Consider the following 66,075-nt stretch of genomic DNA (forward strand, 5'->3'; position numbering starts at 1 on the left):
TAAATGGAACTGTGTGTGTTATTGTTGAATTACGAGCTAATCTCGAGTTTAATGTTTTCCCGTTAATCGTTCCGGAAACTGTTCAATACTGCTGATATAATACCTATTATATAGGTAGTTACTGTTAGTCTTCTTCAGATACTGGAATATTTCCTTTTATGAATAATACATCGTGGTCGTTGAGCTGTGATATAATGTATCATCGGCTTTATCTGTTTTGATATTTTTTTTCTTCAATATTGGACTTTGATGAACTTTTTCCATTTTGAACTGGTCGTTTTATGTTATATTCCCAGGAGCAAAAACCGTGACGTGTTATGCGAATTTAATTTAGACCATCAGTTTTTTAAATCCATTAACATATTATTATATTTATTATTATTGATAATGCTTTATCATGACTTTATACGTATATATAAATGTGTATATATGTATTTATACTATTATTTATCAAATAAATTGCACTGTTTGTAGTTATATTATAGTATTATACTTACTGATTATAAGTTACCCACTAATATTAGTTTAATATATAAAACAAGAAGTATAAAATCATGGTTAAATATGATTGTATTCGCTTAAATTTCCGATTTTTCCCAAATACCGAAATACACATTAACTGATTTACAACGGTAGTGAATGATAACCCAACACTCATCAATCCTGACTTTTGAGTTAACACTTTTTATATACAAAAAAAAAACTCCAGGACAACCTATCCAATCCGTTGCAAATGGATTACCGAATCTGGGATCGATTTTCACTAAAGTTGGCTAATAACTACACTCATACTAATCTTCAAACTTACCACTTTTTTACGTTAAAAAAAAACACCAGACAAGCACCGGGGCGTTTTCCGCAATTCACCAAAGACGGATTGCCTATACGTAACGTGCTACTTGCACACGAATCGAATTGCACTTATACCAAAATACACTGGCGCTGTATCTTGCAATCTGCCGCAGCTGAATTGCAAAAACAAGCACCGATATTCACTGGAGATGATTGATAACTAGATACTTAAACTCAATTGTCAACTTTACACTTTTGGATTTACAAAAAATACACCAAATAAGCGATAAGAGATTACATATCCAGCCCATATAGATTTAATTTACACCGGTGAAAACTGCTAACTAGACAGCAGACAGTGAGTTTTCTACAACTCATCTACATTCAAAAATATATATTAAATATTTATCTGACCGACAAATCACTAATATTAAAATTATAAAACTTAACTTTCCCATTTAAAAGACTTATAAATAGACACCTAACTTTAAGTATGTATATTTCCGACAAAGTGTAATTACCAGAGCCCACCTGCTACTAACATACCTAATATCTATGTATCTAAATAATAATAGAAAAAAAAATGTTGACAGTTTTATATAGCTATAAAACATTTATTTTTGTATGTGTTTAAAATAAAAATTAAAAATATCTTTCATATCATTAATATCATAAATCATTACCAAAATTTAAATATTAATTTTCCAAAATCTAGATCATTTTATATAAAAATAAAAAAATAAATATTTAATTTTTGTTATTTACATCACTTAACACTTTAAATTACTATGTACTAATACATTCAACCAATAAATAGGCAAGAAAAGTGGTGATATTATTTTTTCTCAAACGAAAAATATAATTATAATAAAACACAGTGTTCAAGGTCACCACTACCTATAAGTACACGTTTCAACTACAGTTAATCGATTTATAATGATTGTTAATTATATATTTTATAATATTTTCTACACTCAACTACTCTAGCCATTAAATTCACAATGAGTTATCCAACAAAAATTCAAATTGAATTGGTAACACTATAAAAAGTAATACACAAAAAGTTTTTGAGAGTAGATACTTCTTATGTTATAATATGATAATATATTGTACCTATAAAATATAAAAGCAGTTATTAATAAAACATAATAATGCATAAAGAAAACTGGATACTTATTCCACATTTTTTGCACGATGTCGAATCATATCATGATGAATAAAAGATTTAAATATAAATGCTCTAGTTCCAAGAAAAATGTATTTTATTGAAATGAAATTTGATTTAAGAAACATGAAAACTTCTTGGTAAAATAATTTTAACAATAAAGTGTTGTCAAAACAGATTTTTGTTACAAGTGGTATTAATTTTTTTACGATTTTTATATGATACCTTTTTATAGGATGATACCGTATCGGCTCCCGCTGGACGTTAATGAGTCCGTATCGGCTCCGGGTCGTTAACCTGGCCGTCCGTTGAATGGCCGTATTGCGTCCGGTTTCGATAACAGATTTTTTGATAGCTAAGTTTCAATTTCATGGAAACTTTAAAGCAGATACAAGGTGACACGTATATAAAGCTCCGCAGCAAAAATATTAGAAAAAAAACAAACAACCAGCAAAATATTTGTAGTGTTATTCAGAAATTTATTGATCAATTTAAAGAAGGAAAAATTACCAGAACGGAATACGTAAAAAAAGTTTCCTTCAAGTTCAAACCACAAGTTTTTTAATTTTTTACATTTTAATATCACATTATTTTTAAAACTCCAAAAAAAATTTAAATCAACACAATTTTTTTAACATAATTTAAACACAATTTTTTTAAAAGAACATAATTTTTTATTTTAAACTCCAACAACATTTTTAACCATGCCTACAGAGAATTTCTTCTCACTGTAGCCAGTCCTCAGCCTGTAAATGGGAAGGAAAATGTTGTTGATTGGGAGCCGATACGTCCATACCACTGGCATCGGGTCGGAGCCGATACGGCCACCTTCAAATGAAAGGAGGGAGCCGAAACGGACAAACGGGAGCCGATGCGGATACTTCCTTTTTATACCTACCTTAAACTATAATACGATATCTAATCAAATAATACTAATTATTTATACACAATTTTTGATCAATAATTTATTTTGTATAATTAATTCAAAATGTTTTCAATTTATTTTTATTTACAGCAAAAATATATTTTATGATAATAAGTTTAAATTGCATAAATTGATATGTAATTATAAAAACTATGTACATTTTTTATTACTTCCTATAAAGGCATATTATGTATATACCAATATCTTGGTATTAACTTTTATCCGTGATTTAAATAATTGTGACAAACTATTGAAAGAAATACGAGTACTAGACTAATTCCAACTCTTTTAGATTAGTTTGAAGAATACTACATTAGCAGGAAAAATCACAGCCACACTAAACGAAAAACTTCAGACTTTCCTTTCAAAATTTTTAATTTTTTCAATCGAATTAAAGAAAGTAAAGAACAAACTAATGAACATAGTGGAAAAAGCTTCAAGCTGAAAGGAAGATTCAATTTACAAATAAATTTCTTTCCTGCTATTTGGGCATTTATTTCAAGTATTTTATTCTTCAAGATGAAATATTTTTATAATAAAAATGTGTTAATTTAAAATAATCTTTTAAAAAAATTATAGAATATAACAAATACAAATAAACCATTATCAAAAAAAATGAAAACCAACGCATATTAGTCTTTCTGCGAGTAATCGTAAATATTATTTTAATATTATATAAATCGTGTTTGTTTTTTTTTAATGTAATATTTTTAATCTTAAATAGAAATATTTAATCTATCAATTTTATGAATTTAATAGGTATTGACATGATAATACCTCGGTAATATTAATAATACACTGTGTATTTTATTATTTTAATTATATACATAACATTTTCAATAACATATATTTTACGGTAAATATTTATTTGATATAACCACTGAAATGTTATTATATTTATATCATAACCCTTAAGGTCGTTAAATATTATGAGTTTTGGTAATTTATTTTTTTGTAATAAAATATTTATGTGCCATTTTTTGGTTTTCATATATTTGAAGAATAATTTTAACGCCTAAGTAAAAATAAAAATACTTCAATATCTACATATAATATAATATAGAATGTATGTTATATTGTTATATATAATGTATACAATACGCCAAATATTGAAATATATAAGTTGCATTGGTATACATAAACTCTATAAATACCATGTATTTTATTTAGAATGAAATTTAACGAATTTTGTATTTGCATTGAAAAGGATAATTCGACAACGTTTATTATTTTCACTCTCATATAAAAGTTCCATATCAATAATAAACAATAAGTATCGTATACGTTAGGTAAAATATTGAATCCAGTACCTAACCAAGAACACTATAGAAAATTTTATTATACCTTATGAGTTATGACAAATGAATAACTTAAAAGCTTAATGCCATTATAATTAATTTACTTACTTACAATTGTTAAAACACAAAATTTAAAGTATTAGATACACACTCTACTTGTATTTGATATTGTTCTTGTTTTAACCACGATAGAATAATACAAATTATTATTGTGCAGCATTTCTTATAGTTTAATCGTATTTTAAAATCTCTTTAGAAAAACCAAGAACTTAGTTAATATTCTCAAATCTATTTAAAACGAAAAATGAATGATTAAAATAAATGAGACGTTTATTATTAAATACGATATTATTTACGTTTATCGCGTAAAAGAGACGTTTATTACCTGCACTTATATCGCATAGACTGAAAAATAGCAGCTCCATTATTTTTTTTTTTATTTTAGCTACAATTTTATTATTTCTAACTTAACTATTAATCTTTCTACCGATATTTAAAATTCCATTGTCTGTGAGCGTCGATAAGCGGCGATACTTTTATAAGCTTATATACGTATAAGTATAACGTATAATATGTAGGTATATAGAGCGTATTATATTATGTTGTAACAGGTTGCATAATTCTAAACCCAACATTAAAACAACGATAAAATATTTGATAAAAAATATAATGTAATAATTTTTGTATGTCCTTAATGAACAATATTCTGTGTTCTGATTGAATGCAAGAAAAACTAAAATATACTTGTATACCTGCAGGGCAGGGCAGTATCTTAGATACTAGTATTTAAGATACGTATCTTAGATACAATTGTATCTTGTATCTTGTATCGAGATACATAATTTGGATGTATCTTGTATCGGGTATTTAAATACTTTATTTACTTGTATCTAGTATCTTTTTATGATTAAGATACTAGATACATTCAAGAAATATGTTTCATACCAGTTCAGACAACAGTCAAGTAACGAACTTGAATTTATAAGTTTTTTAAATGATAAAAATAAATCACTTAGTTGCTTAGATAATTATCCTAAAATAAAAAAATTATTCATAAAATATAATACAAGCCTAACCTCTTCAGCAGCTGTTGAACGACTATTTTCTTTTGCTGGGTTTATTCATTCTCCGTGTAGATCTAGTATGTCAGATGAAACTTTCAAAAAATTAGTCTCTTTAAAGGGTAACCAGGAATTTATTTCAAAACATGGGATATAAATAACATAATTAAATATTTATATAAATCACCTACATTTTAACATTTAATAAATAATAAGTAAACATAGCTAATTTATAAATTTTTTTTTTTTCATAACGTTTTCTTATTGAGTACATAATTTTTTTATAGACTGTAAATCTTTTTACCTATTATTTCATTTGTTTATTATTAGTATTAGTATTATTAGTTTATTAAGCGTATATAATGTTATTTGAAATTATATTGTTAATGAGAAATACATGTATCATTATACATTTATAAGCTATAATATAATATAAATTATGTATGATAAAATTGTATCCAAGGTAAATTAAGAAATTAATAAAAATAAATAAATATATTAAGTATCTTGTATCTTATACGTATCTCAGATACATGTATCTTGTATCTAGTATCTTTAAAAATATTATAGTATCTTGTATCTTGTATTTAGATACTAGTTATAAATGTATCTTGTATCTTGTATTTAGATACTTTTTTTGAGGTATCTTGCCCAGCCCTGTATACCTGTATAAAACTCTGAAATTGGAGACGTAATTTTAATGATCGCTATTCCTAGTCATCAAAAGAAATATCAACCAATGTCGTTACACGTACTTTTTTTGTACTGCACACGCATTGAAACTTGTGACTTAGTCTTTGACACGTAATAAAATTGCACACCCGACAAGGAAAATACATTTTCGAGAGTATGTTTTTTTTATTTTTTATTTATCAATCGAAATGGTTGTTAACCGACTTGACTGTGCGGCCGTTATAAAAAAAAAAGATTTTTTTTCTACCCCCACGGCCCACACTTTGGGTAATATAAAACGAAATTTTTATAGTGGATTTTTCTTTTTTTTCATCTAAACAGATTTTTACTGGTAACAAAAAACAGCATTAGAATTGGAACATTTGATACAGAATATCGTGTCAATCAATCTTCATTTTTTTCTTTGTAATGTATACAATACATAATATACATGGTAAGTAGCACATGAATTAGCAAAATATATTAACCAAACGGTATATAGAGAGAAATTTTTTAAACTACACAGATATAATATGTACTCGTATATTTTTATTACATAGTAAAATGAGATAGATTGCTAATAAGTACAGTTATTCAGCTCCAATTCATTCGCGTTTTTTTTTTTTTTCATTATTTAAAATTATATCGGGTAACCAAAATTCTCATTATGGAAGTTTTATTTTTTAACTACAATTTATCAATATTATTGTTATATTATTATTATATTTTAAATTTCGTATAATTTATTATAGATAAATAACATTCAACTATTAAAGTTTCTTACACGATGCTATAAAACTGATGCTGAAAAACATTTGTCTCTAATATAAGTATAATAATTATTGTCCTTGCACTTCCTTCGACTACGTAAATCAAATCTTGTGCACAACTTTTACTTGTACAAATAATTATTAATACAATGGCATCTCTATAACTTGAACATCTATAAATCGAAGTTATTATTTGAGTTGATTTATGACTTATAACACGAATTATTCGAAATATATCACCAAAAATTTTCGAAATATGTAATACGTATACCTATATTGAATGGTTATCCATAACGATAATAGATATTTAACGCATGCGTATATAATGAGCTTTAAACTACTACCACCACGGCACTACTACACTTATAGGTATTACTAATTATTACTATAGATATAGAATACCATTTTGAACATTTTAATATACACAGTCTTGTTTTAAAATAAAATATTTTCTATAACTCTATTTATTTTTATTATCTCCAACCGAATTGTTTAATTGAAATTCCACTGTATTATTTATAAAATATTTTTTTAACTGCAATGTTTTCAAATAAATATCGTATATACTGCTATAACATATGGATGGAATTGTTCGTCAGGCTTTAAAATGTATTTTCGTTACGAGCGTGCATAAAATTAAAATAAATATTAATTTATAACTATAAATATTCTCCACAATAAAATATGTTAGTTACTATATGTAATGGCTCGCTTCGTGTCATTAATGCATACGCTTAAATATTTTCTTAAACCGTTCTAGGGTACATATATATTTAGTCATCCACCCAACACATTATAATTAATATGGAGCTTATTCTAATTCTTGATGCACACAGACATCCACAAAGACAATTTTCTGTAATTTAAATAAAAACATTAGAGTCGTAGTGAAGCCATTATTATATAATATACACACAATACATTATAGACTGATAAACAGGGATAAAAGAATTGCTCTAATTTTAAATAATACATCAGGTACTAATAACGTTTAAACATTTTATATAGCGAGATGTGTTAGGAATTATAGGATATTAACGCTGCTGTCTATTTTACAGTTGGCAAAAATTGCAACAACAATTTATTATTTAAATACTCTTTAATGTGATGAGTGGATTACAATAAAATGAAAAATAAATTGTTAAAATAATTATTCGTTAAATCCTAAAACTTTGTGATATCCACTAATGATACCAAGTACTAACAGTTACAAATCCAAAACGGTTGAAATAACTTTCACAAACTTCGATATTATAGAAAATCGTTCGTTTCATTTGGCCACACACTTAACCGGCATTTAACCGTAACAGTAATTAATATTAATTGTTTTAATAAATACGAAACTATTAAAAATCCGTGTATCTCGTTTTCTAATTCTTCAGATAATTTTCACCACTTACTTAAGAAATATACTGTAAAATTAAAAACTTTCAGTTTCTTACCTTTCACCTTTTCAAACTATACCTTATTCTCTACCAGAAACTACCCTTAAAATAGAATATCTAATGCATTTTTACATATTATTGTAAGACCAATACATTCATTACTCCCCTTAGAACTTTTATGCATAGAATACTATTTAATCAGTTTTCTTAAACTTAGACTCAATTATTTGACGTTAAAAATTTTAGTTTTCATAAATTTAAAAAAAAAATGTTCAACTTGGCTACTGAAAGAACAAAATATAGGTATTTAAAATAATAATAAATGTTAACACGTTTATACAAAGTATTTAATAATTTAATAATTTAGCTAAAGTTTTAATTTCAGTTTTATAAGTTTAGTATAATAACAATATAGTAACTATGTTTGATATTAATTCTACGATCTGTGGATAACATACCTACTTTCTCTATAATTTTAAGACTTAAAATAATATAACATAACATTTTATCGTACTTTTTGAACTCATTAACCCCTATATAAATTTGTTCAATGATACTCGTAATCTTCTTAAATAAATAAATAAAACAAAAGTTTACCTATGTTGCTTCTTCCTTCCCCGTAGATTTAAGTCAAACACAACACAAAAAGTGAATACAAATAATTGTAAGTGCGCATACCACTGTGTATATTATACCTATACAATAAAACAATAAAGGAGGCTGATTTCGACCGAATCATCAGAATCGTCGAGTAATATTAATTTACCATGTGCATAAAATGTGAACAACGCATGCGTATAACATTTCATATTATGCTAATTACAAGCATAATACACATTGAACGTAATAATATAATAATAAAAAACAACACGGTGGCACGATTACATAATATTATCATTGTGAATCCATCGAGCAGTAATGCACACTAAGCTGCGACCATACCGATAATCGATAACAACATTCCGACAGCAGTCATATTAAATTATCACAATCAATAATTCAAGTGTCCACACTATTTATGTACAACACATGATTTTATAAGATAGATTACCTACATTTAATCATCGCAATTGCGAAGACGGGAAAGCAAATATTTTCTAATCCATCACAATAATATAATAATACTATTGCATTGATAACTGCAACAAGATCAATGTCATATTTCCATACTGTATTGTTAGGAATGTTAGGATTACCTTGCGTATTGGCTATCGATGTGAACAATATTATTTTTATGTCAAAGTGCTTACGTGCACAGCTGTCATTTGATAACGAGAAATTCATATAATCACAAACTATCTTTTACACGCAGCATAATATTATTAATATTAATTTAGCCATGCATTTAGGTTAGGTGCCTACTTACCTTAAATAAGTAGTCTGAAAAAGTTGATATTTATGCGGATTTGTGTAGCAGAAGAATCGTCTTTTCAACCCGACACTCGTAATCTCACGTCTCGGTCAAGATAAAATTAAACTAAATGTTTACATTACATACATATATATATATATATATATATACACATTACATATTTACACACTCAGTAGAATCAGTAGATACATGACATTTTGGATCCACTCGTAGAGCTTTTTAGTGGTTCATCGTGCCGGTCCTAAAAAAGTAAACATTTCACGACGTCACCGCGAATTGCTAATTTATAGCTAATAGCACACGTCACAGAATAACCAGAAGGCTTATCTACTTATTGTGAACTTTAAAAAAACTCGAAAATCGCTAAAATGTCCGGTCAATCAGTGTGACCAGAAAAAATTAATGTTTTTTTACTACCGAAAGATTGTTAATATTATCATACGATAAAATAATGTACGATATTTATTGTATCATAAGTTGTATTGGTTATTATCTTTGTACAGGCCATACTGATAGATCATCAGGCATGGCAAATCTATCGTCCATGAGAATCCGTGAAACACTAGAAAAGTGAGTCGTTCTAGGTACGCTTTAAGCTTGATGTTATCACATCAACCGAGATGTGAGCAGAATATGCACCTGAAACCCTTTGCAGCAATATCAGACCTCGGACCTCCGCCATTTTACAAAGTCATCCCAATAGGTCCGTACTAAATTTTACTAGTTTTATGTAGGTACTTATACCTATTGTATACGTCATATTATAAACTTCATTAAATAAGTGCTCAAAATTCTCTTCGTGCATCATATTTTATGTGAATGGTATTGTTCGTTATAAATATATATTTATATGTAATTTATGTATCTCTATTACAGTCCTTTCTGAACTATCATGAGACTATCGCCAGAAAAATAATACGTATGATGATAATGGAATATCATAGTAATAGATATTTTGTCGTATTCAGAGTTTACACGCTCCTGTGACATTTTATTTGCTGTTGAATTATTTGTATGCTCTCTCTACACTCATGTATGTCAATATTTATTATTAAGGTATATTATGATTACTACATTCAAGACACGAGGTTTTTCTGCTATTACAGTATTTACTGTAAATAACTATAAATGCAAAAATGTTCATTAAAAAAAAAAAAAAAAAGTCATCCTTAACGATTCTAAATACGTCTTTAGTCCTCAACAAATTATAGTTATTACTACAAATTCATTTTTAAGTGCACTCAACTTTTTGTTATGCTTAAATTATTCATTCAAAACACTAAATAATGGAATTGTTAAGAATCGTTAGCACTTAGTATTGAGACCATAAACGTAATAAAAATATATTTTTCCCCTATTTAAGGTAGGTCAACGACCATCTTGCAAATATTTTATCATGGTTTGATTTGGAAATTTAAAGAACCTATAAACAGTAGGTATAAACTCAATCAAGTATTTAAAACTAAACCTAGACATAATAAGTTAAAAATTCAATAATTTAACGCTTATATAGTCATCCAATAGCTCAACGTATTATTCAGCGAACACAACACAGTTTAAAATAAACGGCAGATTCGTTTATTTTGTTTTTCCAAATTTCTGGTTTGTACATATATCTAAATGCTATACATAAAAATAATTATTTAATAATAATCTGCCCTGAATACACTGACACTTAGTATCCAACAATTCATCTTTACTAACGCTCAATGAAAAATATACTAAATCTATATATTGTATATTTGTATACATTCTTTATACCCGTATATACAAGTACACGTTTTCACAAAATCAACTTATCCCGAAAACTGTAATAATGTTTCATTGGATTAAATGTTATAAGACGTGTTATAACATTTTATCTGTAAACAAAATTAGACTATAATAAATTAATAACCTATTCAGGGGAGGAGTGACCCACCGTGATACCGGGATTTTTCCCAATGACCTGGAAGCTAAATGATTGGCCTGAAATATACATACCTAGATAGAAAAAAAAATTATGAAAATGTATAGAGTAATGTGAGGAGTTTATTTATCTATACACGAAAACGAAATCATATTAACATTATAATTAATAATCATTTTTATATTATTTTTGATATTTTGAATTCTGATAAGTGATGGCTATTCGATATGAATTTACCGTAGTCTGTACATATAGTATAATATGCGATATATCCACGTTAGTATTGAACACACAACACACCATCTATTTTTATAACTTTTGCCGAAGTTCTGCAATTCAATGATACTTAATCGCCTCGTTACTATCGAGTCAAATATACATTTTCTCATATTTTGTGATCAGAGTATCTATTTAACAGAATATAGTATGATGGACTAGTGGTCAAGTACCTTTTATACTATATTTATATTTCATAGGTTTTAAAAAATTTTGCTTGTTAAATATTATATTCATTTCAATATTAAATATTCTCCGGTTTTCTTCGAAATGAATGATAATAAGAAAAATAAAGACGGTGTTGAAAGAAAGAAAAAAAAAGTAAAACGTTATTTATGTAAATTTAAAAACAATGTGTAAAATTAGATTTATATTATGGCAAAAGAAATTTACCTAAACTTTACTGAAAATATCTCTGATCATAGTGATTTATCATTTAAAACCGATCATATTATTAATATATAGTATGTAAAAACATTCTAAGATTAATACATTTTGGTTAGGTACCTATTTTAGATTTTAGATTTAAATTTTTTTTAACAGTTTTATCAATAAAATATATAGGTATCTATGCAATAAATGTTTATAGTTGTTATTTACTTATATACATTTAAATACAAAATTCATTACATACACAAATAAAATAAAGTTTTTATTCAGAGATGAAAAAGTTGAATGGCCTGGAGGAAATTTATTTTCCTGGCCTGAATTTTTTCCCACTCCACCCCTGAACCTATTTATATTTAAGTAAAACTAAATTTTTAATATTATAGTTAATGTACACGTTTGTAAAATGTATACTAGAATGAATAGCGTATTATTCTGTAGTCTGTAGGTATCTACTAAATACTTTTTTAATAATTAACAACTCAGTTAATTTTAAAAATATGCAATACCTATTATATGATACTCATAAAACTATTTATTTATTTTTTTGATTTCAAATGTCTTAAAATTAAATATAATACATAGTTTGTTTGTTGTTAAGTTTCATAATATACACTCAAAGACTCGAATTACGAGTACTTTGAACCATTGAATATAACTCGGATTAGGATAAAATGAAATAAAGATGTTGAACGCACCTAATATGTTATCGTATGTATTTATTTATAAACTTAACAATGGGATTTAAAACAGTAACAAAAAAAAAAAAAAAAAATTAATAAAACAGGAAAAACATAACTGTTTTTAACTTAATGTTGTACGCGATTTACTGGAATTAATAGAAAATTATAGATGAACAAACATTAAAAAAAAAATAAATATACTAACATTTTTTTTAGCAGCTACAAACAGCAATCGCTATATTTCTAAACCGGGAATCATTTTGAAAAATACTATAATAAGTTTAATAAATTATGCTAGTGTCAATATAGTCATAGTAGAATGTAGATTAGCGTACATTTTAATTGAACAGTGACAAAGATCTCATGTAAAAATGTAATATTAATACATTTTTAAAATCTTATATAAATATGAATGTATGTTACAAATGTTTGTAGTAAAAATAAAATATTTATAAAACTATATCTAATATACTAGTATACTACACGTTATACAAACTAGTAATTTGATATTAAAATATGTTATTTTCTTATTGTAAGACCCCCCTGGTTTTTTATTAAATATAAATATTACGTAATGAATTTTGAAAAATATAAAACTCGTTTTTTATGTATTATTAATACTATTTTAACAAATAAATTATCACATCGTTTAACTATAATATATGTTCTTAATAATTCTTGTTACTATTACAACACGTTCGAAGCATAATATTACTTTTAATATTTTAAAAATTATGTATAATACAAAACCGTGTAAATTACGTTAAAATATTATTATCATATAATAAAAATACAAAAACAATCTCTATATTTTCAAACAAAATTTTTTTTTTCTATTTTTTATTTCTTTTATTTTTACAACTTTATTCATTAGATATATACAAATGCTGAAACGCCTCATTTTTTTCACTACAAATACATTTCTTTACTTTGACAATACTTTACGAATATGTGCACATTGCTTAATGAACAACAGCAGTTAAATTTCACACGAAGATAAGACTTATAATCATTATCTGTATTATTCACTACTAAAATAGATATGAACACTTCTTTAATTGTTTTTATTTTTCTAGGAACGTTTTATATGACGACTAAAACCCTGAGTTTTATTTTTTATTTTTACGTCGTCATCTTTAAGTTAAATCTTTGATTTTAGAGACATTTTTTCATCGAATCATTTAAAGTATTTTAGGATACAAAATAAAAATCTATGTTAATAATATAAAGGAGGATTTTAAATTTCATTTTGTAGTCAATATTATTGGATGTCTATATTTTTAAATTAATTGTTTGGTCAAGTATACCCTATCAAAGATAATTAATTTTGTATCATAATATTGTCATTTTAATTAAATACTATTATGAGTATAAATAAAACAGTAAAATGTAAACGGTTTTATATTGCCACCTTTAAGCTCAGTATAAAAATAAAATAAAAAAACACGTCCCCGAAATCTGAACTATAATACAATCTTCCATATGGGTATGATTGTATGAACATTTTATTTTACATTTAAATTAAAAATGGTTTTTGAATGCTAATTATACAAATGTCATAAATTGTGGCAACTATATTATATATTTAAATACTTGTTACTTATATAGTGCTCAGAAAATATTTGTATTATTTAAATTTTAAAAATCTATGTATGTATATAATATAAGATATAAAAATGATTTGGATGAAATAGCAATGTGCATGAATTTCGAATTATAATATATATATATATTATTATATATATATGTAGTTGATACATGTTTATTAATAAAAGGCAATATTTAAGAGTGTGAGCGTGTGTAAGAGATCCATAACTAAGTCTATCGTACTCGTGGTTCTAACATGTTGTATATAAATCCCTATATAACTTTATATGATAAACAGTCCCTTTATAATATCTTAATGGCTGCGGGTAATTCTATTACTTTTGATTTTGTTTAGCATATCTCATTTTTTCATTTTTCTTTGTTGTTATTTATCTTAAAGTTCTCTTCATTTATATCTGTAACTTTACAATTGTATTATGTATCTTGATTTCTAATTTTGTTATATTTATGCTATATTGCTGTACATAAGAATTCATATACTATGTAAAATCATTATTCCCGTGCTTGTGTTTATAATATGTTACAGGACTTAAGCCCGTTTATATGAATAAATAAATAAATATCCAAATCCGAAGATATGCACCTCGAAGCAAATTTTTAAAAATCTTGCATTTTAAAGAATGGTTAGACAAGGATTTTTTACTCAAGAAAAACGATTACTTTTTTTGTTTGTGCGGGGTTATCGTTGTCAACACAAAATAAAATATTAATACAATTTCATATTTTAATTATTTTAAATCAGTGTTTCATGTTTGCTCAAAACCACTTATATGATCTAATTAAAAATATTTTTAATTTTACTTTTAACTTAAAAATAGGTCTTAAACTTAAATTTACAGACATAATTTAATTCGCGGAAATTGAAGCAATATAGAATCAGCTAGCATACAATAATTCACAAATTTCTAGGGTCCTAGTATATTGTAAATAACTATCTACAGTAATACACGCACATTATTTATAACTTTTTTTCCTAAGATTTGCTAAAGTTTACATTCAGTGGTGCACATGGTCTGGTAGAAAACTGGAAATGATATTGATTTACTGCATAATAAAATACTTTATATAATAATATTATATTTAATAATATTTTAAGCCCAATAGTTTTATTTATTTTTTTATTAAACATAAATAAATAGACTTTTAACTTATTGTTTGTAAATTATAACATACTTTTGAAGTAATTTTTTTAATATAATAATGCATAATATTAGTTGTTCTTTCGTGCTTAAACTTATAAGTACCTATGTTTTTATATCGTCATGCACTCACATTAAATGGTATAATATAAAAAAACCATCTCTATTAGGTTTTCACATTTTTAGTTAATTAAATATATTTAAGTGACATTACATATTTTTTCTAACCATTCTTTATTTTGGCTGAGCATTATTCAAAATAATTTATTTCTTCTATATTTACAAAAATACATATATTTTAATGGTTTAATATTTAAGTTGTATTTTTCATATAAATATAAACATAACTAGCTTTAATATTTTATTCCTTAAAAATATTTTGGGAGTTTTCCACTTCATAAACTACTATTTTGGTTAACAAATGAGAAGGATAAGAAACGACTACGAAGATAATATAATATTTGAAAGTCAAAGGTCTAATATCACTATAATGAAAGGAATTAAATCGCAGTTCATTTTTTGAATATCTTCTTAATAAAGCTTAAATTCCGTATTATTATCTGCATAGTAAATGTAAAACCTACGTAGAAATTGGCCTATGAAAGCCACATGGAAATCTATAAACTTAATATTTTGATACTTGAACTTTCATCATTGTCTATAGAAATATTTGGTATTTATACTATTTGAATTTAGAAATATAAGATAATTACCCCTCACCCCACCATTTGAGCACATTCTAATGAAAAAATTGATGAATTTTAAGTGATCGCTATGTGTACAATAGAAATAGAAAAAACCTCATCATTAAATAAATCACTGAAACGGATGTGTTAAATTTGAATACCTTGATAAATCATTATTCATTATACACGAAAACCCATTCAAAATAGAGACGTCCTATATTACTAAGTATATTTTATGATTTATTTAAATTGCTATTAAAGTAATTTATTTTAATATTAAACAGTAACACAATATAAATAGATAAATAGACAAACTAAATGTTTTGTAAATGTCATTCGACATAAAATATAATACTTTATACGTGTATAATGTGTATATACAAGCGTATATAGTCTTCATGAATATTCTAAAATTATAACGAAATGTATAGAAATCGTTATTATCTATTGACTATTTGAATATTTAATCTTTTAACTATAAATTTGAACTTCAAATGTCGTAAAAAGAAATAGATTTATATATTTTTACGATTTTTGGGTTTCACATTATTGGAAAGGTAATACATTTTACAAAATTTTACCTACAATTTAATTTTAAAATGTTCGTGATTTTGACGAACTTTGTATTGCATCAACCTATATTTATTGTTGTTAGGATAGAAGACGCATGTTACATATACGTTACAGTTAAAATTAATGATATATGCAATTACCAACATAATATTTTATATGTTTAAACATATAGGTATGTAATTATTATACGTACCTTTTGACTAATTACACACGAACTGTAAATTTAACTAGAAAAAAGTTGATTGAAAAACATTTGAACGTAATTATATTTATGTATTATGTTTATCTTAGGTATTGGAGTGGAAGGGATGAGATCGATGACTATATTTTTCAAGTCACGTATGATCCCGGACGGACCTCAATTCGAGACGTGTTCAATATATTTAGCTGTATATAATATATATATATATATATAAATGTGTGTGTGTGTGTATGTGTCTGGTAGAGAAAAACTGCGACTTTATATATTTCATATAAATGTATACGAACCATACTTTGTCCGGCAGTTGCTCAGTGGCGGTGATGAGAAGGGGTGGAAAGAAACGAAACGTCGACTCAAACGTCGTTGAAAGTATATAGTGGGTTAGGTAAAAGGAATAGTAACAAATATACGAGTATATATACTCATATTATATATTTACGGGAAATAAGGATAATTTTCTCGCACCATCACTCTTCGACAGCGTCGTCGACTGTATCAAAATTGAATGTCGAACAAGTTTTTAAAAGAAATAATACGCGACCAAGTCGGTGGAGACGCACGTGTTCTCTGCTGTTACATGAACGGATTTTAACGAAAGACTTTCCGATACAGAGCTAGGAAAAGATGTCATACCCTCCTCCTCCTATCAACCAACCTCGCAATACTTTTATTATCCGTCTGTGCGGCAACTTCTCGATAAGTCCATTTTGAGTACGCACAACGAAATTCTGTACATGGATATCTGTTTTCTATTTTTAAATTTATTTATTTTTTACTTGCGTCCAACACATTGAAGCACTCCTGTCCGTTTATATTCACTGAACACCTTTAAATCTCGAAAATTCGTCCGTATCTAAATAATATCAATAGAATTATTAATATTAAACGGATATGTTCGTCGTCGCCACATCACACCACTTTGTTTTTGGTTCATCTGTGTACTAGTGAGTTGCTCGCAGTGTTCCGATTTTCCAACGGTTGAATTTACCATATAAAAGAACTTATCTACTGGCTACTATAAATATATTACTTTATTGTGTATCTACCTACCTACTTTAGATTAACCACCGCAGCGATGTGTGTGCATTGGGTTTTAACCGTCAGATGGAAAAATCCTTTGACGTTAAACTGACGATTGGTAATACACCGTTCTCATCTCGCCCATCTTCATTTCCTACTCTCGAGAGATGTAACCATGACGTGAGTCGTAAGAATATTAATTTATTATCAGCTATCGATGTTAGAGTTGGCACAGACAGTTTTTCTTTATATCGTACACTGCTAGATCTACCTATTATACCTATATACTGTTCTATCAACGTTGTCGTTGCGGTTTATTATTTTTTTTATCTTAATATTCTTATCGCTCACACTTCACGCACCAGTAACCAGTATATCAATATAATATAAGGGTATGCGTTTTGACTTCATAAACAGTATCCCCGTCAAATTGCACATGGCCGACCACGGGAATTACCTACACTAGGACTTATGTAATAACTCGTATAATTCCGGGTAAATAATCAAAATTATTTCTTTTCTCTTTCTCTAAGATACATTTAAAATAACGAATAGTATCCCCGCAGTAAAAAAATAGCTTGTACCGGTAATATAGGAATGATAATATTATTGTGTTCGATTCATATTATATTATACTTGGACATTCTACAGGCATAATGAAATAAATCAATAAATATTATTATCATAAAAACATTTCAAATAATATTTTATTAGTTATTTCTAGGGCTAGAATTTATATGTAATAATAAATTGTAAAATATGCAAACATATTCAATTAATATTATAAACGCCAAAAATTATAAAATATAATATCTACATTCTACATTAAATAAAAATCATACGTTTTACTCGTAAAATTAATAAAATAATATTCTTAACTGTTTATGCTGTTCAAATGTATTACACAAAAAATTACATGGAACATTAAATTTTCAAAACTAAACATGCTTCTGTTGAACCTTAATATGTTTTTGTAAACGTAAAGATATTTTTGATCTGCTCGTTAGTCGTTAATACATACTGTCACACGATAAAAACGTCTAGTAGGTAATGAATATACCATAAAACACGCATTTTTCACGTTTTTATAATCGAAACATGCAATAATATTAATTTTATTCAAAATATGCAAAATAAAAACACTACCTACTGTTTATCTCGTCATGGGGCGATTTGTTGACATAACTGAAAAAAGCAATAATCAGAGGTTGCATAAAAAACATGCTATTGCGTATAAATCCTAGCCTTAGTTATTACTTATTAATATTCGAAGTTTAGATGAATGAAGTTGAGTACAGATGTCCCGCAAAATATTTGTCCACTACTCCGCTTATAACTCATCTAAACACAAAAAAAAAAATAGGTATAACAATAAAATATATAATAATTGATTGTAATAATTTTAAATTATGTAAAAGAAAATCTTTAAAAACGTTGATGTTTTCTAAAATAATAAATATCTTAAGTTAAATTGTATCATACCATAAAATATGTGTATCATGTATGGAAATGATACAACAAAAAGATAATAAAGATATTTAGGGCTTAAAAACATTGAAAAATCCTCATAATATTTTTCTCTTGAAAAATACTTTTGCAAACATTTAATAAGACAAAACTTAATATTCTCTCGTTGAAATGCACAATATTTTTACAAATATAGAGTATGTGTTTCATTTTTATTGAACAACGAACAAAACCTATGCATATTAAAAACGCGTACGAAAACATAAAACACTTACCATACAGTGAGATATCAACTTATTATACAATATGAAAACATCTGTTCATTCATTTTACATGTACTTTTTTTCTAATACAAAAGATTAAATTTTCAATAATATTTATAAAATACAATAAATAGAAGTTATTTTAAAAATAATTAGACACTTTATGCTTGTATGAATGAATAGTATCCTACAGCGACACCACTTTAAATACTCGTATTAATTATTGTTATTACACATACCTACTTACTAACGAATTGAAATAGTTTAATTATATAGTACAACACGATTTTACCTAAATCAAGTTATTAACACATGAAATAGTTTGGGTCACGTTCAATATTAGCTTAAACAATAATAGTAAAATGTATTACTAATGATGGCATTTCAGTTGGTTCCGAAATGTCTAAACTGGTCTTAGGTCTATTCGAAGAGTATTTCGGAATAATTGGCTTTCATTTTATTTTCTGGATAAGTACCTAATTAATCTATATTTATGTCCAACTAATAAATATATCTTTGGTTTTACGATAATTACAATTGTCTATTAAATTCTGATTGATTATATAGGTACATGGTTTAAATGCTTTATAGTCTCAAGCTAAATAAAACGAGTTGTTAATTGAAAAATATTAATATCTTAGTTTAACAAGCAATTATTATATGATGAAAAAAAAAATAATAGTTTAAACATTTTGAAATAAAGCCTATCTTGTGAACGCATAAACTTAATAAACAAAATATAGTATGTTTTTTACTCATATAAAATTAATATTTTGTGTTGTGTACATTAATAGTAAATAATTAAATATCAAACAATCGACAGAATATCCTACATAAAGGAAACTATAATATTTGGTTGAATGCTTTTAATTACAAAGTAAAACTAGTTTCGTTGATAATATGACGTGTATAAACGTGGGATATTTGCATTGAACGTAGATTTTAGCATGGGAATCAAATAAGATCCATCAAAAATGTGATCAAAATAATGATTTACTAACAGAATTTATTCTTAAAATCAAAAAATTTGTTTTAAATTGTTAATTTAAAACATGTTATACGGGTACCTATATGTTTGTAATTTATATAAATTTTGGTCGATATACTTATACAACAAAGAATAAATAAATAAATGTGAAATGTGAATATAGTATAGTAATAATTTAACCTAATATAAAGTTGCTACGTAACATATTTGATTAGAGTACGGGTAACATGTAAATAGATTAAAATAAAAAGTTCAAGAACATTTTAAAACAATCAAATACGTTTTAATACAAATTTCGAAGGAATAAAAAGTAAATTCTATATATATTATTCTCTTGGGAGGGAAGCGCATATAAGTATACCGACAAGGACCGTCTGCGTAGTTTCTATTCCTACTTTGATCAAGAGTTTTACGAGCTTCTAAGAAATTATTAAACGAATTTATTGCTTTTTTATGTGCATATTATATAAAATCAATATATTTTTTTGCTTCCTACTTTTTTATTTCAACACTGTTTGCAAACAAATGAATTAATATTATAATTAATAAGTAAATATTGAAGAACAAACAAGCGCAAAAAATGTTATTAATTCGATATTAATATCGGTTTTATTAAATATTAAAGTATCGTGGTATATATTTATAAATAAACAATATACGTACCTAATTTACGCAAATAATTTTGTATTATTTTCTAATTTATATTTTTTTAACCTAAAAATTTAGTAATGATTTACTTAAGTGTACTTGTGTACTCTATGATTAATTTCAATAAAACGTTATATTATTAATATGTTAATCTACAAGATCTATTTTTTCAAGCTAATGACCTGTGATGTTGAAGCCTTACTCCTAATAAAAAAAAGATCTATTTTCTCAATATTTCACATTTATCATAATATGATGAGGTAATTTCACAAATATATACATAATATAATATTAGTATATTATATTATATTATTATTCTATTGGCTAGGCACAGGTTCACAATAAAACTACCATCACACGGCGTTTTAAACGACAATTAAACTACATCCACGTTTTTTACTTTTTTTGAACCAACCTACAGCAGAGGCTAACTGTTGTGTTTTCGTTTCATACTGACTCGACCTTATTAACTATGATTTAATCTATGTAGAAACATGTATAACAATAGGTACGTGCACCACATTATTTTACAAATTTAAAATCCAGATTCCTCCGGGTTGGCCTACGGCTATATGCACCATTGAAGTTTTAACTACATAGTTAATTTAATCATAGGTTTTCCTACAACATGGCTCTCCTTCCATGCGAAATTTAGTTATATAAACCGATAAACTACGGTCTGTTCTACTTTTGATCACAAGATGAAAAGAAAGACCTAGAAAAGAAAGACCTAGAACACTATCCGGTGTGGGTGACGCGTTGAGTGAGACTTAGAAGTTGCTTCTTCACCGTCCGCCATTACCTACATAATATACAAATAGCAAACAAAAAATATACATGCCGCGTTATATCGGGTGTTAATTATTGCAAACTAGATTCGGGCACTTTTAAAAAAAAAATTGATAAGTATAACCTCACTCCGTAGCCTTACTTAATCATAGAGTTCACCCCTACGTTACACCCAATTTAGAACGGGTGCGTGTATTATGGTTAGGAAAATGTGAAGTTTTCCGTATAGATGTTTCACCTAACCTTTTATATACGCTTGAATATTAAATGGACGAACATAATTAATGATCAATTTTAAAGGTATAAGGCTTAGTTATATAACCCACACACAAAAACATAATGTTTTAATGAATTGAATTATTAATTTTAAACTTATTATAATATTATTTATAAGTTATAACTATTTTCGTCGAGTACACCTAATACTTTAACACGGTAAACTTGAATTCCATGAAACGCCAAATCAATATAATGCGTGAACCGCAGAATGAAGCACCGACAGGTCTACGCGATCCGCCGAAAAAAATCCGCGTGTTCCACTTGCACAGGAAACTTATTAAGTGTCGTAAAACACTTTACAAATGAATGACAAAAGTTCTAGATTAGTTCTTTTGGCAAGTCACTGGAGCACATTATCTACGAACACTGCAAATTACGTAGATAACTCTTGTCATCCAACTACCTTAACATTTTTCCGTCTACAATTTCAAATTCCTCAAACCTCTCCTAGAAATTCTTTCAAAATTTAAATTCAGTAACAAGACCCATGTACATGTACAGTTAAGTTGAGTTAGGTTAGGTGAGGTTACACGAGTTGATCTTCGTTGAAAACTTGTCCGTTCAAAAATAATTAATTTTCGTCGTCAACATTTTGTTATATTGATTCAAGTTTTGATTTTTGAACTTAAGTCATAGGTAAATTTTAAAGTTATTAACTAAAAAACATATTACACTAGCTAAAAAGAAACTGATAAGACAGTAACACTTCTGAAGAATATGTTGAATTGATTTTTTTTTTCAGAGGTTTTAAAATTACATTGTTTCTATTGAGAATTGTTGCCTTGCCCAATAGCCCAATTTATTTCTATAATTATCATACGTAAAAAAAAGTTTCGAACAATTTAAGAACACGCATCCGACACGAACGCTATTCAGCGGCATAACGTCAATTTATTGTCATAATACGTGTACCTACGGCACGCGAAAATTCTAATTTAACGTAATACTGTGGGAACGACGACGTGGTATGAATATATTACACCGATATACTACTCAATGTATTGTCTTAGCGACTTCTGTCGTTATCGTAAGACTGACAAGACTGTATAGTCGCATAACAATAATTGCAGTATTTAATTTCTACAATCTGTTCCCTACGTATTGTTCTAAACGCCTCCAGCCAGAGATCGCGTAAATTAAGGTTGTGTTGACTGGTCTGACTGGTGAATCAACAAATAAAGATTACGGGGAGGACAAAATAACTAGACCATTCTGAGGGTAAATGTTGGCTCGTATTCAGTGTATAATATTATGTCGTGCATTGTATCCGTGCCGAGTCCTATATAGTTTACTGCAAATATGTATAATAATAATAATAATAGTAATAATACATCCACTAGCAGAAACTGTTAATTATTTTAAACTATAGGTATACAATATTATTACGCTGTAATTAATCTTATACCGAATAATATTTTACCGACCAAAACAACGGAAATTGTTTTCCGTTGATATTAATTATTTCGTAACACGGGTTTTCCGTTTATTAAAACGTTTCAAATAATACAATGGTATAACAATATTAACAGCAGTACAACAACAATAATAATAGTAATAATAATAACAGTAATAATGTAGAATAATAGTCTGTGCACCCAACAATAATGTATCGCATCATTCGATCATTTGCATCGACGGAATAAAGTGAAGGTACTTAACATACGATTTTTATTATTATTAACGTTATTCGATATAAGTTTACTTCACGTCTTTAAAGTGTGCGTCTGTACCATACGTATATATTATACACAACTGCTTTATAATATGTGGTAATATCACTAAACGAAAAACAGAACGTCGACGTTATGACTTTCGACGTCATAATATTTATGTATATACGTATCAAGTATATCATGTAAAAAAACCACACGTCATGATTTTTCATTATTTATCCTCAACGTGTTCGATTATTTTTTATTATTATGCTTCACATTTCTTTCACGTCGTAATAATAAAATAATATTATGATATCAATATACCATTTTGATAAATGAAATTCCGTATTAAACTTACCAACCACGGTACCTAACTGATGTTTTGGTAAACGAACAAAATGTACTACTGAAACAGTAATGAAGGTTAATTAATATCAAAATAGCAATGGTCAATAATAATCGCGGTTCATACTATAAAACGTTTATGAATATTTAAAGTAATTAATTATTTCATGCGTGTATCGTTTATAAAAGGAATAAAAGGAATCAAGGTCGCTCGAGTGTGTACCTATCCTATATTGTGGTAACATATTATCAACAACCTCAAAGTAACTCTTCCTACTGAAATGCAAGCGTCTACCTAATTTCCAATGAAATTGGAACAAAAACAGTAAGTTTTGTCGAGTACCGGAATCCTACAACAAATATTCTGATAACAGAGAATTTAAAAATCCTACTGAACCTATTTCCTAAAAAAAAAAAAATAAGATTTAATTAAAACATATTATTTTACATACAAAATAAAACAATTTTTTTGAAAATGATATATACCTTACTGAGCGTTTTATTTAAAGATATTAAATTTACGAGTTGATGTGACGTGTGATGGATATCGAAACCACAGAAAATAAAACAACCAATGCTCCTCAGCATACGTATCCTCGACATAAACGACATAATTTTAAATTTATAAATGAATTTATAATTATAATATTAATCCTCTACTCGTATTTCTGAGCACTATCGTATTTATGCTGATATCGAATTCTAAAATGATAAGCAACTTCTATCTGTCTCCTTGTACTATGAAACACTTCAAACACTACATTCAACTTTAAAATGTCTAAAAACATGGTGTGGTCTTGTCACCTATTTATAAAAAAACCCCAAAGACCATTATTATTGTATATAAAACTGAATACTTATGGTTACTATTTCATAACGAAGCACTCAACTCCCTGGGAAACATCTTCACTATTTTTTTCGGATTGTTCTTTATTTCATCTACTTATTATTTTTATTCGTTCAATTTCTGTAACAGACGGCCCAAATAAAATATTGTGTACAATAAGCTTTAGATCTCCATGCCCAGAAGTTTATTTGTTTAAAAACTTTTGCGAACAAATTTTTTTCCATTTTTAATGTTTAACACGAGACGTTATTGCGGAGAAATTACAACTTGCGTTATCATCACATATTACACGAACGCCGCCGACAAATCGTATGCGCGTTTACAGGGCAGCGGCGGCGGTATTACGTGGCAATTTTCCAGCTGTCATAAATGTGCGGGCTTCGGTTGTCGGTGTGTGTGTATATATATATATATAATATGTATGTATAAATACATAGGTACCACCTACCTACTACTTAAGGAAAATGTTGTTATCCTTTTCCGACCTTTTCGTTTTACACTAATACTCCTCGTCCGACCCCATAGCCAAAATGCTTTTGTCGACGCGCACCGAACACACTTGTAAATTCGTAGTACCATTATACATCGTGTAATAATAATATAATATATGATGTGCCTATATATATATGTATGTACATGTAGTATATAATACTATAAACGCGAGCGTGGCGAAAACTGGTCGACGGCGATTCTACAAAAGTGCGGTATAACGCACCCTGCGGACTTGGCGGCGCCCACGGCCAGCGGACGCGGCCTTTGCACACGGTTCCGACGAAAAACGCGTAACTACCTCTCGTGCAAAATATTTCGGTCACCGTGTCGCACCGTATACGGCACACGGACAGTTTATACGGTGTAATAATATTATTATGTAGATAGGTACATCGCTTAATATAATATATTATTATAGGCGTACACTCTGTGCCCCGGGTAAAGATTCCTGGAATACCGCTGCGTGGGGCCCGGCTCGGCGGTGGAGGTACGGCAATTATTTCGGCGACCATTAATCCGACCGTTGAGTTTTTAATAGAGGATTTAAACCGTATAATATTTATTTGTTTTTATTTTTTTATTTTTTCCATCACCGCCGTTTCCGGGTCCCTCAGACTTTACCTCAGTTCACCACCGCACCCCTATAGTCGCCGCCACCGCCGCCGCCATATCTGTATAAGTGTCGAGTTATAAATTTCACGCGTCATCGTATAATAATATATTAGTTGCGTAGCACAACTGCGGGGTGGATACGCGCACAGTGGCGATCCGACCCCACCACTGAGCGCGATAAATAATGATACAGTTTTTTGTTTTTTTTTTTTTTTTTTGTTAATTTTTACTACGAACACGCACACCGCACTATTATATATAAATTATTTTCGCTATACAGTAACGCTGATGTAGGTATATAAATGTATTATAATAATACAAATCATACGATTCGCGTTTTGTCCACTGCTGCAGCCGCTATTATTATAATATTATAATACGCGTATAATAGACCGGAGACTTGCGCTCGCAATACGGAAAATTATTCGTCATCGTCTTCTCACATTCCTGTAGGTTAGATTATAATGATATACATATAATAACAACAAAATTGTTATTATTATTATTATTATTATTATCATCATAAAGGTGTGCGTGGGTGAATTGCAATTAGCCGGGTAGTTTATCCCTCCTTTGCTCATTTGTATGTCAAAGTAAATACAACGCAACAAACCTTTCAGTGAACAAGGAAAAAAAAATGTGAATTCTCCGAATTCAAAACGTTTTACAGTCACCCTCACCCAGCGTAAGCCACCATTACTACATTCACGCACCAAGGTCATTTTTCCGAATAATGTATATAATCATATAGGTTTATTTTAGACGAAGTTTTTCCACTCCCCAACTCTTATAAATATGTTTTCAATTTTTTTTTTTTCATAAATATTTAATGTAGAATTTGTATGAATTTGTACGATAAAAATCAGAATTTGTACAGATTAATTTTCAAAAGAATAACCAAAATAGTGTGGGAGAACTGTGGAAACGTTTCTACAGCCCTTCCGTAAAAAAACTATTTTTTTCACAAAATTTTCTCGGGTAAATATTAAGTACGGAATTTGTACAAATTTGTACGACCAATCGCAAAATTTTTGAAAAATTCTTTCTCGGCAAAAAAACTAGTTTTTGAAATTTGGCATTTCCCCAGTCCTCTCAAAAACCAAAAATCATTTTTTCCATAACAAAATATTTGTTAAAAAAAAAATTTGATTTTAAGATGAGTTATGTAATGATTTTGTTTAATATTCTAATGTAGGTGCATTATTATTTATTATTAAAATATATCTACAAGAACGTTTTTGTGAAACACCTGAAGGTACAATGATAAATCGATCCATTCAATAAAAAAACTAGTAACTTTATTTTTTCAATTGTTCAGGGAGAGCAAAATAATATTTAAAGTTGATTTCTAATAATATTTTTGTTTTGTTTATTTTGAAAATACTTATCCATTTAGCCTCTATATGGCCATAAATGAATTTTTGAATTTCAAAATATATCATTTTTATTTCTAAATATTTTTGGAAATTTACAATTTTTTCAGACTTACGATTCTTTTCGTGGGAAATTTAAAGTCGTTTCTCAATTAACGACTTGTGGAAAAATAAAAGGTCTCAATTTTGTTGAAAACTGAAAGGGTGTATAGTGTATACTCTTTTAGAAAATAAATTATGTATTAAAAAAAATTATTTAAAATACTGTACACGATTATTTATTTAATATGTTTATAAGTATATTTAAAATATTATTTCACGCTAGAATATTGACAATTACACAATTTGTAAAATACTTAAAATGTGTTATTATGATGATAGATAGTTAAATATAGCTGCTATAACAGAAATCAAAAAATGATATTGGTATGCTTTTTAAGAAATATACATTTTTGTACTGTCCATCTATAGCAATAATATTACGTATAAATAGATTTAGCCGATTTAGGTAAGTTTACAATATTCTTAGTGTAAATTATAGAAATATTAAAATACGGTATTTTATTTATTAATTCATTTTTTTTTTTTTTTTTTTTTTTGTATAATAGTGTATTATACCACATAGAACTTTGCAGTACCTTAAATTATCGGAAATTTAACACAAATTATAAAACCATTATTAATTAATAATTATGAAATATGAATCATTTTAAAATTAATTAATTTAAAAAAGGCTTAAATGTTCGAAAATATTAAAAAAAATACATAATACAAGAATTATTTTAGACTAAATTCATCAAATTAATATTTAGTCATTCTATCAATTATGATGTACAATGTACCATACATTCATATTATATCGAGTGACTAGTAATAATTTAAATTTAAAATATTTTTATAACAATTCATATTTCATAGTAAATTATATTCTTAAAATATCAAATAAATTTCAAAGTAAATTAGGATTTGGGTTTCCAGCTTATGATTTGCCGGTTAAAATAATATAAATATATCTACTAACTTTTTAGTTCCACATTTTTTGCTTCTTGTAAGTACTAAGTACTTATATATAATATCAGAAATACAGTAAAAAAATGTATTTTACCTTTAAAAAGTTTAAATAAACAAAAGTATTAGGGTATCTGTTTTTATGTTAAATTTTTGGCTGTATGACATAAACACCAAAGGTATGTTTCGATCTCATAAAAATTGTTAATGATGTACATACAATTAAATATAATTTTAATTAATTAGTTGATTTTTTAATCCAACTTTTTTCATGTATTCCAAACGATTTATTTCATTATTCTATAATTTCTTCCATTATATCTATAATTATTTCTCTTGGTACACTTCAATGACATATTACCGCTGGTCGTTTCTCGTAAAAATCTATATGTTTGATCTTTAAATAAAATGCACGCAACACCTTTATTAGTAATAGTTTTTGGTAAAATTCATTTTAACGAATGAACGCTTACACGAATGCTTACGAAATAGGTAGGTACTAACAATAAATTGTACAACAATACAACACAAAACTGCTCACACACTGTCCATATGATAATCTATCGTGATCAGATGATAAATTTGTCGATTAAGATTAAACTTTGGAGTTTTTGAACGATATACTTAGTTCTACATTTAATATGTGTTAGGCCTACCTAAGCTACATAGGGGCTAGGATTTTGGCACTTCCATACGATATGACTTTTTTTTCTTATTTTATTTTGGTAATTATGTTTTCCACTGAAATTTTTAAATAGAAATCAATCGAAATTCGAAAACCATAATAAATACTTATATTATATTATCTCATTTTATCTATTTTAATAATATTAAAACAAGTTTTTTGTCGGGAAGTGATTTTCCAAATATTTCGCGAGTGGCCGTACGAATTCGTACAAACTTCGTACTAAATATTTGATCGAGAAACTTTTGGAAAAAAAAAATTTTGGCTTTTGGAAGTGCTAGGGAAATGCCAAATTTTGAAAACACGTTTTTTTCCGTGAAGGGATTTTCCAAAAATTTGAGATTGATGGTATACGAATTTGTACAAATTCTGTACTATAAGTATTCAATCGAGAAACTTTTGGAAAAAATTAGTTTTTTTTTTTGTAGGAGAGCTGTAGAAACGTTTCTACAGTTCCCCCACATTATTTTGGCCATTCCTTTGAAAATAAATCTGTAAAAATTCTGATTTTCATCGTACAAATTCGTACTAATAACGAAATTTGAAAAAGTTTTATGTTGGGGGCAAGAGAAACGTACGTTTATTTTATTCATATTGACGAAGTACAGTTCGTTTTACAACATGTGCCACAACTCTCATTCATTCTCCATCGATTTCTATTTTTTTTTTTCAAAAATCAAAATACTCTAAAATAGTTGGAAATACTTTTAACACCTTTTTTTCATATTACAGACACATCATTGTTTATTCTAATGAATCTCAAAGTATTTCCTTCGTATAGCTTATTTTTAATTTCATTTTTTTCTATACACTTTAAAGTATATCTATTTATGGGCATTTTCTACCTGAGCATTTTTAGTCATTTTACAAGAGAAATGTTCTCCGATTAATATTACGCGTTTATGTTTTACATATAATTTATTTGTGGGTGTATTAATAAAATAAAAATAGAGACTAACTATAATTGACCACATAATTATATGACTAGCAAGGTTGACAGTAATAATGTAACAGCACAAAATAATAGGTTCTCACATTGCAAACAATTATTTTCAACGGCACTTTTTGAAATACTGTGATTGGGAACTTTTCGCAAATTCAATTTTTAAACCAGAAAATATTGCTTTGCAGTGCTCGGTTAATGACTGTGAAATTGGGTTTTTTTTTTTTAATTTTAAAATTATTAGATCTAATTGTTATATTATTTGATATATTTAATAGTATATTTAAATACAAATTATTGAGACATAATAAAACGTGAGGGGGGAATATACTTATTTGCATGCGAAACAAATTAAAACAATACATATTGGTGTTTGATGGGTTTGTAATAAAAATAAATCTTCGTGTAATGAAAACTTGACAAGAAATAACAACATATGTTTACATTTCTCAGCTGAATAGATAATATCATGTTTGCAAAACAATTTGTCTATGAATCCGGTTTTTAAATGAAGTCGCTTTATTGTAAAGTTGCCATATTATGCATCGTTGCTAGGAGCAACCCAAGCACTGTAAAAAAAAATATCATTGTACTGAGCTTAAAAATATTAAGCGTTAAATTTTGAATTACATCAAACATAATCAAGAATATAAACTCATCACAAATTTATGTGAACCAGTAAAGTATATCATTAAATTGTTCAATATTATGAATAATGACAAAAATTAAATATTGACCTTACATCAATAATTATTGCAACCCATGTAGGAACAACATATTTTATCGAACGATGCAAAATCGGATTTCGGGGCATGGGTCAATTACGCCTAAAACAAAGATTTTGTTTAGGGTCAGAGTACCAATTGCGCGTGTACTTAAATTTTCCTATCTTCAGATATGAAAATATTGTTGTTCAATCTAATTCTATCAACATCGACATTAATAACCTACATACAAAAATGCTTAAAAATTAAAGACTTATTTATTAAACAATTTATTACTTGTTTAAGTGACTGATTATAATATATTTTATAACAATATCGGGAATTTTATGAAACATTATTATTACACACATTTGATCATTTTTAGTGATAAACAAAAATAATTATTCATTATCAATGTGTTATTATTGTAAAAAAGTGTAATTATGAATTATTATGTAAATGATATAATTTTAATTTTGAATAATTGACAATATTTATTTATTTATTTATATTATATTATGTATTAATACTCGCAAAAAATCGATGTTTGTATTAATTTATTATATAATTATAATTAACTTATAAATTATTATTAATTATTTTAAAATATTTTGAACGCAATTGGTCTATCGATCTAAAATGTTTAGAGCGCAATTAGTATGTAAAATAATAATTTTAAGCACAATTGGTAAACTCTCGGATTTCAGTCTATCCATCTTTATCATCATATTAAGCGAAATTTAAATTGCTTATAGGTAGTTAACAATAACAAATAACAAAGACGATGAATACTTTTTATTTTATTTAATAAGAAAAAACGAGAAGGTAATATCGTTTAGATTTATGGTAATTTTTTTTTTCGAAAAAATGTTCAGAATTTTCGTATTTAACTTACCTACTGTTTCATGTCGCTATGTGGACAAGACTTATTTTATACATATCCTAAAAAATGTATTTTATCAAGTTTATTAATCCTATTTTTTAGTTTGTATTCGATAATATAAAAATATATATACATCGCTACTTTATAAAAATAAATTAAGATAAAAAGAAAATTAATTTATTTTTATTAAAGAAAAACTCAGAAAATAAACAAATCTGGTCAAACTGTATACATTATCTAATATTTAATCATTTGAGTCTAACATTCAGTTTCCAAAACCCGAGGAAATGTTAAAAATTTAATAAGCCACACGAGTTTAATTTAATTTAAAAAGAATAATAATAATAATAATATTAATAACGAAACGACGTTCATCCATGAGAATAATTTTATTCTACGCGTTTAAAATTCCGGCTCACTTCTAACTACGATGAAACTTCAAGAAAACTATTAATTTGGTTTTATCGTATTCTTATATATCTTCACGCAAAATAACTATAGTGTCTTGCAATATGTTTGGTGAAAATTCAAAACTTATGAACGATCGTTCATTATCATAAAGTACACTGTGCATAATTTACAGAATGTTAACTGATCATTATATTATTATTAGCCAACAACTGTAAGTAAATTTTCGAATTCATCATTTTCAATTATTGTATGCAATGATAAATAAATAATAATTAAATAAAGGTAGTCGAAAGATTAAAATCCACTTTTAACTCACGCCAGTTATAATACAATTGACACACATTCACACAGATAAGATGATCATTATATCCACTAAAAATATAAGTATTTAATAATAATATTGGCACAAAATATACCAATAATGAATATTATCAATTAAGAATAGGATATCTATAAATCACAATTTACAAATATTACATCCGTTAAAAACCTGTGTAAAATAAAATTTATTCTTTTACGCATCAACCGGAGTTACATGTTATCCTAGACTTGTATGTTATAACTTATAATAGTTAAAATTTATAAGTCAATATGCATGTTGATTATCATATAGGTCTTACAATAAATGTGTTGTTGGCGTGTACGCATTATATTGTAATTTGGATTATTTTTAAGACGTACCTGTAAGTAAATGATTTCAAAAATGAACCACACACATAATCTAATACTTTTGTCCTTATGTTGTTAATATCAGCGAATTGATAATGACTTATCCCCTTCTTTGGTAGCACCATTAAGACATTTTCAAAAGTCTTGACTATTATAGAACTTCTGAATATTAGATACTCCAAACTTTTAAACGGAACAAATGGAGCTGCGTATTTTGTCCTGAAAACAGGAATTTGTACAATTGCAAGTAATTCAGATATAAAATCTCTATAAATCGTATCTTCTGTAAATGCAACAAATAAACTTTATTAATGTCGATGTATTATTCAGTAAAAAAAGCATATACTTTAATTTTTAAAGCAATTATTACGTCGATATTTCGCAGTATTACACTTTTAAATATCTTTTGAAAAGTCAAAATAGTTTTAATCAACAATTTTGAAGACTACACCCCTCCATGATTTTTTTTCTAAGGTTATATTAAGGTTATATATGCTTTTTTTGCGTATAAAAATATTGCATTAGAAACACCCCTCCTCCTTCATCCATATAAATACGCCATTGATTATTATGCATTATTATGTTACACACTATTTAATGTGCTTGATCTTACGCGAACGTTTAAATAAATAAATAAATAACAGAGTAACGCAGTTGAAACACAATTTTAAAATACGCAAAAATATACATACACTCGTCAATCTGCCATACCATCACAATCCATCCTCTCCGTTTCAATAATATTATACAATAATAATGTGTTACATTATTTAATATTCGCTATATCGATTTCAGTTCCATCACGACGTTGACACAGTTTCGATTTTGGGATGTGTATTTTTTATATACCTATACACATATCAATAGGTCATATTATGTGATTCTTGCATAATATTATTATAAACGTGTATCTTGACGACGTGTTTTTTCGCTCTATATCGTCGAATTAAAATCGAATAAACGAATTCTTCGGAAGCGTGATAGATGACGACGAGTTTCAAGAGGTATAATAATATGGCCTATGGGTATAGGTATCTATATCAACAACATATCGGCTAAACGAAATCATCATTACTGATATTCCTCGGTCGAAACGTAATATTGGAAGGCAGTGACGTAGCCAGAAACTTTATTTGGGGGGGAGGGAAAAATTTCAAAATTGTTCATTAAATCATGAATTATATAAAGTCAAATACACAATTATATAGGTAAAGTACCTAATTAGTAATTTATTTTAGTAATTGAAAATAATAAAATAAATGATACAATATAGAACTTTACACTATACAACTTCTTACATTTATTTAAAACAAAGTATTATTTTTATATAAATACCTACCGAAATTTACTGAGTTAAATTGTTTTACAAACTTACAAATTTACTTTTAACAATTCATCTCACACTTATAATTGCATGCACCTATCTTTTTCAGCAAATTTTTTCACAAAGTCTTATATTTTAAGTTTTTTTTAAATTTCTTTTTCAATGGATACCAAAATCAATGACTTGAGTCTTTCCTGTATTATTGTTATTGTTCATTTATTTTTTGCCTAAAATTTTCAAAGTTTAGAAGGGAGGGGTAAGCGCTCTCTTTGCCCCCCCCTCGTAGCTACGCCACTGTTGATAGGTAATTATGTATATTTATATACGAAAACTACGTTTTTGCAGGATTGGTTCTCATATTACACTACGACCGCGATTATATTATTTTAGATAAAACATTTAGAAAACGGTGGTATATATTATATGTCCAGTACTCCAATAATAATGAACATGGTGGGTCAACCAAAATACCCGACGAGAAATATGCACACATTTGCAGCACGGCACGTTGTTCTTTATTGTATAATAGTATGTACAGTATATAGCTATACTATTAAAATAGTATAATTGAAAGTCTGGGCACGAATATAAAACGGATTGGATAAACTTGTTAGATAGTATATATAGGGTTAAAATGGTAATCTGGCCAGAAACTCAATTAGACAGTCAAAAAAAAAAAAAGTAAATTAAAATTCGACCTTTTTCTCCGTGACCCTCGTCAATCGATTATTAACTACAACGCTATTAATCGTTAAAAGTGTACTTCACTGTCAAGTAAGATTACACAACATAATGTGCAATACGTCTGCAGCTATGTATATAGTATTAAATATTATAGTAAGTCATGCGTATTTACTACTTATTATTATTTACAGATGATGGATTCTGTCGTTTGCGATATTATTGGTTCTTAAAATATCGTCAAAAAAAAAAAACTTGCAAATAACGCTTGAACGGAATAGTAAATTCCGAATACCCACATATATACATAGAGTAATATAAGTCTAATAATTGTTACGCTTAAACGTGAAATGTAACTCACCGTATTTGCTATAAAAGTGCCTATAATTAATGCCGTGAGAATAAGTAACAATATAAGGGGACGGTTGTCGCAAACGATAATTTTTTGAAAACCAAACAAAAAAATCTCATAGTTTTATAATTTTTAAGGATACTTTTTAATCACTAAATATTTAAATTAATTATACCACCCACTGCTATGAAATATCTGCAATTGTAAAAAATTTTGTCAACGCCCCCCCCCCCCCCGCGGTGCGATGATATTCGCCTATATCGCCTATAGTTAGCTGAAGTCCAATTACCCCTTTTCGTCTGGTATAGGATCAACGGCCACAACGGTGCTATATTTGGCTATATCGGAGTCACCAGATTGGACGTTGAACAATAACCCATGCGACCTTAGCTGGTACTCCAATAATATTTTTTATTTTTTAAAATTAATCTAATATACATATACCTTAACGTAATAAAAAACACGATTTTTGGGAGATATTTTAGTCAATATCCACGTAGTGTCTTATTGGGTAACGCAGATAGGCTAATTCTAACTCATGTGTTCTCATGATACAACTCAAGATATTTAATATAGTATTTCATTCGAACGACTTTTCGAACATATATCTATTCGAACAAATAACTTTTCTAACGCTTGTCATTTGAACACCTGTACCCCACCCATTTAATCAACAGTAATTTAGTAAAACATGTAATAAGAGTGTAATTTATATTACCCATGCTAATTTATCATTATTATAAAATTCCTTACAAAGAGTAACTGAAGTTGAAAGGTTGCAATAGTTACACCCAATTTTATTTTATAATGAAAGACTATTTTTGGCTGGAATACCAAGCGCCAGCATTAAAAATACTGTACACAATTTTTGGGAGATATTATAGTTATATAATTTTATATAAGCACTAAAAAGTTATTTCATATCCTCCTTTTCAAGAAAATCCTAAAAAATCCCTTGTTGTGCAAGTACCTTTATCTTGGAAAAGCTATAGCATTCGACTGATACACTAATCCATCAAAAATAAAATTAGTTAATCATTGTTTATTTCTGATTTCTTTACAAAATTCATGTTTTATGTTCGCATTCAATAATAGGTTATAAATATATATAACTATTTCCTTAATATCTTCGAATTATTAATATTATTCATGGATCATTGTATCGTCATTCATCATCGTTGACGAGGTTTATATAGCACGTCTAAAACGTTAATTTGTATAGTATTATTATATTATTAAATACATTTTAAAAAATTGTGTTTTTTTTTTTTTTAGTACTACGTGGTTTGATAAAAATTTCATTGGTTACAAAAAAATCAAGAACAACAAAAAAAATAAAAATATTTCTTGAAATCAAAAAGTAAAATAACTGTCATAAACTCAAAATGATTACACTTAATTACAGAACTAACATCATAACATTATGTCGTAGTTCATATAATTAGTTGTTACGACTCACGTTTAATAATCTTCAACGATAGTATCACACTTATATTAATACATATTGACGGAGAAAAAGTATAGAGACAAGTCATACAGCACTGACAGTGACCATCGCCATAGTCCATAAGGCTTACGTAAGATCCAAAAGTAAAATATTAAACAGTGGTAGCCGGTAGGTACGTAAAAAAATTCATGTTTATCGTATATTCAATGTTTGCCTTCCACGTATTCAAAAAATCAAAATTACTAAATTAAATTCAATTACCTTCTCCACTGAATAAATCCATAATAATCCTGTTTTGTAAAAAAATCTGATTAAAAACGTACTTTTGCAATACTGTGTTGTATACAGTTAAATAAATATTGTCATTGTACTATAGTTATATAGTATAAATAGTGTGCGGTAAAACATATTTATATACTTTTGAGCCAAAAGTTACATATCAATGCAAAATCAATGTTTGAACTTACTTATCTGCCGAAAGAGTCCGTCTTCATTTGAATTAATGGCATCCTATATACACTTATGCCCTTGTAATATTATCTACCACAGAAAACTCGTTACTCGTGTAGGTATATACCTAGATTAATGGTGGTAACACTTTATCGTTTGACTTACGTCACCACATTCTTAGTGAGAAATTGTCCCTCAGCTGGTGGTCACTTAGACTATATATAGCTATTAGCTGTCCAACCACAGTTCTTGATGTTATATTGACTGTGTAAATATTTTTTACGAGTTAGTTTTAGTAAATAACCAGTTAATTTATTACTCGTTAAAACTATCTCGACCAATGTAATCGGACTAATATATTATTTTCTCAAAACGACCCGAGAAAGTAGTGACCAAGATGGCCATTCAATTATTATAAATTATAATTATATTCGGAAAAATTATTTGAGATCTATTTCAGTCTATATTGCCTATACTTACATTTTTCAACCATACGCAGCCGAGTCAAAGTGCGCAACAATATAAGTTGTGCAGGTTGTGCTAAAATATTAGTTAATACAATATATATAAAGTATATAGACTATATAAACGTATTGGAATCATGAATGCAGCAATCTCATTGTTCTGTTTCAGACATCCTTTATAGATTATCCTAACGGATCCAATTTTCAGAATTTTTGGAAAAACGCATAAGGTACCTATTGTAATTATTTCCAGTTCCCACCCCAACGACAATAAAATTCATCTGTAGTTATAATACCATCTTCCATCGTCCACTAATGAGTTTATAATCATTATCTCATTATAAAAGGTAAATATATAAGTTCTAGATTCACTGTAGAGTATATTTGAAAACATTGCCTAACGACTCGTCTACCAATAGGTATATACAGTAATAAATAAATATATAAACTATAGCGTCAGAATCGGGAAAAAATTAAAAGGGATATACAAAAAATCATAATAAAATATGCGTACTTGAATATTTAAATGTATTATCAAGTGGGATAAAATAATAAAAGTTACGCAAAAATATTTTTAAAAAGGTTTCCATCTACTCCTTCACATCCTCCCTTAATTCAAGCACTGAATATAAAATATTATGTTTAACTCAAGACAAATTTAGCTGAATACTCGAAAAAATATTCTTTAAGAGTCGTCGCCAATCAACGGCACGCGTCAGCAATTTTAACAGTGTTTATTGGATGGAATGTTTTAATTAATGCACACGAAATGGAATTTTTTAATTTACATTCCCTATTTATTGCCTGCTCTAACATTTTCTGAACCATATTAAATACACAAGTATGCAGCATCGCTGCATTAGTATCTACATTAGTAAAATATAATTTTATAAATACCTATTTGAAATTTAATTCAAATTTGGACGAAATTATATATTTTAACAATTGATAACAATATTAACCATTTTGTTTTAATTCAAAAACAACATTTTTGATGATTTAAAACAGTTGTTATAACTTTTACGTATTTTAATGAAATATTAAACATTACAACATACGCAATGACATTTAAAAAATATGTAATTAATTTTAAAATCCCCCTGAGCGGAGTCACTTTGACGTTATTTAGGGACTTACGTAATTGTCGTAATTCAACAGTTCAAAGAGCTATGAAAACGATAGCATGCCATCACCAAAAGAGTCTCCCATGTTAGACAGGTTGATGAACTGAAGGCAGACTATAAACAGACCGCAAAATGGGTAGATTGGGCTCTTGACCTCTGTTGGTAACCCCATCCTAGGGAAAGAAAACCCTTGATCAAAAACATCATGTCAGTAGAACAAAAATCAATTAAAAAACTACAATATCAGTAGGTTTTCGTCGAATGTTATTACCACCCCAAGGTTTAGCAAGAATGGGTGGTTTTGGGGGGTTAAATCCGGGACCAATATAACAGGTACACTACCGGTTATCACACAGTGACCGTGAGGGTACGGAAGTGGTCAGCCAGGCTCCTGACACTTCACTCAATACTAATGCTGCTGAATAGTCCGAGAGCAGTGTCTAGCATAGGCACGCAATCATAGCAGACAGCTAATAGCTCAGATATGAATTCGTTAAATTTTGACAAAATAAGTTATTAGATCTGTAAAATTTATATTGATTCAATGAGTTTGTAATCCACAAATTCGTGATACATTTGTTTAAACATTAACTTTTGTAACAAATTTCACATTACACATTGAATTACAATTTAATCAAACAATGCTTTTAACAAATCTTGCAGTTTACAATGGATGTTCTAATTTGCTATGTACTAGCAAAATTAGTTACTGTAACTTCAACTGATATTAAAAATCATTTTTGATAACAGAATTTAAGTAGGTATAATGTGGCTTTACATGAAGGATAAGTATCAATTCTAACCATTCTGTAAATCATTTCACACTTCAACATTCACACTATTCATACCAAGGCTTTGATTTTTTCAGTTTTGGTTCCAATTCAATTCAGTAAAAAATAAAAATTTGGTATCAGTTTATTTGGTTCTTAAAACTACAAAATAATACAGGTTCTAGTAGGTATATTTTTTTGTTTACAAAATAAAAAAGAAAAATAACTCGAAAAAATATGATACTAATTTAAAATCAACTCGACAAAATGTTTCTTAAATTTTCATAATGTAGCATTTTATTAAATAGAAAAAAAATTAGTTGGGTTTAACAAATTTAAATAATATAAAAAAATGTTATTATTTAAATTTATTACTAGAATATGTATGTTTTTAGAACATTTTTTGAAGTTAATAATTGTAATGAAATAAATAGAATTAATTAAAAAAAATAACTGCAAAATATGCTAACGACACGTTGTATCCAAAGTGATCACTAGGGCCCGGTTATTATGCAAAAATTATTGTTAAATATGCACATATTTATGCACTCAAAAATTCAAAAATATGCAAAAAAATTCTTTATTGTGCGTTAAAAAAAATGAACATCTTAAAACAATTAAAAAATATATTATGTGACAAAAATAGATTAAATAAATCAAATAAATGCAAAATTAATAAAATAACAACAAAAAATGTAATATTAATTTTGGAACGAGTACCAACAGGAGGTTACGAAATGTCTTTTTATATTTTCAAATTTTAAATTTCTACGGTTGTCACGTAACATAGTTTTGTATTTTGAAAAACTTCTTTCTATGTCGCAAGACACAATAGGTGCATACTTAAAACAAGAAATGTCTTCAGGTATCAACTCTTCAATGCCTTCATTGTCATTGCTTATTTCTCCGCTTAATATTCCACAAATTTTTATAATTTGAGAATACTTTGGATTCTTCGATAATACTTGCATTAGTATAAGTTTAGCAAATTCTATGTCTATTTCTCCTTCACTTAATTTAATTTCAACATTTTTAACCAACAAGATAATTTCTCGTAGGTTAGCGCCCGATTTTTCTATTTGTAAGATAGTTTCTGTGATGCATTGAAAATTGGCTAATATAAACTGCAAGTTCATTTTTTATTGAATTGTCTTTAAATCAGGGCTTGCATTTGAAAAAAAAATTGTTATACGTTATTTACAATTAAAATGTTATACAAATTTTGAGTTTATCGTTATTCAGAATTTAATCACCATCCAAGTACTAACTGACCAGACATAACTTATCTTCAGTGATCGAGTGATTAAAAGATAACTGGTGTATTCCATGAACTATGGTAGTATAATCATAATATTTAAAATAATTAACTAAAAGAGTATCATTAACAATTTAACATATTGTAATAATGCAGACACAAAGCAGTCCCAAATAAATTATTTCTGTACAGTAGTACCAAATAATTCAATCATGATATTACATCTTTAATCAGCTACCTGTATAGGTATATATCATCATTCGTCAATAATAATGTTTCCTAATTACAAACAAATTTCAAATCTGAATCATTATTTTTCATGTAACTATTAACTAAGATTGTGAACGTTGGAAAATTTGTTCTTAATTGTTATTTTGTTTGAAATTTAAAACGAAAAAAAAAAAAAAAAAAAAAAAAAACTAGCAAAAAAGAGGCATTTGTTAAACAGCCAAATGTTACAATATTCAAGCAATTAAATTATTATATTATACAATCTTTAAAAAAAAGATTTTCCACGAAATTTATAATGGCAATACATTAATTGGACATTTGATATCTAAATATATGAAAACACAAGCATTATGTACATGTTAGTAATTTTTTATGGCAGCTATCAAAAAAATTAGTTTAAAAAATAGATATATATTTCATGTTTAATCTTAAAAAACAACTGTGCATCACACTAACGTTAATTTAATAAATATGTATTTAACTAAGATTATTCTAATAAAAATCTCTGAAAATCAGAAATTGGAACTATTTACTAACAGTGGAATCAAATCAAATTATATTTACTTTATATTATCCATTGAATTTACTATATTTAAATTCATAGATTTTAATGATTGAAATTGATTGCTTCTTATTTTAAATATTGTAGAATATTCTATATTCTTTATATTATAACATACTCATATACTAATATTCAAAGCCAATATGTCAAGAATCAATATCTAATTAAAAAATATACAATTAGATTCATTTTTAATACATATATTTTAATGAAGGTACTAACTACATATAGACAGATGATTATTTATCCACCCATGGGTTACAATTAAGAAAAGATATATAGATGTAAATAATCATATTAAAAACATAATCATTTTTCCCATATAATATTATTACATTTTTGTTTAATTAAACATAAAAAAAATTGTAAAAAAAAATTATTTTAGGTAGGGAGGGGAGCATATAATACATTTTTTGTTTTGTATAAAATAAACATAAAAAAAAAAAAAAATATTTAACTCAAATAATAAATTATTACATCTGGTATTTATATGATCAAAATGAAACATTACTCAGAAAAAAATGATACTTGATACTATTGAATAAACAAAGGATTTTAAGGATTTAAACGGAGAAAATGATACGTCTGTATGATCACCTTTCTCCCAATGGGTAATGCTCATTAACGACTATAGACAGGTCGTCAAAGTGTAAATGCACATGACATAAGTCAGTTGGAGTTCCAGTAGGGAGTAGCTCCTTGGCTATAGTTCTGCTTAACATTTACCTTGCTGGCTGTAGGATTTACGGTTTGGTTGCGACTCATATTGGTTGTTCCGTTGCTTAGTTCTTGCTAAGATCATATAAAATCAACAATAAATAATAATACCATAATGTATTTAATAAATATTTTTTTACTTACTCCCTGCCGGTTCTGAACTCTCATATCAATCTATAACAACAAATAGAAATTCAAATAAATCTTTAGATTAAAATACAAAATAAAGTGACAGATATATTTTTAATTCAAACCTGATGATGCAAGGGTGCAATATGATGAGGTTGTGGGTTGCCAGGTGGCAGAGGAGAAATGAATACTGGAGCATAACTACCAGCACTATGATGACCACCAACTCCGCCATTATTTAATGTTACAGAAAACGGTGGCGGAGATTGAAATGACTGTTGTTGTTTGTCATAAGGCTAAATAAAAAATTGTTTAGTTTTTAATCAAACAAATAAATATTATACAGAATGATTCATTGATCAAACATTCATTATTTTAAAATTATTTTTTGGGGGAGGGGAATTCCTACATCTCACCACACTGCTCACCTAAACTTATATCTCTTAAAATTAAAAGTTATTTCATATTTATTTAAATTATGATTTTTATGTATTGAAACAATCTAAAAAGTATTCTGCTTCAGAATATGAAATTAAAAATATATATTAAATGTCATTCAAAAAACTTAATGATAAAAAATATATATTATTTTTTTTAAATTTTGTTTTACTTTCGACTGGAAATTTGAATTAATGAGTGTTGATTGAGAAATGAATAGCCCAGTATATACTTATACTAACCTTATTTAATGTGGACTTGCTCGAATACATAGCAGAAATATCTGAAGAATTTGCCTTGCCCTGAGCTTGAGATGTCTGTTGAGCGGACACACCCACTTTGCTTGAACTTCCATAGTCATTGTTTGAACCAGTGACTGAAGACGATCCAAGTGTTTCATAAACATTGTTATAACCAGCAGGTGCAGCTGCAGTCTTGCTGTATCCGGACATTGAATTTGTAGCTCCTGTGCCATGACTGGTTGCACTTGCTGCTGGCGCCATCTGATAACGAACCGCGTCGGTGTGTTTTTTCAGTTTCATTTTATTATTTATTTATTTTATACATTAAAATAAACATTCATAAGAGTTTTATACTGATATTATTTTTTTTACATTTTTTGAATTTGTAACCCAAAAAGAAAAAAAATGATATATTTATGCATAAATACATATATATATATATACACACTATATAATATGTATATAAAAAAATTATACGCAATATATTTATGTATATATACACTTATTACTGTTTTTGATTTTATGAAAAGGATAAACAAAATATTTACTCCCCCAAATCCTGAGAAATTTTTGATTCAATTTTTTTACAACTAATACTAAGGAAAAGGATGTCAAAATAAGTTGAAACTGGATAAGGTGATTTGGATGATTAAACATTCATCAAGTATTTTGTTCGTCCGCTGTGTAGCAATAAATCTAACAAAAAGAAAAAAGAAAAAATCATACAGAAATATGCTTAAGAACCGAAGTTGCAATAAAATTAAAGTGGTGATTTCTAATACACACCCTTATTTACATCTTAAATCTGTTTCTTAGAATTGAACCTTAAAATGTGTTAATAAATATAGTAAGTTAATATTTTTTTATTTGGTAAGTGAATAGTATACAATATGATTTAATATATATATATACATAATTTATAATATATTAATACTCAATAGTTCAAATATGAGAAGGAAACTTGTTGAATTAAGTTTGTCAGACTGTTAAATGGTAATAAGTTAAATGCTATGGTTACATCCACCAGCTGCATTTACAGTAAAAGACTGTTAAGGTCCTTCATATATTAAACATAATAGATACATTTGTATTTTTCAACTCTATTATTTCTGTCTAAAGAACTAGAAAATAAAAAAGAATTTCTGCAAAGTATATAAAGTATTACATCTTGGTATATAATAAATATTTATTCAATTTAAGAAGTTGAAAATTCAAATAATTTATACAGTGATAAAAAAATTGACACTAATGAGTTGTACAATCAGTTTTGTTAACTTAAAACAAATAACTTGAGATATTGAGATTATTTGGATTCATTCCAAATGCCTTACTAAAATAAAAAATGATAATACTTTGATAGTACATACAAAATTTGAGTTCAGATATTTCATATCATTCGAGATCCTTAGAGAACTAGTTTAAAAAAATATATTTTTTTTTTTATTTTTATTATTATAAAGAAGAAATAAAGACTACTTGTTTGTATAATATTATACACAATTTAATTAAATGTTAGAAATAAAGACACACAAACAACCAAATGTTTAAATAATAATTATAAAGTATTTTTAAAACATGAAATTAATATTTAAAAAGTAATAAAAATATATTTAAAATATTGAATAATTATCACAAAAAATAAAACTATTTAATTATAAATTCAAAAAATAAAAGACTTAATTTTTGTTTCCTGTAGATTTTCAGTTACCAAAACTATTGTAAAAATATTCAATAGTTATTTTATATTATATTAATTAACATGACATTAAACAATATTTTCTTAAACGCTCAACTATAACCATGCAATGTGAGGACTAAAAAAATTATAAAATTAATATTTTAAAACAAAATATTAACAATACCCTCAATTATAAATCAAAATTTGTTTTAAATATTTGAACAAGTATTTTGGTTTTGAATTTAGAGCTAATTTTTTTTTTCTTATCAAAACTCAATTAACATTTTAAGGATTATTTAAATACTGATAAATGAATATTATAGCCTTGATAGTAATGAACCAATTTTAAATATATTTAGTCTTCAAATTAGTTCAGAACAAACATAACTCATACATACATACATACATATTATGTTATTGCATTTTATACCATTAAGTAATAACTAATTTATAACTTTAGATGATATCATTTAAATAGAATTAAAATATTTTAAGAGAATTTCTATATTAATATATTAATGAATTAAATAGCATAAGATATGCAATGTACATCGAAAAATAAAAATTCAGTAATATTTAAACAAATTTTGTTTTTAACATAATTATAATAAATGAGGTACATAAACAATAGTGTTAATAATTTATTAATTATTCAAATTATAATTTAAGGAAGCAAAATAGTTCTGTGAGCTTGAAAATTACATTTAAAATAATTTTAAAAAATGTATTCATAATATTAAGAAAATAAATTAATTAACTTACCGGGTACATTGTACCATACTGGAATGGATTAGCAGGTATGACAGATTGTCCATAATAATATGTATAACTGGGAGTAATGGGTGGATTCAATAATGTTTGCTGATGAGCCAAAGTCCCAGACTAAAGATAAATTCAAAAACAATTAATGTCATATGTTATTTAATTAATAATTGAAATAAAATAATTCATTCATTCTGTTAATTATAACAAATATTTAATAAAACTAATATCAAACATACTATATAATCCCACATACAATCAATTAACAGTAATTACTTAGTTTGTTCATATTTATGGTTTATAAATTTAGCAAATAATGTAAAAATTACTAGTAACTACACTAACATTTAAATTATATAGTTAAATTGTTTTTTAGAATAATTATTAATATTTTTAAGTAATGACATTGACTAATTTTGTAATTTACTAGAGATCAATGAACATTTTAATTTAATACCGCAAATTAATTTTTTATATCAATAATCAATTTATACAATATGTTTATTTTATAAACTATTTCTTGGTACTTAAAATATAAATTAGTAATGGGGAAATAACTAGGGAGTAAATATTTATGTAATAAAAAGTCAAAATATGTAAATATTTATGTTGCTATTTTTGCCAAAATATATATTAATTAAAAACATCAAATAATTTGAAAAATTTATTAATCAACTTCAATTTAAAACAAATTTGACCAATATTAAAAGAGGAAAATATTGAACAAAAAACTACTGAATAAATTAAATCAACTTGTCATACAGAATTATAAATGATTATTGATTATATAATGCATATACCCAATATAAGAAATTATCTTAATTATTACGACTGATTTAACATATTTCCAGCAGAATAACAATTATTGTTAAAATATCTGTGCATATATAAATATTAACTATTTAATTAATCGAAAAATATATTCTACTTTATTAAGAAAGTAATGAAACATGCTTATTTTTAATCAGAACTAAGAAATATAAATTCAATAAAATTATAGTTGCATAAGAATCTACATTTTAATGATAATAAACAACTAAGATTTATAGATTTTATTACCAAAAATATACTGTAGAAAAATTTTGTTTTTTAATAAGGGTACTGATATTGGTTTAATATATTATCTACCATAATCGTAATGATTTACAGGATACATCTAACACAATTTTTATAAAAATGCACATATATTACTAGGGCTCGGATGTTTATGAAATCGTATATTTTCTTCTATTTATCCAATTTAATGCTAATCTGGATACAAATATAATTCATGTTATACTGAATTAAATAATACTATTTTTATTTTGCATATTTTATGATTTCATATTTTGGGATTTAAAAAATATAAATGCATTATTGGGTACATTAAAAAAAAAAAAAAAAAAAAACAATTTAATTAATAAACTATACAATTAATTCCACAGTTTGTATGCATAAATTTTAAAGGTGGTAACTACAGTCTTCAATCTACCAAGTATTGATGTATATCATAAATGTTTATTATCGCCTTATCGTGTTTGTTTGGAATTAGGGTACTATTTTGGACAAGGTTTAAGATAACATTGTAAATTTAGAACAAAGTTTTTCACTTCACAAAAATTTACTGAATGATAATAGACGCAGTTACAAATTTGAATAAATTAAAAAAACCATAGTAGCACAGTATAACGCTAATAATGGTAATGCCTAATTAATAATAATGTAAATTAAAGTAAATGAAACCCTATATAAATTAAAAAAATGTATTTAAAATTGTATTAAAAAATCTAATAAAATTTTTAGTGCATATTTCGTAATTTTTTAGTGCATAAATGCATGTAGTAGTTTTAAGTACATAAACACCCGAGCCTTATATTTTACGAATAATGTCAATATTACTATTTTATTCGTGGTATACTTTTTTTTTAATCATTTAAGAAGTTAACATTTTTCATTTATTGATTGGGACAAGGCCTCAACCAAATGCTCATGTAACATTTCTGGAATCGTGCCATGAATTTACCTCAATATCTTTCAATTTCAAAATCCATCACAAACACTCAATTGTTTGAGTAATATAACTGATAATAGGATTGATAGTTTTAAGAATGATTCACTATGTAATAAATGAAACAAATATTGTTTAAACAAGTATATAATTTTTATTTATTGCTTACATTTTTTGTTTCAAGAGAAATCTCTTTTTGAATAATCTGAATGAGCATTGCATGGTCTGGACATTAATAATATTACCGTAAACATTAAAATATAGATCAATAAGAAACAGTAGATTATACATTAGACCAATACTGGAATATTGATACTCAGTATTTCTTCTTTTTGATATTACAATTAAATCACATAAAAATAAAACTGTCTGTATTCAAAGAAACAATCGTTGATATTTCTGTAATTTACCGTCATAATATATAATAAAGTATTATTTGATAATCAATAAATTATATATATTTGACTAAGAAACAGATTTTTTTTGAGTAAATAAATACTGGTTTATAGTAACAAATTAAAAAGTTGGTGTTTTAGAAATTATGAAGTAGTAAATCTTTAGTACTTTTTAAAATAATTTAATAAAATTAACAAAAACCACCAACAGGAAAAAGATGAATTAAGCAACACTAGTTTTTAACCAGATAAATTTTGTTTTTGTTACACTTAATTCACAAAAGAATAACATAGAGAGATGGAATGTTTAAAAAATGATTACATTAGCAATTTGTATATTCAATACATGTTATATGACTCTTTATTAGATATTTATTAAAAATTTGAAATATTTATTTTTTTTTTGTTTTTACAGTGATAAAATGTTTGTTTTTTGTATTAAGTGTTAATTTAATAATAGTGTTAATACAATTTCCTACATAAGTTGTTTTTATATTTAAATTAAATATTCACTAATCCTTCTGTTTTGAAATTTTAATTTTGATAAGATTAATTTATTTGACAAAATACAATCATGTATATTCCTAAACTTTAAAATTTAAAGTTATACACGGAACTTTAAGAAATTAATCAATAGAATACCATAAAAAAATTTAATTTTCCAAGTATTTTTAAAAGTAAAAATATTAATTAATATCAAAAATTTTTAAGAAAATTTAAACAAAACGATCCATTTTTGAACTAGATTTAATGCTAACACATAAAAAAAAAAATTTCAATAATATAATATTATGTTTGACATTTAATTATAAATATATTACCTGCTGTGAAAGAGTAGATGAAACTGGTGAAGCATTATTATCAGTACGTGCATATCTTGAATCTGTTAATGATGAATAAGCTGCAACGTTCGAAATACCTGTTCCAGCAGTTTCTCTTCCAGACAGACTTGATGATACATTAGGATACATTGGATCAGGTGAATAAAAGTTAGTCTGAAAGTAGTAATATAATATAACACATATTTTTATGTTTCTTAATCGCTATAATATATTTTACCATATGATGAGGTAACCTTGATTGCACCATTTGTAAATGTTCTTCACTATACATTACAGGATGAGATTGGTGATAGTATCCAGGAATACCCTGTTGGCTTAATATATACTGAGCACCAACAAGCGGAGCAACACCAGGAGGCATTCCTGATAGTACACCACTTTTATTTGCTAAAATAATTTTGTAAAACATTGATTGATTTAAATTTAGAAAAATAATAAAATTGATTTTTTAGGAAGACTAAATTTAAAGATTCCACAATCTATTAAAAAAAAAAATCAAACTAAATAAATTAAATTCAATAATTTACTTGTTGGTGTAGTTGTTTTAGAAGTCAATAAAGTACTCTGTGCAAGTCCAATAGTTGACGTTGTACCACTTATATTATTTCCATTTGAATTACTAGCACTTGATGTCAGTGGGTTATTCGAAGGTTGAGACTGATCATACTAAAATAACAAAATAATATTACTTAATATTAAGAAAAACTTATTTTATAAAAAGTTTATTATAGTTCAAAGCAGAATATTTGACAAGAAATTTAATTTTCATGTGTAAAAATTGAATTTTAAATAAGTAGTTAAAAGCTATAAAACTGAGCAGCATTTTAGATACATATTTAATAAAACCATTGAATTTTTTTTTTATAAATAAACTAAACAATAATAATTAATTTTAACAAGTTTCTGAATTTGCTTTATATTAACTGTCATGGCTGATTCTACGTAGAAAATTATTAGTTTAAGTTTTTATAACAAAAAAACTTGTCATTAATTTGTAATGTTTAACAGCTTTTTAAACTTTAATAAGCTCTTATAATTTACTTATGCTAATATAACTTCAAGTTTCTTTACAAATTCTGATTACAAGTATAAAAAATTTAGGTGAGCAGAATAATGAATCATCATATTTATGAACCACTCCACTCACCTAATTTTAAAAATATTTGTTCATAAATAATTTACTTGTTATAGTTATATTTTAAGTTCCTAAAAAATATTTTACTTCACAAAAGATTAAATTATTAAAAATTACAAGCTATCACTAATAAATAACTTATTAGGTATAACTATAAGAATAGTGAAAAATACAATTCCTGGTTATTTTATATTGATTTTTACTCACCAGACTCTCTTTAGTTGAATTAGTAGTTGAAGTCAATGAAACAGTTGACTTAGACAAGTTTGTATTCCCAGTTTGATGTAGATTTTGATGTATATAGTTAGAGTAAGTTGATGGGGTATACATTGATGCTAAATTGGCAGCTGAAACAATAGGAGGGTAGGAAATTCCAGATGCCTGATATGAGTGAGGATTAGGGTACGAATAAGAAGGAAACTGAGGCTGTGCTGCTGTTTGAGGGTAATTAGCATTTAAAATCGAATGATTAGACTGAGACAATTGAGGAATGTGGGGATTTGTACTATTTACACCAATGTTGGATGCAGTCGTACCATATAAACTTGTATGACTGGATAAACCCTAAAGAATTGTTTTAATTATAATATTAATACAAAAATTAAAAGAATAATTCTAATTGTTTTAAAATTTGACTAGACCAAGTATAAAAACACCAGTTATCAAAAGTTCCCTGTACTATTAGTTTTTGCTTAACATTTAGACTGCAATGTGCTATAATTAGTAATTTAATGTTAATTCTGAATTTAATAGTAAAAAAAAACAAACAATACAGAGAACCAATAATCAAAATTAAAAACTTTAGATACATACTTGAGGATTATTAGAATACACTGAAGAGTTATAGATTGATGTTGGTTGTCCAGTATTAATATTTTGGTAAGGGTTGGCAGCTGCAGCATTTTGTTTTGATAAATAATCTGCAGGAGGAGGAACACCAGGAGGTGGCCCTATTTTAGTTGATGGTTGAGGTGCTTGATTTACTTGAGGTGATCTTTGAGTTTGGACTGAAGCTTGATTAGAAATAGTAGAATATTCAGTCTGTGTTAATACAGAATCTACTTTCTGAGCAACTGAATCATCGAATTTAACAACAGGTGGCAATGAATTTTGATCTTGTGATGGATCACAAAGTTGTGATACATCACCAGATAGATCAACTGCACCAAACGATACATCTAAGAAGTTAATATTGACGCTAGAATCATCAGGTGGCATCTCAACAGCACTTAATGGTATCTTAGATGGAGGAGGTATGCGAGCACGTAAGGTTGGTTTTTTCCCTGGACCTATTGAATTTTCTTCAAAAGGCGAAGAAACAAATTCCACTAAAAAATAAAAATTTACACTATAGTTAAATAATTATCAAATAATAACATTTTTATATTTTTACCTGGAGGATGAGAATTAAATGTAGTAGCAGTCGATGGAAGAGTAACTACTTTTTTTTGTTGACTTTCTTGAGTTAATGAGGACAAGTATTGAGACTGTTCAGGAGTCAATGTTTTGCTGTTAGCAATTGACGCCACAAGCTTTTCAGAAGTTACATTCTAAAATGAAAAAAAAAAATGAAAAATTTTTTTTAAAATTATAATACGAATATTTTTGCATAACTACATTAGCAGATGTTGCTTGTTGATTCGGTGCTTGAACAGCATCATTCCAATCTTCTACTTCTAAATAGGCATTATCACTTGGTTTTGGTACTTCAACTTCATTATTAACAGTATTCTCAGTACCACCACTAGGTGTAAATACTTTAGTGTCAGCTAATGAACCAGTATACTCTTCATTATCCCAGTCTTCAGGTGATGGAAATGTACCCCAATTTTCTAACAAAAACCCAATCAATTAAAATTATTACATTTTCATTAGTCTTAAGAAAAACAAATTATTTATACAAATTCTTATATATACACCTTCCTGTGCGTGACAACAATTATGTTTGTTGGATTACTGTGCAGCTGCTTTTCTTGTACATAGATAATACATTTTTTTTTTAAATATGAATTTAAAATTTTCTTTTAAGTTCTTTGATGTATGAAATAAATTTAATGTTTGGAAAGCAATATTTTTAAGAAATAAAAAATAAAAACTTTATTTGTCATTTATACCTGCATAATAATTGTTTTTTATTTTATGAATGTTATTTTTATAAGATAACAATATCAATGTTTATCATATTTTGATTTAGATACTCATTTGTAATTGATTTGAAAATACCTATATAATTTAATTTTAAGTTATTCTACTTATATACACATTTATCATGATAAAATTAATTTATATTTTTAGAAAAATGTTCATTATTATCTACTAAAGAACTTAATATTTACATAAAATGTTTACCTATAATTTATCATTATTAATATAAAATTGATTAGAATTGCCTAATAAGTTAATTAATTTAATATTTAACAGCATAAATGTTATTGATTGTACAATACTTACAATAATTATAGAAATATAGAAAAATCAAATGTTTAATTTATTCAATGGTTTAATTGTCTATACCCGTAGCACCGAGAGAGCGCAAGTCGGCAGCGCATCCAAATGAAATCGCTTTGCGGTTTCGAGGTCTAATTTCTCCCACCAAGTTGACTGGTTTAATTTAATTTAATTAATGACGATGTGAACCGATTATCCGACGGTGGGAGATGTGCGAACTACGAGTTTTGGTCGCTGCCAACTTGCGCTCTCTCGGCGCTACGGGTATAGTCTTTTATTTAAACAATTAAATCATAAAAGGAAAAATTAAATTAAAAGATAAATATATTGATAATGTATTAAATAATGAGCATTCATTACTCAAAAAAAAATTAAAAACATCCAAGTATTTAATATATTTTTTAAAGTACATGCAATATTAAAAAATTAAATTTATTATCTTGAAAAATGTATAAAGAAACTCATTAATATTTTATTATTTTAATTGATTGATGTATTACCTTTCTTGGATTCTTTGGCAGTAGGATTATACCAAGTGTCAATTGGTTGATTGAATCCACTATTGTTACCACCACTTGGTCCTGAATTACCACGTTCACTGTTTTGGAACATACGAGTTCCTCTAGATCGACCATTATAACGAGGTCCATTCATGCCTCTTCTAGAACCTCTGCTATCGGAACGGAAGTTCCGATTCTCGCTACTAGTACTATCTTCAGTTAAATTCTTTTCATTTTCTTTATTCTCACGTTCTCTCCCTATAAGCATAAAATAAAATAAATGTATTCAAAATAAAAAAAAATTACACTAACATTTACGTGACTCTCCAAATCTCTGACTCCCTCCTTCAGTTGGTCTAGGCCTATTTGTAAAACCTCCTCGACCTCCACGGCCACGACCCCGTCTCTCACTAAATCCTCCATTGTTTTGAGTAGTTAAACTGGCTGCTTGCGTAATGGTTTCGTCCCATTCAGCATCTAGTTAATTAAATTAATATTTATAAAATTAAATTCATTGATAAATTTTATTAACAACAATAATATTAATAATCACCTCCATCTGCTTCACCGTTTTTCATTAAATCATCTTTTTCTTTTTTGTTTACGCTACTAGCTCGATTTTTTTTCTTTTTGCCTGTTGTAGACCACGATTCCTAACAACATATGTAGGTAGTTAATTAAATGTATGTATGGAAAATACAACAATAATGATTTATAATTTAAACTTAAGTATACTTGTGGTCCTTCCAAAAGTGCATCAATAGTTAATGCAATATCTAAAGCATTATCATGGAGCGCAATAACTACTTCATCTTCTGTTTTTTGAGTTATTTGCATCACCTAACAAGGAGAAATAATGTTAAAATGTTAAACTATATAGTATATATTTATGAAATATATATGTACTAATACTATTACTAAAAAACACACACGCACCTGTTTTATCTTGTTGTTAATTTCTTCGTCAGGTTTAAGATCGATAATTTTAGCAATTCTAAGCTGCTCTGCTGTTGGCTAAAATAAAAATTTATTTTAAAATATTTATTAGGTAATTATGTTAAGTATAAAATGGTAAAGAAAATAAAAGTATTAATACTCAACATTATTTGAAATGTTGAAACTATCCTTTATATTCTAACATTAATTTATTGTTAACAAAATAAGAAAAAATATAAATTTTTGATAGGTAGCTGGTAGGTATTTAAAAGTTTGATTATATATATTTTTTTTTGAATTTTGTTTATGATCTGTGTGTGTATATGTATACAATCACTTACAACATTCATAATTTACAGAGTATTTACTATTTTGGTACGGAGTATTTCACTGTAAATCAAGTATATTTTATAAAACACAAGCAATTAAAAAAAAAAAAAACTAATTAATTAGTTTTGAACCTTTAAAAAACATTGTATTTTCTGAGATATTGAATCTGTTCCAATAAAATAACACTATACTTAGGTTTGTATTAAACTGATTCTTAGTTAATAAGATAAAAATATTATTTTAACTATATCATCAATATACATTTTTAGAAAAATTACTAACAAGTATTTCAACATGTCTTAAGTATTTTTAACAAGTGCATATTTCGTACAAGCCACATATATACACAAATGTGTGAAATATGATCTCTGCTATCATAAAATGTATGTACAATTATGTAGCACTATAAAAAAAAGAACATAACTTATTAAGTTGGATTAAGAACAATGATCATATTTCGGTCTATAAAGCAATGCTATTATCTAATTTTTCTATAAATAAAAATTTAAAAAGCAATTTAATTGTATAATCGTATTACAAGAAAACATGTAATTATAATATTAATACTAAATGCAGAGTGTAAGTATCTTCATTTAATACAAAAAAGATACCTATCTAAATGTTGACGTTTTATAACAATACTAGTAGGCAAGTAAAAATGTTACTTAAGAAAATAAGAAATATGTATAAATTAAAGGTCAACTTTAATGTTAAAAATCATCCTAATAACTAATTAACAATTCAAAATGATAAAATAATTTTTAAATAATGTTAAATGAAATAAAATATATACCTACATTTAGTAATAATAATTTATACATTTTGAATATAACCATGATTTCGGTTAGGTTAGGTTAGGTTTTTTAAATTCTAAGTTTAACATCTAACAAATATAACAAGATATAGGCAATTTAGAATAGAAACCTAATATCTTTATAAGAATATTTAACCAATAAAATTAATTTTAATGAATTTAGATTTCAACTACTGTTTAGAATCAAATTTTAATTAATTTAATAACAACAGTGTGTACACAATGACATAGTTAGAATAAATGTATAAGTTCCATAATATATAATTATAATATTAGGATACAATATATGATAGATAAAAGAGGATGCAAACTAAAAATTAAATTTACCTGCAATTTTTCTTTTTCGTGTGTTTTGTTAGGTACTGCATCTTTGGTGTCAACATTCTGTAAATTTGTGTTGGTAGTGCTATTCTTACCAGACGTCTTGGCGTTGCGATTCACAACACCTTTAACGCTGCTCATTATAATGTATTTATATTTTCACTAATGGTTCACCTATTCCTTATGTACAACGGTATTTACAGGGTAATCTGAAATCACAAAACAAACTGTTGAATAGCTTCAATGCAATTGCCACAAGGTTAAAAGTAAAATCAGTGTAAAGCAGCATGTTTGAAAAACGACTGATCAAATGGCAAACATTACAAGCACCCTTCCCCAACCCATCAAGAGCAACAAAAAGATAAATACAAGTTATAATAATATAAGTAAAGCGATGAATATCAATCAACACTAAAACTATTAAAACAATAACAACAATATTAGAAAACATTAACAAATGAAAATTTACAGGTATATTGTAGTACAAAACAAAAAACGTGAAAAGCTGACCAGGCTCCCTTTGTCGCACACGTCCAAAATTCTTTTCTCATATAAATACGTGTGAACACACCGGCGGCAAGAAACGACAAGGGTGGTGGTGAGGAAGAGCATTGCGGCAGTGGTAAAGAACAGGAGGGCTGGTGGGGGGGGAGGAATTAAAAACACGCTAAGGGAGCATATGTGCGGTTTGGCGCGATAATTACGGAATTCCCGATTCAAGGAAAAGGGCGGAAAATCGCGAACCAGTCCCGGTTTTGCGATGCGGAAATATTTTCACACAGCAACGGGTAGGTCGGCGTACTGCGGAAATTACGCGACAGCGTTCCGCGCGTGAAACATGTGGTGGGGACTGGCGAGCTGGAGAGACAAACGACAAACGACGCCATTCCGACGACCAAGAAATCGGCGGAAACCTACGGTCCTACGTCCGCCGATGCCGCGATCGACGGGCCCAGCGATGACGGAGCCCATCGGCAGATGAAATAATATGCTTAGAGACGTACTTACCAAAATACAATACACATTTAAAACTAAACACGGGAACGCGATCGATGCATTTAACCTCGGTATCAGACTAATATTATTTTTGTACACAAAATGTAAATAATGAAATAAAAATACATTGGTGTGTGTGTTTGTGTGCCAGTGGGTGTGCGTGCGTGCGTGTGCGCAACGAGGATGCGCGTGTGCACGCCGGGTAGAATGAGACGAACCGAACCGGCCGGCCGTCGGGCGGACAGAGACGCGATGCGTCATGGAGGAAACGGCGAAGCTGCCGCCGCGGTCCATACTCTTTCCACCATGCAGTAACCGCGACCCGGATACCATCATAATAATAATATTGTATTGTGATCGGGGAAGACAAAATGTTTTTTTTTCCTCTGTGCGGCTGTACCGGTTTTCCACGGGGATAAGAAACTCTTCGCCTGCGGTATTTTCTATAACGCTTTTTTAGTATTTATTATTACTTATTTCTTCTATAATGTTATTGCTCTGTCGGACGTCGAACGACCAAACCGATGATTCGTGTTTGTTGAGTATTTCATAGGAAATTAATATTTACATTTCGATTTTTGAGGGTATGTTTTTGTAGCATTGTTTATCGATAGTCCGCGCATCCAGCGCCAGATGGAGGTACCGTTGCCTCGGACTCACCGACTCCTTGACAGTTGACGCAATGACATTAATGACATCACTACGCCACTACGGCACTACCTAGTAGTTACTACTTACTAGTTAGTAGTGTTAGTACTTATCAGCAGTATCAGCTATCTAATATGTGCAGGGATGTATTTATACTGGGAATCGATAAAAAAAAGTCCGGTTTGATTCTTTTTGCTATGTTAGCATTTTTGACAATAAATAAAGTTTACGACGGAATTAAATATTTAGAGACGGTTTGTACAAAAGAAGCTACAGAGGTTCTTGATTATTTCGATTTCACATACGTTAATGGTAAATATAGAAAGTCAGGAAAAGGTAAGAATATAAAATTAAAAAAAAATAAATCGTTATTTCCATTAGAAATATGGAACGTTCATAAGGCTACGATAAACGGTCAACATCGTACAAACAATATTTGCGAGAGTTGGAACAACCGTTTTACGCATCTTGTCGGACACGCTCACCCAACCATCTGAAAGTTAATTTCTAAAATGCGCGAAAAGATAGGAGTAGATATAGTTAAAATAGCGTTACAAGAATTAGATAAAGGGATTCCAGCACTAAAAAAATGAAAGTTTGGTAACACCGGCGAACGTTTAAAAAACTTATGTTATAGAATAGTCATTAACAAAATATCGGTGGAAGAATTTTTAATTAATATTGGCCATTGTATTCGAAAACGAAATAAATATTAGTTTTAATTATTTATGGTTTTATATTGTATTACATTATAATACAATATTTACATTACATTACTTTATATTTTATATTATTATCAATTTTAAATTATATTTATATTTATTAATAAATCAAGAAATTTTTTTCTGAAAAGAATCAAACCTGATTTTTTTCCGGGATTCATTTATACTAGGGCTAACTAGGGCTATAGCCCTGGGCGGCAAATTTTAAAGGTGGCAAAATGTTGAGTAATTGGGTGATTTAAAAAAAATTTATTTGATTTAATTTACATTTTTTTTATATACTATATATGTATATAATAGATCACTTTTATTTTTTTTATCGTATTATTTTTGTACTTAATACGTATACAAAATAAACGTAAAAGAAATAATAGCTGTATAAAAACAATTTATAGTAAAGTTATACTACAGAGGCAAAAATAGATATAGAGGCAGAAATATTTTTGATTCGTGACTTTTGTTTATCTATTTTTAACGAAACATTGATATTTTTTCATTGAGTTCGGTTTAACGACAGTCATCGACCGCCGATCATTGTTTAATATGATTATGATTTTATAGAAAATTATACACGTCTTGTTTAAAAATTAAATTATTATTATTGGTGGTGTGTATAAAATGTATCATTGACCATAGACCATTTTTGTTTATTATGTCTTGTACTAGTTGTACTCTTGTAGTCTTGTTTACAATTGTACAAACGTTCATTGATTACGAGTCTTAACGTATGTTTATGTTTTTTTGTTGTGTTATTTTTATATTAAATTTATTTAAACAAGTTAATTAAAATGAGTGACGGTCGAAAACGTCTAAGTGGTTCTGCTTATAAAAAAGCGTCTAAATTAAAATTAGAAAAAAAAAAGTAATTTCTCAAACCGCAAAATTAACTTCTTTTTTTGGTAATTCACGTTCATCAATCTCCAATTTACAAAGTAAAATATCCAAGTCTGAACTCTGAACTGTGTTTAAGTGAGCCGAATAATAAAAAGTACTTAATCAAAGCAACAATCGTATGTACCTACCTACGTAAATAAATTCAGTTTTTGATGTATTAACAATTTTTTACACTGCTTAGTGAACATGATCCTCTTGAAAGTCCATTTGAAGTTCTTATGGTCGAAAATAAATTAATTGATATTGCGGAAAAACAATTACCTACATACTTTTGCCAATATACCAAGATAAGACGTACAAACAAAACAGATTACTTAAAATTTAAATTATAATATTTAATATATATTTACCTATACAAAAGTATAATTAGTATAGTATAGTATTATACTATGGACTATTATGATAATATTAATATTCATCTACACAAGCCGAATTTTACAATTATTTATTTCATATTTGTAGTTATACCTAATTTTTATCTTTTTTTTGGGACTAATGCCTTTTTTGTTTAGCACGGCAGTATAGACGTATAATCCAAAATATGTAGGTATTTTACATATAATATATGCATATCACTCATATCTGTGATATTAATTTAATAATATACATTGTTCTGGAATATTTTATATTTATAGTATATTGTCGCGTTGAATGGATAATATAATATAAATATATCTCTATTGATAATAGCTATCTAAAAATATTTTTTAAATTCAAAAGTTTTATATAAATAAGTTCATCAATTTATTTACATGATACAGTGTACAGTGTACACTATACGATATAATATAATTTATAAAATATTAAGGTTATAAACTATAGTTACAACATTTTTAAAATGTAATTAAATCAATCTTAAATAAAAAAAATAATAGTTTTTTAAGAATTGCTAACAAAAACACTATTTTAGATTTTAAATGAAACGAAATTACACGAGCACAAAATCCCGTCGAAAAATTTTTTAAATACTTACATACTTAATTTTGTTGTCCACATTTTATTAATTTTTGTCATGACTAAAATTATAAATCAAATATTTCGGATAATTTTATTATGAGTACTTGTTTTTTTTTTTAATAAAGAATATTGTTTAAGTTAGATGTTAATGTATTTTTTTTTATAAATTGTATACCTATATTTTAATAATTAATGCTGCAATATACTGATATTGCAGATGGGGGGGGGAATTATTAGCCCTGGACCAAAGAAACTTGAAATACATTTCTGAACATGTTAATTGTAATGGTTGTTATGGATACATTAATTTTAACATTGTAAAAACTAAAAAGGTATGCTGTGCTTTGCTGATAATATTCTATACCGTAGTTCTAGTGCAGTATGCTGTGCGTTCATACACAGTACTCAATAAAAATAAATATATACTCGATTTTCATGAGCCAAAACTAATTTCACGTTTATATAATCTATATAAAAGACAAACTAGCAAAAAAATTCAATTTTATTGATATAGATTATTTTTGTTTATTAAGGATAATCTATATTTATTTGAATATTAAATCTTAAATTTGTTGTACCTTTGGTGTTTTGACATGATGAAATATGCATTCGAACAATTACAAGTTTACACGTGTATTATTGCAGTATTATACTTACATTAGTTACAGTATTTCACATTCACATCTAACACACACACACACACAAACAATACATATGTAATAGGTAAAGCTAATCAGTGTAGCATTATAGAAAGAATATGTAGGTTTATTTTTAAAAACTAACTCCCATCTCGATATTAAAAATAAAAATTTTTAAATTTTATATGGAAAAAAATAATAAAATAATAATTTTTGAGTAAGTAATTATCTTTAAAAAAAAACTGTAAAACGCAAATAAGAGTGTAAGATAATCATAACATGTTTAATTAGTATGCGAAATATTAACTATAATTTATAATTTACCGAAGATCTATTTTATCTATATATTTCAATAATTAAAGGTAAAAAAGAAGACAGTAAGTACCTAACCGTTTTGTTGTGAAATAAAAGTCGAGTGTGCCTAGTTATTGAATAGGCACTGTACCTACCTACTTAATAGATGTGTTAAAATAGAATTCAGTGATAAAATGATCTTAGAATAGGTTAATTTTAAAATATTCATAAATCAGATTAACGTTACGTGTTGGTGAGATATTCATGATATACTATGTTTAAATGAATATAGAATTCTTAAACTTAGATCTAGAGTGCCAGGAAAATCATAATTTCTATGAACCATATCTAAAGCTAGATGTCAAAACAAATAAATTTATAAAATAAAAATGATGACAAATTATTTTTAAATCTTTTAATACGTATAAGATAATTTTTTTAAATAATAAAATACTGACGTTGTAGTGATACATATACTATTAAGTAGTGATGGGCAACGATATCGATATCAAAAAAATGTTATTATTTTATTAATTTTCAAGAATCACATTTTATTTACAGGTTCTAGGGCATATATTGTAAACTATGAATAGTAAATTAAATTGTATTGTAATTCAAGTATATACGATATTAGTGTACCAATAACATCTAGGTATTAAAGTAAAACATTAATAAAGTAAATTAGTTAAAATCATTAGTGAGATGTAAATTTGGTTAAAATAAAATAAAAAAGGGTTATCGATATTGGTAAATTTTAAACGATATATTATATACTTGAAATTGTATCGCTGCCCGTCACTAAAAATTGTTACCTACCTATGTAATTACTTAATTTATTTAAATATAGTTTATTAAAAATTTTTAATTTTATTCTAATATAGTTAGTACTGGCCCGAGTTATTATGGCACCCCGGACAAACTTTTAAAAAGCGCCCTTAAAAATGTAGTTTAAATAACATTTTTATTGTTTTAGACAATGTATTATTGTAGATGATTATATTATTATTACACACTGTTATTAATTCAGTTAATTCTTTCAGTGCATTAATTATTTGTGAGATTTCATTTTTAACCGCAATCTATTTGACATTCTCATCGAGTCTTCACATAATGGCTTAACAGATAAAGATTTAATGTGTTTTTAAGATGTACCAACGACTCACAGATGTAGAGAACAACACTTATATTCGATGAATCACTCCAAAGACGTTTTTTGACTCAATAGAACAAGAAACACTATCTCCAACTACTAAGTTCAGTAAATGACAACTACATGGCATAAAAAAAGCTCGAGAATTGGCTCAAACATTCTTGCTGTACGTCTTTATTTTTACTTAATTCTAGTTTACAATTATACATTATTATATAGTCTTATAAATTCCTTCACCAGATTAGTAATTTATTGGTTCAAAAATAATAACATTTTCTTTAATGCACATTTCTTATCCATATCAAAAAATTATAAAGTCAAAGAAAGTTGTTCAACGTGACTAATGTCCTGAGTGCAATCCAACAAATATTATATAATATTTAGCTGTTTGAACTCGATCTAGTATATTGTTTCGGTAAATTTCCAATTATACAAATAATTTTATTTTGAATAGTTTTTTTACAATATTGAAAATGAGTTTTATGATATATAACACGGCAAACGTGTACATTCATATTTCATACTTAATCGTCGGCGTCAGGTAAATTGGTACGAGGCAGTAGTGACGATGATTTTAAGTCATTGTGCCCCAAGCCCCCAAAGTTGTAATATTATTGTAATGTTTATTATTATATTAATAATATATTTATTAATTCATTATTTCGTTAACTAAAAAAAAAAAAATACATAAGTTTTTACAATTTGTTGAACACCATCAAATGCGTCTCTGACGCCACTATATTGGAGGTGCCTCAGACGACCGCCCGGTTTGCACGTGTCTTGAGCCGGCACTGGATATAGGTACAGTGATTATTTATTATACTTCAAAAATTTCTAATTTAAAGGGAATTATAGTAAAAAATAAAAACAGATGTTATAAAATCATCCTGAATCGTTTTAATTTAGTTTACGGGAAATCAACTCTTCAGTCTTCGTAGACTGAAAATAAGGTAAATAAGGTTGAATCTTTTTCATATTGGTTTTTAAATAGTCTTCCGAGTGACCTTATAAAATAGAGTACTCGATAGTTTTAAACTAAACAATAAAAGATCTTTGAAAATATTTAAAGTATTTTACAATAATTTTTACATCTATACAACAAGAATTAAAAATCAATACATTTTTTTAAATAAAATTTGTAATTTCATAATTTTATTAAATCCGAAATTTCACAATCGTCCTCGTACACAAATACTGTCAAGTAAAAAAAAAATATTATCATAGCTACACGCTTATATTAAATTAATTATAATATTTAAAATGTATAAATGTATTCAGAGATAGAATTTTTCCATTTTTTAATACAACTCATGTAGTCGTTTCTAAATATAGAAGATTCCAATTTTTATCAGTACGTTTCATTATTTATTATATTATTTGACATATCCTAACGCAATAATGCATCGTTTTTACTTGTTCCACGTATTTTTAGACGCATAATTCTATTATATAAGTTGTAATAGTATCTAATATGCAATACATATTTATTAGTAAAGTTATAAACATCTTTAATTATAGGTACATAGGTATTGTAAAGATTTTCAAAACGATGTTTGTGCAGTTTGATAAAAAATGTATGACAGTCTAAATTCTTAATACTCGATTAATAAAACAATCATTTTTTGTTACATTTTTATCTGGTTATCTTAATGACATTAATTTAATTTCCAGTGGAATCGTAGCAAAATATATTATGTTAGTAAGTTAGCTGTAAATTAAAAAAAAAAAAAATTAATTTATGACGAAAATAATATAGTATCTCTTAACAAAGTCAATCACTTATTGATATAATCATAAGAATTGCCGAATAAATGTTATAAAATTCATTAAATTGCAAGAGCTTTGGTCAGAAAAGCTTATAGTTTAATCGAAGAAAAAAAAATACATTTAAATTTTTGTTACATCACATAATTTCCAAAGGATCAATAGTTATATACTATATATCAAATTTTTCGTTGTATCGACCTTCGATTTACTACGAATTGATTGTAAATTTTAATTTATTTTACCTTAAATTAGAAATCTTGAACGATAAATAATGAAATAATATTGTATATCTACACAACAGTGGCATAGCCAGGAATTTTGTTCGGGGGGGGGGGGGGGCTGATCAAATTTTACATAGCTGTGGTTTACTTAGGTTCTTCCATAATTTGAAAAGCAGATGCTGAAGTTTTATTATAGATTTTTGTTCCTATAACCCATAACATATATTGATTTAATATACTTGTATACTTTAAATATTTTATTTTAATAGTAATATACAATAATTTTTAAATTTTCTTAAAATTTCGGTTAAGTCAATCATTCATTGAAATAATCACATGGAAAGTCGAATAGATGTTGTAAAATTCATTAAATTGCGAGAACTTTGGTCAAAAAACCTTTGTTTAAAGTAAGAGAAAAAAATACAATAAAATGTTCATTATGTCACAAAATTTCCAAAGGAGCGACAGTTTTATTTGTTATATTGAGATTTGTTAACTGTAAATTTGAATTTATTTTACCTTAAATCAAAAATCTCGAAAGATAAATAATGAAATAATATTTATGCATAAAGAATTATTGAGCTATTAGTTTTTATAATTAACAGTATTTTAAAATATAAACAAGACTTTAGGATAAAAATTAACATAGAACAAAAACAAAAACAAGACGATATTTTTTAATTTAGCTATTAAATTATACCAAATTAACTATTATTAATTTAATAATATTATTGTTTTAATTTTTTTGATTATAAATTGTGAATACTATATTATTATAATTTTAACAAAAAATATTTAAAGTGTTCATTTTCAAAATATTGTATTAAACAATTAATTATTTTTTTTTAAAGTTATTTCATATTATTCTTAAGTATGTAATACCATTGAGTATATATAGTCACTATATATACTCAATGGTAATACTTAGACAATAATTGTACTACAATCAAACAGCATAGGAAGTTTTGACTTATCAGTTATTGGAATAATTAGGGGAAAAAAGAATTTGAATTAATAATTCGACACATAAAAAGTCATACATCTAAAATTTTTTGATATTAATTGATAGTATTCTTTACATATTATATATAATTAAAAACTTGTTATTTGTCGTAATGAATTATTGTCTACATTCTGGTTCATGTCATTTATAAGTGTGTGACAAAATCTTTGTACATAAAAGTTCTCAGTTTTAGACTTACCACGTTTTAATAGTCTTTAACAACTATTTAATAGTTGCAGAATTTAATGATGAAGTTAAACGATAAATTATTGGATCAAAGTCATTTTACAATTATGACTACATACTAATATTATTTTTACCATCATTTTTAATTTGTTCAATGTAGTTGAGCATTAATCCAATAAATTAAATTCGAATTACAGAGTGTCATCCGCAATCAGACATTTCGAATTATCTAAGGTACCGAAATAAAATCATTTTCATTGAGCTGAAAAGGTTTTCTCTGGGAACCAAACCAAACATTTTAGCTCAATTTATAGAGTTTTTCGAACTAATGAAATTTTTTTGTACCTTTATATTGTTTATATTTACTGTCAAACAATGATGTACAATTTGAAGATTTTTATTTTTTATTTTTCATTTCACAACTAAATAGGCAGACTTATTTATTTATTATCATAATTAAATACATACATTAATGTAAGTAACATTCATTGCTTCAATAATTAGATTCATTTAAAACAATCCTGAATTATAACAGATAGATATTAATATTTATGTCTTAGTAACATTAATTTAATTTCTCGCAGTATGTGATAGGAGCTAGATTTAAAAAACCACGCATTATCATTGAATAAGTAATAAACTCATCACGACAACCACAATTCCCAGTTGGGTCGCTTAAATCGATATATTTTGCTACTATTCCTTTTGCTTTTATGTCTCTTGCAAATTTACCCTATAAATTAATAAAAATACATAATTTTACGCATAAAAAATACTTGATATATTTTAAAAATATTTACTTTTTGAAAAAATGCATCAGCCTTATCAGCACACCAGTAAAGATTATAGTCATCACGTTCACAATACTAAAAATGTTAAAACGTATTCAAAAAAAAAAAAAAAATAAATATTTATTAACTTCAATAATTTTAAAACGATAGTGCTTTTATATGTAACACATGATTAACAAAATAAATAAAATATTTATATCTAATTTATTGGTGTAATTCATAGTAGACAATCAAAACCAACTCTTATAGTGTTGTTTATTTTAGTTAAATTGGTATAGATAACTTCTTAATAGTGAAAAGTAATAAAAAACATATGTTAATTTTTTTTTTACTTTTTAGTGGATTAATTAAAATAATGAATTAATATTATTTGTATACTTTTTTATATGACACGGCACATGCGGGTAGAATTTCAGTTGTTGTGTCATTTATGGTCGGGCTTATTAAGAGTTCAAGATAAATTTTGTCTTTTGCAATATTTGAGTTTTTT

The 66,075-nt window shown here is 26.8% G+C and overlaps 2 protein-coding genes across 6 annotated transcripts in view; both read right to left on the bottom strand.

Annotated features, from left to right (window-relative positions):
* LOC112591253 overlaps window positions 1–9,778 on the bottom strand; it is a 38,304-nt gene extending 28,526 nt beyond the window's left edge. The window contains exon 1 of the mRNA XM_025335009.1: window positions 9,435–9,778. The gene's annotated coding sequence lies outside the window, so the exon portion shown is untranslated. The remainder of the gene's footprint in view (window positions 1–9,434) is intronic.
* Window positions 9,779–42,049: 32,271 nt separating this feature from the next.
* On the bottom strand, window positions 42,050–56,433 carry LOC112591115 (protein lingerer). Of its 5 annotated transcripts, none has more exons than XM_025334792.1 (19): window positions 56,327–56,432; window positions 55,325–55,527; window positions 53,854–53,931; window positions 53,653–53,757; window positions 53,471–53,570; window positions 53,236–53,394; window positions 52,918–53,175; window positions 51,587–51,801; window positions 51,363–51,519; window positions 50,783–51,297; window positions 50,177–50,533; window positions 49,362–49,500; window positions 49,052–49,221; window positions 48,814–48,987; window positions 45,611–45,730; window positions 43,171–43,431; window positions 42,616–42,786; window positions 42,506–42,535; window positions 42,050–42,436 (listed from the first exon to the last, which is right to left on the bottom strand). In XM_025334792.1, the coding sequence occupies exons 2-19, from the start codon at window positions 55,457–55,459 to the stop codon at window positions 42,314–42,316; spliced, it is 3,267 nt and encodes a 1,088-aa protein (XP_025190577.1). In that variant the 5' UTR covers window positions 55,460–55,527; window positions 56,327–56,432; the 3' UTR covers window positions 42,050–42,313. The 5 variants fall into 5 exon arrangements, with proteins under 5 accessions (XP_025190577.1, XP_025190573.1, XP_025190574.1 ...); XM_025334788.1 differs by having other exon boundaries at window positions 53,230–53,394; XM_025334789.1 differs by lacking the exon at window positions 56,327–56,432 and adding an exon at window positions 55,788–56,012 and having other exon boundaries at window positions 53,230–53,394.
* Between the last annotated feature and the right edge of the window lie 9,642 nt (window positions 56,434–66,075).

The sequence above is a fragment of the Melanaphis sacchari genome, unplaced genomic scaffold (genome assembly GCF_002803265.2).
Source record: "Melanaphis sacchari strain LSU unplaced genomic scaffold, SCAv2.0 Contig12_pilon_pilon, whole genome shotgun sequence".
NCBI classification, from domain to species: Eukaryota; Metazoa; Arthropoda; class Insecta; order Hemiptera; family Aphididae; genus Melanaphis; species Melanaphis sacchari.

Bases quoted from the DNA above. Each gene is read 5' to 3' on its own strand.
- LOC112591115 (XM_025334788.1), bottom strand. From the start codon at position 55,459: ATGAGCAGCGTTAAAGGTGTTGTGAATCGCAACGCCAAGACGTCTGGT. The intron at 53,571-53,652 runs GTATACTTAAGT...ATATGTTGTTAG, and splicing joins CACTTTTGGAAGGACCACAA to GAATCGTGGTCTACAACAGG. The intron at 51,802-52,917 runs GTAATACATCAA...GGTTTTTGTTAG, and splicing joins TGCCAAAGAATCCAAGAAAG to AAAATTGGGGTACATTTCCA.